General features: G+C 45.3%; 1 protein-coding gene across 1 annotated transcript; it reads left to right on the forward strand.

Moving 5' to 3' along the window:
* Nucleotides 1–16,077: 16,077 nt before the first annotated feature.
* Nucleotides 16,078–44,614, forward strand: LOC120936312. The gene is made up of 22 exons (XM_040348556.1): nt 16,078–16,244; nt 21,552–21,610; nt 21,684–21,776; nt 24,523–24,650; nt 24,807–24,950; nt 26,576–26,659; nt 26,838–27,008; nt 28,594–28,690; nt 30,550–30,773; nt 31,695–31,848; nt 31,947–32,158; nt 33,753–33,858; nt 34,643–34,833; nt 36,044–36,149; nt 38,058–38,227; nt 39,109–39,182; nt 39,844–39,971; nt 41,208–41,397; nt 42,270–42,408; nt 42,482–42,584; nt 43,188–43,281; nt 44,537–44,614. The coding sequence occupies exons 1-21, from the start codon at nt 16,216–16,218 to the stop codon at nt 43,262–43,264; spliced, it is 2,679 nt and encodes an 892-aa protein (XP_040204490.1). The 5' UTR covers nt 16,078–16,215; the 3' UTR covers nt 43,265–43,281; nt 44,537–44,614.
* Nucleotides 44,615–72,089: the final 27,475 nt, after the last annotated feature.

A 72,089-nucleotide genomic window follows, 5' to 3' on the forward strand; every position in this document is an offset into this window, starting at 1 on the left:
GGAAAGAATTACGCCGGCGTATCCATAGATACGGCGCGTAATTCAAAAGCTGCGCCGGCGTATCTATTTTCTGTATTCAGAAAGCTAGATACGCCGACTGTAGCCTAAGATACAACTGGCAAAAGTCTCTTACGCCGTCGTATCTTAGGGTGCATTCTGACGCTGGCCGCTAGGTGGCGCTCCCGTAGTTGTCAGCGTAGAGTATGCAAATTGCATACTTATGCCGATTCACAAACGTACGTGCGCCCGGCGGTCGTTTTTTACGTCGTTTGCGTACGTCGGTTCCGTCGTAAGGCTGCTCCTGCTTTTAGGAGGCGCAGCCAATGGTAAGTATGGACTTCGTTCCCGCGTCGCGATTTTCAAATTTTACGTTGTTTGCGTAAGTCGTTTGTGAATGGCGCTGGACGCCATTTACGTTCACGTCGAAGCCAATGGCGTCCTTGCGATGTCATTTACCGCAATGCACGTCGGGAAAATTTAGGGACGGCGCATGCGCAGTACCTTCGGTGCGGGAACACGCCTAATTTAAATGATCCACGCCCCCTATGGGATCATTTGAATTACGCGCCCTTACGCCGGCCCCTTTTACGCTATGCCGCCGCAAATTACGGAGCAAGTGCTTCGTGAATACATTGTTGCTCCTGTAATTTACGGCGGCGTAGCGTAAAGACGAGACGCTGCGCTGCCATATCAGTGCGTGCCCCTACCTGAATCTGGCCCAGTGTCTTTATTCACTGACACATTCTCTCCCTCAGTGTAAGACCCCTTTCATACTTAAGAGCTGCTAAAACAGCCGATAAAGCACCGGCCGTTTTTGCAGTGCTTTAGCTGCGTTTTAGCAGCGCTTTTGTGTTTTTATTTGGGCACCAGCGGGTCACTTTTTTTAATTACACTTAATTTTTTTTTTTTTTACTACCCATTTTGTGGTGCTTTGTAGGCACTTTGGAAGCGCTGCCCATCCATTTCGATGGGCAGGGGCATTTTTGGAGCGCATTTTACATGCCCGAAAAAAGATGCTTGCAGGACTTTTTCTACGTACCGCCCCAGTGTGAAAGCACCCATTTAAATGAATGGGAGGCAGTTTTCAGGCGCTATGTTCAGAGCTAAAACGCCGGAAAACTCCCTCAGTGGGAAAGAGCTCCTATGTATCTGAATTTATTTTCATGTTAAATGCTAGTTATAATAACGTAACAAGTATGTATCAAGCAGAAAATGCTAGACAGTTGTGACTTTTTCCTATGGAGCTCCTCCCTTCCCATCAGTGTAACCTTCATCCCGCATTCTTCACTGTATGTAATACAGCCTTTGCAAGTAAACATCCCGCCTGGGTTCTGTGGGGGGGTAAGGATCACATGGGCACACGCCCATGTGATCCTTACCCCCCCCCTTTTTTTTTCTTTGTCTGGTCCACAATCCCCTTCATAGCTGGGTGCAGGCTAATTTGAGGGGGGGGGGGGCATCTTGATAGGACAACTTCACTAAAAGAAATGTTGTCCCTTGCTCTGCCCCACTTTCATGTATTTTTATGTCTTGAATTGAACTGCATGCTATTATCATTTTTCTGTAGTATGCTGACATCTTGAGGTGATTTCTGGCCATTACAAGATGTTCACTATTTGATATTGGTTATTGGTTTCTCCCCCGGTCCTCCCCTCCTATTTAGTGCTAGCATTTTAAACTAGGTCTTATTTTCGGGTAGGGCTTATATTGCAACCCTCCTGGAAAATAACGCTAGGTCTTATTTTCAGGGTAGGTCTTATTTTTGGGGAAACAGGGTAGTTAGTTTAGTAGTGTAGCTAGCGCCACCCTACTTCCTCTATGTTCCCTTTTTCAATGTTTTATATATACAGAGACAGGGTTTAGGAAAGTCATTGGGGGTTATTTACAAAAGGAAAATCCACTTTGCACTACAAGTGCAAAGCGCTGCGCAAACTGTTGGCGCTATATAAATCCTGTTTATTAATAATAATAATAACAAGTGCAAACTGCAAGTGCAAAGCGCACTTGAAATTGCACTGAAAGTGCACTTGGAAGTGCAGTTGCTGTAGATCCGAGGGGTACATGCAAAAAAAAAGAAAAAACAGCATTTTAGCTTGCACATGCTTGGATGATAAAATCAGCAGAGCTTCCCCTCATTTCAGATATTCCCCTCAGATTTACAGCAACTGCATCTCCAAGTGCACTGTCAATGCAATTTCAAGTGCACTTTGAACTTTTAGTTTGCACTTGTAGTGCAAAGTGAATTTGCCTTTCGTAAATAACCCCCATTGTCTTCTTGCACTTCAAAAGATGGGGAAAAACATCCTCTGTACTGCAGTTAGCTGGAGTAAAATTGTGTTGAATTTAACTTTTGATTTTTATGGAATAGTTAAGCTGCCTGTGGATGATGACAAGTCAGCAGGTGAACATACTGTACGGACAATCAGGTCTAAGGAGGTTCGTCAATGCATAAAGTGACATTTGAAACAGAACATTCATTAAAGTGACTCAACAACAGGGCCGCCATCAGGGGGGTACAGGCAGTACACCTGTAAGGGGCCCGGAGGTCCCCAGGGGCCCGGATGGCAACCCCCTTTTTTTTCTCTTTTTTTTTTTTTAGGGGTCCGGAGGTTCCCAGGGGCCCGGAGGCCCACAGGGCCCCATATAGCAACCCCCCTTTTTTTATTTATTTTTTATAAAAAATATATATATTTTTTAATATATTTTTATTTTATTTTTTATTAAAGGGACAATTTTTTTTTTAGGGGTCCGGAGGTCCCCAGGGGCCCAGAGATCCCCAGGGACCCGGATGACAACCCCCCTTTTTTTATATTAAAAAAAACTTTTTTAGATATTTTTTTTATTTTTTATTTTTATATATATATTTTTTTATAAATGTTTATTTATTTTTTTTATAATTTTTTTTAAATTAATTTTTTATTAAAGGGCCCAGAGGTTTCTTTTTTATTATTAAAGGGCCCAGAGGTCCCCAGGGCCCCAGATTGCTACCCCCCTTTTTATATATATTTTTCTTTACTTTTTTGCAAAGGGCCCCCTCCCCCGCTTCTCAATTCGTGCCAGCAGCACCCCCCCCCCCCCGGTTCTCTGCTCCAGGAGGGCCAATGCCTGAAGCTTTGTAAGGGGCCCCATAATTCCTGATGGCGGCCCTGCTCAACAATATCCTTATTCTCTAAAAAACAATCCATACATTACCTACTTAATGACCCTCTAATCATTTCATTTTCATAGAGTTGTTCTTACTGTTTTGTTCTGCCTCCATGTATTGTAACATCCCCTGACCAAGAAAGGGTGGCTATGAATGAATGAATGAATGAAAGACTTATATAGCGCGGCACATGCAAACTAAATCGCCTCTGGGCGCTTGCTATGAAGAATGAACGTAGCCACCGTCTAACAGGAAGTCGGATCACAGCAGTCAAAAAAATAATTTAAAGATTTGGAGGATACTGAGAACAATAGAGGGTATTTCTTTAGTTAACACCTTCACGCCCAGCCTATAGCAGGATGAAGGCCGGGCTATGGCTTTCCCATCCATGTCAAGGGCATATGGCCTGGTATAGTCCTGCTGGGGGGGGGGGGGCGCTTTTTCATCTCCCCCCCCCTTCCTGACTTGTAGGGTTGCATCCTTGGATAAGCATCTGGGATGGGACCCACCGAGCCGCCCACCCACTTACTCACCCACGAGCTGCCCTACAAGCCACCCACGAACCAGTTGAGCTGCCTGCCCGCTCACTCACCCGCCAAGCTGCCCGCTCATTCACCCGACCGCTCACTCACCTGCTGGCTGGCCTGCCACTCACCCACAACTAGTTTCTCGGGGGGAGGGCAATTGCTCTATTGCCCCTCCTAGATCTGCCCCTACCGTATACCCTTATACAGCCATTTACAGTATCTCTATGGATGGCTGTAAGCACCACCTGTGACTCCTGGGCAGGGAAGTAATTAAAATTGTATAAAAATTTTATGTTGTATGGCTGCCCCTTCGTCTGAGGCCTGGCTTAAGTGTTCTGAGAGCATCATGTGCAAGACAAGTCAGCAATTGCAGCTCTAGGGTTGCCATCTGTCTGGGTTTCACCCGGACAGTGTGGGTTTTGAATCATATCCGTCGGAAATCTGGACACATTATTCAGACAGGAATGTGGCTCGGGGCAGGGCCTGACAGGAGGGTGAGGGGGCACTCTGCATTACCATTCTCTTTGGAGTGCCCAAAGATCTCCTAGGTATGTTACAATCCTATAGTGTATACAAAAGAATAAATAAAAAATGCTGTGTGCTGTTCGGGTTTGGCCTGAAGAAAACGTGGCAAACCTATGCAGCGCCCATATTTCTGTCCTGACAGGTTCCCTTTAAAAGCAAAGTCACATGATACCTCTCAATCCTGTATCTGACATCTAAACACTATTGAAAGCTTCCAGTAGTGATTAATTCTTGGTTTTCATGGCCCTGTCTCAGCATTTTACACTGCTTGTATAACAGTTTGAAGGGAAATGTGTATATAGATGTACTGCTGTTATATCAAATGCACTGTATGCAAATATAATGTCTGTTCATCCATACAAATAAAGAGAACCTGCCTTATATTACAGCAACATGCTTTAGGCCTTTGTCATGTAAGATGCCATATATTTTGCTGCATAGCAAATGGAACAAAATGCAATAACAAAACAAATAATATAATATCTGTAATGATAGGCTGAAGTGAAACTTAAACAACAGATTGTAAACCGCATAGAAGCAAAGGAGTCGCTTGCAGCAGGGGGTTGTACACTCCCAAGTCCTATACATATAACACAAAGGAAGATAACATCTCTCCAAAGTGAAGGGAAATTCACTGTAACCCTAGGTTCACATCTTTGCGGCTGTGGTTGATGTGGTTTTAATGTGCATTTTGCGTTTTTGAATATACGTTTTTTTTATGCGTTTTGCTTTGTTGTTGTTTTTTTTTTTTCCAGGTTTGGCGGCAACAGGGGACATTGTTTTTTTAATAAAGGACTTGTCAAATACTCGTGTAGTGTCCTTACTCAAATTTTAGTGAATAGGTAGGTCATACTCATTCACAATGAGGGGGTGGGATCTGGGGGGCTTCTAGATTACAAACAAGCCCCCCCAACCCACAGATGCCCACAACCACTGGCCAGGGTTGTGGGGAAGAGGCCCTTGTCCCGATCAGCATAGGGACATGGTGCTTTGGGAGTCAGAACCATTGGTCATATCAGATCGATCTTTAGCAGACATACTCTCTATGTTCAGGGATGATGTCCAAACTTGACGTTAAGAGGGATTATTATTGTGTTTTATGGAATGACAAACATAGGACAAAATGGAATGCCCATAGAGTATAATGAGAAGCAAGATGTCACCTGGAGTCAGAACTATTGGTCATCGTATCAGATCAATCTTTAGCTGTGACGTAATGCGTGGGGGAGGAGCTACGAACGGGAATGACGGATTGCACATCCGAATGAGGAGAACATCCACCCTGAGTGGCTTGTTGTTGTCTGTTGTGTCCGGGGGATTCGTTAGTGTGCCCATATCAGAAGCCTGTCATATATCTTTCAATGGTGGTTACTATATTGCGCAATGAGGATCTCTGTGTTTCTGCTTGCTTTGCATGAGCTGTGTCAGCATGGATGATCTTATTATACCTGCCAGTGAGACAGCTAACTGAGACCAGGGAGGTGCATCCCACTCAAGTCACTACAATCAGCATTTTGTTTTGTTTTTTCTACATAGGGAGTGTAGTGAATTAACACTTACCCAGCCACTATTGGGACTATTGTTTTTTATGGTTTTGTTTCACTCACATTGCATTACCAGTGTACTGTTGCATAAGTTTCACGCCACTAGAGTTAATTTTCTGCGCATTAACAATTCATATAATATACACTATTTTGGTTGGTTCACCTTTTATATGCAGCGATTATTATTTGGTCATTTTTTTGGTGTCATATATATAATTATTTAGTAGCGCTGTAGTACACTAGTTATAGAATTTACTCGGCGTAACATTATCTTTCACAATATTAAAAAAAATTGGGATAACTTTACTGTTGTCTTATTTTTTTATTTAAAAAAGTGTAATTTTTTGCAAAAAAAGTGCGCTTGCAAGACCGCTGCGCAAATACAGCTTGACAGAAAGTATTGCAACGATCGCCATTTTATTCTCTAGGGTGTTAGAATAAAAAATATATATAATGTTTGGGAGTTCTAATTAGAGGGAAGGAGATGGCAGTGAAAATAGTGAAAAATTACACACATTAGAATTGCTGTTTAACTTGTAATGCCAACGGCCACCACCAGATGGCGCCAGCTTACAGCAGGAAGAGCTTGGGACTTCACAAGGCCGCAAAGCCGTGGCCTCAATTACCGGCCGTCACGGGCCCGCCGCAATTGCGCAGCGGGGGGAGGTGGGGGCGCACGGAGACAAGCGCCCCCACCTCCCCCACCGCGCGATCGCGGCGGGCCTGCGGTGGCCGGTAATTGAGGCCGCGGCTTCGCGGCCTTGTAGGCCGCAAAGCCGCGGCCTCAATTACCGGCGGGCACCAGGTCACAATTTCTTGTCGCAATTGCGACCTGGTGCCCGGATTTTGTCGACGCCTGATATAAATTCAGTTTCCGCGGACATGTTCGGTCATGTGTTGGGCCGACCGGACAATTTTCCGGCCGACCGGACAGGTTTCCAGCGGACAAATGTTTCTTAGCATGCTAAGAAACATGTCCGCCGGACATGTCCGATGGTCAGTATGACTCATCGGACATGTCCGCTGGCCCGAGAACCCGCGCATGACGTCGAAGTGATTCGACGCATGCGCGGAAGCATTGAACTTCCGCGTCAGAGAACGTCGGTGTCGTATGCGTCACCGCGTTCTCTGTCCGCGAGGATTTTGGTTTGATGGTGTGTACAACCATCAGACCAAAATCTCCGAGCGGACATGTCCCCTCGTCTGTACGAGGCCTAAGAGGGATTATTATTGTTTTCTGTGGAATGACAAACATAGGACAAAATGGAATGCCCATAGAGTATAATGGTGAAAAAACATTTACCTTTACAACCCCTTTAAACAAAAAAACTCTAAGGCCGGGTACACACGAACAAACATGTATGGTGAAAGCGGTCCGTCGGACCGTTTTCACCATACATGTCTGCCAGAGGGCTTCTGTACGATGGTTGTACACACCATCGTACAGAAGTCCGCGCGTAAACAATACGCGGGGCGTGTCCGCGTCGTCGCCGCGGCGATGACGCGGAGACGTGGGCGGGCCTGCCATTTAAAGGCTTCCATGCATGCGTTGAAGTCATTCGACGCATGCGAGGGACGGCGGGCGCTCGGACATGTACGGTAGGTCTGTACTGACGACCGTACATGTCCGAGCGGGCAGGATTCCAGCGGACGGTTTTAAAACACGTCCAGGAATATTTGTCTGCTGGGAAAAGGCCCGGCGGGCAAATGTTTGCTGGAATTCGGCCCGCTCGCGCCCACACACGACCGAACATGTATGCTGAAACTGGCCCGCGGACCAGTTTCAGCATACATGTTTGGTCGTGTGTACGGGGCCTAACATTCCCACATCCACACGATGTGTATGCAGGGATCCCTCCCACCTTGCTATTGTATTCTGACAGGAGGGACTCCCCTCTCTCAGCCATTGGCTGCATGCACTGATCACACTGTTTTTCCAGCAGAACCGCTGCATTGGCTTTGGTTGAACAGAGAGGGGAACACATACATCGACTTTCATCTGGTTCCTGCTGAGCTCCAGTGGTCCTGATTTGCTTTAATCGGCAGACCGGGACACCTATGTAGATTTTTTTGCATGTGGCCAGATATGTACTCTGAGTTCTAACATTTTTTAAACTGCCCACTAGATAATGCTTTTCCCTTTCTATACACACACACGGGAGCAGTGGGGCAAATCGCATGCAAATCGGACCAGAATCGCACCGCATTCCTGTTCAAATCGCATGCAATTCTTTGCAATGCGATTTGCGGCAATTTTTTGTATTGACGTAAATTGCACTGCAAAGTATCAGTACTCTGTATCGTCGAATACTTGACCGAAAGTATGGATACTCATACTCGCTAATAACAAAAATGGTATTGGTGTAACCCTAATATATACCATAGGGCCATATTCTCAAAGAAGTTCCGCCGGCGTATATGGAGATGCGCGGCGTAAGTGTAAAGATGCGCCGTCCTATCTATGCGCCGCAGTCACAGAACCAGATCCGCCAGAAACAAGGCTTCTCCCGTCCGTCCTAACTCATTTAAGTTTACGCAGCGTAGGCGCATATTTCCGCTGATGGCATCCTACGCGGCCATAGAATTAGTATTCAAATATGCAAATGATGTACTTAAGCGGATTCCCGAACCTACGCGCGATCGGCGTAAGCTGTGCGCGTAAGACGAATGGCCGGCTGAAGGTTACTCCTCATAAAGCTCGGTTAACTTTGCTCCAGACCTGAGTAAGTCAGCTTGAAAGCAAATACAGCAGCACCATCCCGGACGAGCTGAGCAACCACACTTATAGGACAACACATTCGTATGCCAACATGCCAGGGGCAGGCGAGGTCTTAGCACTGCTAGAGTATGCAGAGGCAGAGGAAGAGGCAGAGGCCCGTAGAAGGAGGAGGGCACGTAGGAGGGCACGTGAGAGGGTATACCCACAGCGCATTAGCCTCTTTGGCATGGGTGATTTGGAGGTGTATCGCCGTTTCAGATTCACCCCTCATGCCATCCTGGAAATTACCAGAGCCCTGCAGGATGACATCACCAGCCCAACACAACGCTCACATGCAGTGCAGCCACTGGTGAAGGTCCTGGCAACATTGCATTTCCTTGCCACTGGGTCTTTTCAAAGAACAAGTGGGGACGTGGTTGGGATATCACAAACCAGCATGAGCAGATGTGCGCACCAGGTTGTCCCCGCAATCCTGAGACGCATGTCCCACCACATCATCAGACACACCCAGGAGGTCCAGCGGCTGAAGGCAATGCGTGAGTTCTGCCAAATTGATGGATTCCCACGCACCATCGGGGCCATTGATTGCACCCATGTGGCAATACAGCCCCCCCATGAGACAGAGCACATTTATCGGAATAGGAAGCATTGGCATTCCATCAATGTCCAGGTGATATTGGATGCCCATGGCCTCATATGGCATGTCCGTGCCAAACACCCAGGATCCAGCCATGACAGCTTTATATACCGTCAAAGCGACATCCCAAGACAATTTGAAGAGAACGTGTATGGGGACAGCTGGCTGGTTGGTGAGTGACATGGGTGTCAGGTATGACTGTCCGACCCCATGATGCAGACATCACGAGGGGCACATGCATGACTAGCATCCTCCTGTCTTTTCCCTTCCAGGTGACTCTGCATATGCACTGGGACCCCATATGATGACCCCATTCCGGAACCCCCAAACCCCAGGAGAGGAAAACTACAATGCTGCACACATACGTACCCGTGCAGTGGTGGAACGCACATTTGGCATCCTGAAGTCCCGTTACAGATGCCTGGATAAGACTGGGGGTACCCTGTTGTATTCCCCGAACTTCGTGTGCCAGATCATCGCTGCATGTTGTGTGCTGCACAACTTTGCAGTGAGAAAGGGCCTGGAGATTGACCTACGTGATGACCTGACCCCCCAACCAGACATTCCCCCCCTAACCGAGGGTACCACGTCTTCTGAGGGATCAGCAATCAGGAGATGTCTCGTGGACCGAATCTTTGAACATTAAAAATACAAATTAAACATGGCACAATGAAAATGCACGCGTGCACACCACTGTGGTCCCTAGCACACACACCCCACATGCACATCCCATTGGATTAGACCGAAGTACACCGCACGGTACTAAGGAGCAGCAACACCGCGTCAAGGCTCCAATGATGTTGCTGTCCATTCATACACCTTTCACACGGACCTGGGGAGAACTTATCCCCAGCGACCGAGGGTGACACCCCTTACTGGCAGGAGTGTCACCCCCCCACATTCACACACCATTCACACTGTACTATGCACTACTTTGTGCAGCACCCAAAAAAAAAAAACTCTTAACCAGAGCACAAATAATAATAAAACTCTTATCAGAGCACAAATAATAATAAAACTCTTAATCAGAGCACAAATAATAATAAAACTCTTAATCAGAGCAAATATAATATTAAATTAAAAAATCACTGGCCCCGGCGCGGGCTGCGCCTGGTGCCCAGGTTCCTGGCCCTCACTTGCCTGGGGGAGCCTCATTTGGGGGTAGAGGAACATCCCCATGTAGAAGAGCATCCCCAGGTGCCTCCCTGGCTGCCTGTCTGCCCTCTAGAGCCACCGCTATGCAGGTGAGCAGGGCCTCCTGGGAAGCAGTCTGGGCCTGAACAGCCATCCGCAGGCACCTGACCTCCCCCACTAGTTCTGCCGTGGTGTTCTGCAGCTCACCCAGGCTGGTGATTGTGGCTGCAGAGTTTCCAGCCACATCCTGGAGAGCATCCGGCACTGCTCCAGAGGAGGACAGGCTGTTGTTCAGGCGCCTCAATTCCTCCACAATGTCCCCCATATGGCGGCTTTGCTGGTCCTGCTGCCTGGCCAGCTTTTCGTGAAGCATTCCTGCCACACCCCTTGTTTTGTGGGTCGCCTTCCTGGGGACAGGAGTGGCTGGGGCCCTTGAATAGGGGGAGGACCTTGAGGGGCTGGTGATGAGGGGGATGGGACGGGAGGGACTGGATAAGGTGTTGGAAGACCCTTAGGGGCTGGAGATGCGGTGGCTTTGGGATGGTCCTGCCACCACATGCGAGTCATCTAAAAATCGCTGTGGACCACCTCTTCATGGACCACCACCTCCTCATGGCCGATCTCCTCCTTAACCACCTCCTGCGCGGAGGACTGCCCACTCCCCTCCACCAAAGCCTGTTGGCTTCCCAGGGGGTCAGCCACTGAAGCAGGCTGCTCGGGGGATGGTGTGTGACGGCCACTGGCAGCATTAGACGGCCCAGCTCCCTCCTGCACACCTGTGGATGACACAAAACATTAACATGTTGGTGGACCCACACACTTGTCACATGTCCCCCCCCCCCAAACATGCTACACACCAGATAGAAGATAAAACACACTTACCTGTCCTCATGGGCGGCTCACTTGAGTCATGGCCCTCCAGGCCCTCCACCTGCTCCCTCCGAAGGCAGCGGGCAATCACTTCCTCCTCCTCTGTGAGCCTGATCGGACAGGGTGGCCCACCTCCAGTGCCCCTGGCATGTTTTGAAATGATGGCCATCTTATTTCTGACCACACCCCGCAGGTCATTCATTTTCTTCACAATGTCCTGGGGGGTCCTCACCTCATGGCCTAAGGCATTGACCTGGGCAGCCACTTTTTTTAGGATCTCCTCCTTTTTTATTTTACTAGTGCTGGCACTATCTACACCATGGAGCCTGGAATCAAAACGCTCCATGGCTGAGACGATAATGGCCCTCTCAGCATGGCTGTAGTTTTTTTTCCGTTTTTCTTTCGGTCCAGGCATAGCAGCAAAGTGTAATCTCCAAACACCAAAATAAATCCAATGGAGTCACTTTGCACTAGTTGGGCGGATGTGCTGAGGCTTTTATGCACTGGGCCGGCCCAACTCAGCGGAGATGTACGCCTATTGTTGTTTTGCGCATTCGCAGAGGGCGGGGCACGTCCAGCGCATGCTCCGTTCGGTCTGGACATCATTTGCATGGGGTCACGGTTCATTAGAATGCTTCACGCCCACATCCCTCCTACCGTCACTTGCGCCTGCTTACGCCGACACATTTAAGTTAGGCGAGCGCAGCGTAGGACGCATGTGGTCCGGGAATATGGTCCGGCTCTCTCCAAGTTAAGCCGGCGGTGCGCATCTGAGATGCGCTACGCCTGACTAAATATGCGACGATCTACGAGAATATGGGCCACATCCAGCGGAGGCTCTTTACCACGTGATCAGCCGGGTTCAATCACGGCTGATCACGATGTAAACAGGAAGAGCCGTTGATGGCTCTTCCTCACTCGCATCTGACAGACGCGAGTAGAGGAGAGCCGATCGGCGGCTCTCCTGACAGGGGGGGTTCGCGCAGATTGTTTATCAGTGCAGCCCCCCGTCGGATCGCTAAACTCTGGACCACCAGGGAAGCCCACACTGGACCACCAGGGAAGGGCAAAAAATAAAAAAAGGGGCAATAAAAAAAAAAAGTCAGTAAAAATAAATAAAAAAGGGCAGTAAAAAAAAAAAGATGCCAATCAGTGCCCACAAATGGGCACTGACTGGCAACATGGATCCATCAGTGCCAGCCCACAGTGTCCATCAGTGCCACCCCACAGTGTCCAACAGTACCACCCCCCAGTACCCATCCATGCCCAGTGCCCACCTATCAGTGCCCATCTGTGCCACCCATAAGTACCCATCAGTGCCACCCATAAGTACTGCTCATGATTGCCCATCTGTGCCGCCTATGAGTGCCCATCAGTGCCACCCATGAGTGCCCATCAGTGCCGCCTATGAGTGCCCATCAGTGCCGCCTATGTGTGCCCATCAGTGCCGCCTATGAGTACCCATTAGTGCCGCCTATGAGTGCCCATCAGTGCCGCATACTAGCGCCACCAATCAGTGCCCATCAGTACTACCTCATCGATGTCCATCAGTGCCATCTCATCGGTTCCCATCAGTGCCGCCATATCAGTGCCCGTAATTGAAAGAGAAAACTTACTTATTTACAAAAAAAATTACAGAAAAAAATAAAAACGTAATTTTTTTCAAAATGTTCAGTATTTTTTTAGTTGTTGCGCAAAAAAAAATCGCAGAGGTGATCAAATACCACCAAAAGAAAGCTCTATTTGTGGGGACGCCAATTTTGTTTGGGTACAGTGTAGCATGACCGCGTAATTGCCATTCAAACTGCGACAGCGCTGAAAGCTAAAAATTGGCTTGGGCGGGAAGGTGCGTAAGTGCCTGGTATGGAAGTGGTTAATTGTCATATGGGTCTAATGGACATATCATTTTTTTTTCGCTGTATCTCAATGATGCCTTTGTATTGTACTATATCATTTGTTTTAGTGTTTATAAAAATCATAAACACCTTTAAAAAAAAAAACGTTTCAGTGTTGCATGCAGTGGCGTTGCTATGGGGGTGCGGGGGGGGTGCAGAGAGGTGACACCATTAAGTAGGAAGTGATATCTGACCACGGTGGTGTCACCCCCTGCAGGGCACTGTGGCAGGATAGACAGCAGAGAGTCCAATGGGGAGGGGGGGGGGGGTGACACCATGTTTTACTGCACCAGGTGACACCAACCCTAGTGGTTCTACTAGAGGGATCAGGTCTGTCTGACACACTGTCAGGTGGACCTGATCGGATCGCCACAGGCAGCAGACGGGGGTGCTCACATGCTGCTGTCACAAGTCTTTCCACCTGCAGCAAAAACTATTAGGTGGATTCAGAAAGACTTAGGCTGGCGTATCAGTAGTTACGCCAGCCTAAGTCTGAATCTGCGCCGACGCAAATTTAAGCATATTCTGGTAACCAGATACGCTTAAATTAGGCTCAGATACGAGCGGCGTAAGTGTCTTACACCGTCGTATCCTAAAGTGTACTTTTTAGGCTGACCGTTAGGTAGTGCTTCCATTGCGGTCGGCCTAGAATATGTAAATGAGTAGATACGCCGATTCACGAACGTACGCTTGCCCGACGCAGTAAAGATACGCCATTTACGTAACGCACTTTCAGGCCTAAAGTAATTCCATCAAATAGCTGGAATAGTAATGTTAAGTATGGCCGTCGTTCCCGCGTCGAAATTTGAAAATTTTACATCGTGTGCGTAAGTCGTCCGTGAATAGGGCTGGATGTAATTTACGTCCACGTTGAAATCAATACGACCGTCAGGCGTACTTTGCCGCAATGCACACTGGGATATGTACACGGATGGCGCATGCGCCGTTCGTAAAATACGTCAATCACGTCAGGTCACCCCCCATTAACATAAAACACACCCCCTCAGCCGAATTTGAATTAGCCGCGCTTATGCCCGCCCGATATACGCTACGCCGCCGTAACTTAGCAGGCAAGTTCTTTGTGAATCATGTACTTGCCTCGCTAACTTAAGGCGGCATAGTGTAAACACGATACACTACGCCGCCGCAAAGTTAGGGTGGTCTTTGTGAATCTAGCTACAGTATATCACTCCTGTCACATTTAGTGAGCAGTACCACCACCAATAGCAACACAAGCAGCATTTTTGTGGTTAAAACAGGAAATGAGCAGATGTCTCCTCACCACCTGTCAAATGCCTCTGAAGAGTAATTTGGATACTGATCATATTTTCAGAGGTGAGGCAAAATTGCCACACATCTAAACATAGCCTCAGCCCCCGTTCACATCTGGCCGATTTGACATGCGATTTGACATGTCAAAGCGCATGCCAAATTGGAGACTATTGCTGACAATGGCACAACCTGAAACGGTACGACGCCAGCTTTGCAGCGTCCCACCGACTCGCAAAAGTAGTTCCTGCACTACTTTTGGCGACTTCGGGGGTGATTTCAATAGACATCTGTACATGAACCCGCACAGATGTCTTTCAAATCGCCCCCGAACTCGCACTAAAATGCGGGTCTGAAATTGTGCGAGTTCTGCTGGGTGTGAACATGGGCTTACTGATGGATTTTACTCCTTTTGTAAATCAACCCCACTGGCTCAATATATTTAAGTCAGTGGATTGGCATAACAGCCAGGCAACTGACATTTACAGCAATGTTTAGAAATGACAGTTGAGTGTAACACACTGACATCACTACACGTGGACAAGACATGAATTTCTGGTGTGAACCCAGACTGACTGGTTCCAGCAGTGCCGCCATCAGGGGGGTACAGGCAGTACACCTGTAAGGGGTCCGGAGGTCCCCAGGGGCCCGGAGGCCCACAGATGGCAACCCCCCCTTTTTTTATTCATTTTTTATAAAAAAAAATATATATTTTTTTAAATATATTTTTATTTTATTTTTTATTAAAGAGCCTATTTTATTTTATTTTTTTAGAGCTCCGGAGGTCCCCAGGGGCCCGGATGACAACCCCCCTTTTTTTTCATATCTTTTTATAAAAAAAATGTTTTTATATATTTTTTTATTTATTTGATTATATATATATATATATATATATATATATATATATATAATTTATTATTAAAGGGCCCAGAGGTCCCCAGGGCCCCGGATGGCTACCCCCTTTTTTTTATAAAAAAATATTTTATCTCTTTTTTTTTATATATATATATATATATATATATATATATATATATATATATATATATATATATATAATTTATTAAAGGGCTCAGAGGTCCCCAGGGCCCCATGTGGCAAACCCCCTTTTTTTTATTTTTGTGTATATATATTTTGTTTATTAAATGTTTTTATTAAAGGGCCCAGAGGTCCCCAGGGCCCTGGATGGCAACCCCCCCTTTTTTGATAAATGTTTATTTTTATTTTTATTTTTTATTTATGTTTTATTAAAGGGCCCAGAGGTTTATTTTTAATTTTTTTATTAAAGGGCCCAGAGGTCCCGGATGGCAACCCCCCCTTTTTTTGTAATTTCTTTTCCTAAAAAAAAAAATTATTAAAGGGCCCAGAGGTCCCAGATGGCAACTCCCCCTTTTAAAAAAAATATATATATATTTTTTATTTCTTTTTATTAAAGGGCCCAGAGGACCCCAGGGCCCCGGACGGCTACCCCCCCCCCGCCCTTTTTTTAATATATATTTTTCTTTATTTCTTCTTTTTTTTGTAAAAGTTCTCTGCTCCAGGGGGCCCATGCCTGAAGCTGTGTTAGGGGCCCCATAATTCCTGATGGCGGCCCTGGGTTCCAGTAGCAAAGTCACATCTGAAGAAGCCCAACATTTGTCTGTGTCTTCAATGCCATGAAATGTCCTCCTCCTATGGAGGCTACAGCCATGACAGAGAACACACAGCAGCTGTTATTGCTAACATAAGGGCGGGCACCTTCATTAATTAGGATAATCTACAGCAGCATTGGGTAATTAGGTCAATTAGAGGGGTAGTTTTATATGTGGGATCAGTGAGGTCAGCCATACATCAGTAGGATTTGCTCTGTTCACAGAGAGGGTTTGAAGGTGAACTATGATGTGTAACTTCTTCTGACCTCTCTTGCTGTGATTGTATGTTGAAGGTCTGAACAGGGGACCAGGAAACGTAATCATGCCAGAAAAGATGGGTTTAGTTTTCAGGTAAGATGCTGGATTACATTTATGGCTATTTGTATCCTTTATGGGTAGTTTTTTATACAGTTTAAATATATCCCCTAGCCCATGGGCTTCTAAAATGGTGAGGCCTGTTCTCCCATTTTTAAAATGAAATTTCTGCATGCTACACTATTACTGATGTGGTGTTTTAGTACAGTTTGTATCTGCTTAATGGAACATTCAGGAGATTTTTTTTTTTTTTTTTTTTTTTTAATCCTTGTGATAAAACAGCTTGGTGTATTAGTTGACGTGTACCCATTAACCCTTAAAATGGTAGCCCCCCCCCCAAAAAATGCGGTAGCTTTTAAATCCTGTGGAACTAAATGCCAAAAAGTTACCTCTGCTCCAACTGTCTGGCATCTGTGGGTTGCTGTAGATTTCTCCTCAATTTCCTTTAGGCCCCTTTCACACCAGGGCAGGAGGTGTGGTGGCGGTATAGCACTGCTATTTTTAGTGGTGCTATACTGTCGTAATTGCACCGGAATTTGGCTGCTAGCAGTGCGGTTTTAATGCCTGCTAGCGGGCGAAAAAGGGTTAGAAGGGTTGGAGGCGCATTGCCGGTGGTATAGCCACAGTGTCCTATTGTTTTCAATGGGAAGGAGTGGTAAACACACCGCTCCTAAGATGCTGCTGGTAGGACTTTTGGAGTGGTCCCGCCAGCGCATCGCCTCAGTGTAGAAGCACTCAGGCTTTCACACTGAGACTGCAGGGCAGGAGTTTTTCAGGCGGTATTTAGGTGTTTGTGTGTGTCCCCGTCTGGATAAATTTCTCAGTGTGAAAGGGGTCTTTGGCTTTGTTGGTATAGTATGACCTAACTTCCACGCATGCACAGGCCCCATGTTGAGATTGTTCCCTGAGCTGCACAGCGGGTGGGTAAACTTGACTTGGGGGGGGGGCCCCCCTGTCACTGGGCAAGGGCACATCACATGATGTGTATCTTATATCTGATGGGGGCAGAGTAAATCCCATATTCATCCCAGCACAGCTGTGTGGTCACTGTCAGCTGGTTCATGCTATGGGGACAAACCTTGCTGGGGGAGGTTCTTTGGGTTCCTTCAGAAGTCTGTGTTCATTTGAGGTTTCATTGATGGCTGGTTCTCTTTGGGTTCCTTCATGGGTTCAGTGGTGACTGGTTATTTGGGTTCTTGTATGGGGGTTCAGTGGTGGTTGGTTGTCTTTGGGTTCTTGTATGGGTTTTCAGTGGTGACTGGCTCTCTTTGGGTTCTTGTATGGGTTCAGTGGTGGTTGGTTCTCTGGGTTTCTTGGGGTCAGTGGTGTCAGGTTCTTTCAGTGAGCCCCAGCTCTTTGGCCGGTGATTCTGACGCTGGTCAGTCATGTGGGTGGGGCCATGTAGGGTTCCCCCAGGCTCTGCTTGTTGGAGAGCACTGTAGGGGGACTTCTGAGCTCACAACATTGTGGGTGGGGAAGACCCCAATAGGCTTCACAGATTTTACACAATTTCTGTACTGTTACTGGTCAGAGGTGTCATAGCCGTCATCTTGTCATGGAAGTCTTCTCATACATAGGATGTGCCCTTAACTATAAAAAAAACTTGACTTGGGGGGGGGAGACACAGCCTTCTAGTTGGAGTCATGTTTGTAGCTGTCAAGTCCACAACTGCTGTTGCTCACCCTTTCTCCATTTTTCAACTAGTGATCCAGCCAGTAAGCTTTAACTACTTTTAACAGACTTGACCACGTGGCCATCAAAAGTGGCAACTAGAGTTGAACTATTTTAGCACTGGCAGGTGTGCTTAGAACTTGTCAAACCCACCTAAATCACACTGCTGCTGCTAGAGGGTGCTGTTCAGAGGCAGTTGAATTTTTTTGTCTTGGGCATAATCGACTCCCCCCGAAGGAATGTATTAAAATCAATGCACGTTGCCAATTTCCCAGCGAATAAACACACATTTTCTGTTGGAAGTACAAGAGGATTTGATTTACATAGCATACTTTTGAGACCGATAATCGCAAACTTAACCATACCATATATTGATCTTTGAGTACAAAAGATGGCATGACTTGAATGCCTGTTCAGGGCAAATGTCTGCCACTGAAGGCTTCAATCAGACTGGTTGGTCCTTTGCAAGGTAAATCCCACCATCAAAGCTGTGTCAATGACTGTAAATAGGATGGTAATATCAAAGACTGGACACTTTTCTGGATGAGGCTTTAGGTCAGGGGTAGCCAACCTCGGCCTTTCAGCTGTTTTGAAACTACAAGTCCCATGAGACATTGCAAGACTCTAACAATCATAGGCATGACTCAGAGGCATGGTGGGATTTGTAGTTTCACCACAGCTGGAGGGCTGAGGTTGCCTACTCTTGTTTTAGGTCCACATGATCACTACTTGCACCCATTCAAGTCGAACTATAGGCAGCCATTGTGGAGCTTTCAAATGACTTTGGCAATGAAGAAATCCTGGCAAATTAAGGGAATTCCTTGGGGACCCCCCCAGGTCACCAGAATTGGCATCCTCATTAGAACAATCATCCCTCCCCCCACACTTTTCTGGAGACAACCCGCAATTTGTGATTTTCGATTACTTTTCAGTGATGATGGTAAAGAGGACAAAGTGGGAGCGCAGGCTGCATTAAAAACTGGCAAGCCTTCCAATCCCTTTCCACTCTATCCAAAACTAAAAAAACAATACTTGTGTAGCCCCTGTGTACTTTATGGTACCGGTGCTGGTTAAATTTAGAGGTAGATCAGAGTATAGTTGGACTCTGATCCTAATTAAGTACAAAAATAGGGTCTCTGTCTCAGCTTGGCTGTGCTGCGGGCTATTCTGTTGTACTGGGTGTTCTTTCAGCCCCGGTGCTGCAGGTGGCAGCAGTGGAGTCACGGTTTGGGTGCTCTTTCCCAGCAGCCAATCAGGAGGGTTTGGCCTCGCTGTGCATCCTGGGGAAGGGTATTTATGGGACCAACGCTATTGGTTCTGGGTCTTCTCTGTCCAGTGTGGCACCCACCTTTAGGGTGGCCTACCAGGGCGTGCGTGCCACGCTGTGTTCTGGCTCCGGGGGCCGCGTTGGCCCGGAGCATCTGAACAGCAACGGGGACCCAGTGAGTGACTGGGTTCCCACTTTTGAGGATCCCAAGCTGTACTGCTGTTCGGTGGGGAGTCCGTCTGAGGAGCGCCATTGAGAGGCTGGCGATCCAAAAGTGCCTAGACAAAACCACCGGGGATAACAGGTAGCCGGACACTGAGGGATTGATCACCTGTCAGTTGGTATCTGGGCGACAAGTTGGAAGGAGAGCCAGGCGTAACTCATCTAAGGAGGTATATCTCGGAGAATCCAATCCAGAGGGTGCCTGTGGCAGAGGTACTTTTCTGAGGCTCACTTACGAGGGTCTGTGGCAGAGACTTTTCCCCAAGTTCACCTAGGAGGGTCTGTGGCAGAGACTTTATCCTATGATTGTTCGAGTGATACTCCAGCTGCCAGGTCAGTGAGAGGCCTGTCCGGGTACACTAAACCCACTCAGGCAGGAGTGGCGCAGAGAATTGTGCCTGAATCTGCTATTCTTCCAACTTTACTTTCCTCACCACAATTTTTGTTTTTACCCGGCTGGGTAATAAAGAGCACAGCAAAGAGCACCTGTTGTGGATATTCCTTTACTTCTACTAGTTGCAATACGTATCATTCACCCCTAGGAATTTCGGAGGAGCCATGAGGTAAAATGCCACCCAAAAATCCAGCAGCTCCACTGGGGGTAATGCTACACTTGCTTTTAGTTATAATTGGTTCCCCACTTTCTGACACCCATGCCATTCTATAGTCAGCATAGGCCATAAAGTAACATCTTAATATGTGCTGCACTTTCAACAGTCCCATTCAGAGGGCTGATCTGTGTTGGCAATTTGCATAGGCACCAGTATTTAGAAGACTTATCTTGGCAGATGCTGACCTGGGATAATACCTAAACGATGCTGTCGTAGGGGCGTGGAAGCGGACAACAACATTTTTGGAGTATGTAATCCAAAATTGTGTCACTGTATTATAAATTACTTGTGCTTTACTTGGCAGTCATGCTTTTAACAAAGTGTATCGCTACCCCCGCAGGAGCCTCTGGTTTGTTTGGATCAGCATATTAAGTTGACTCAATGTTGTCTAGGGGTGTAGCTGATGGAATAAAGTAGTGAGCGAATGTCCAGTACATGAAAAGATTTTCAAATGCTTTGTTTCAGGCCCAACATAAACATGCAGTAGGAAGGAAAGGTTGATGAAGCAATAGAGAACTTGCGGTATCAAGCCTGGATAGAGAGCAATCCCGCTCTCAGCAGCACAATGATAGCAGTCACCGTTCGTCACCACTCTAGCCAGACTGGGGGAAGTGCCCCCGGACAGACTTCTGCCACAAGCCTGGCAGCCGAAGTGTTACTTTACTGGGAGGAACAGGCCTCTGCCACAGACCTGGCTCTAGGGCCTCTGCCACAGGCCTAGTACTTGAATGAGCTAAATGGACGAATTGAGCGAATCCTCCCAGTAGATTGAACATCGGTCACCGGATGACAGTAAAGAGTACCTGTCAGCATTCCAGTCACCAGATCCCAGATGGTTCGTTTAAGCTCTGTTGGACAACCTGCCTCCGGGTTCTCCTCAAGCTGACCCCCCCCCCCCCCCCCCCAATCGAGCGGCACCCAGCCTGTGATCTTCTCAGTAAAGTGGGGGACCCAGTAAGTCACTGGGGCCCCTCTCAGCAGTTTGGAGCTCCACGTAGCATGCGACCCCGGCCTGGAAGGCCATCGCCAGGGTCCGTTGGATGCGCGCACCCTGAAGGTAGATGCTGCACCTGGAACCCGCGGGAAGAACCAATAAAGATGGCGTCTGCCACAGATAGACCCCCTCCCCAGCATGCCCCACGAGGGAAAACTCCTCTAATTGGCTGCTGGGGGGAAAAGTGGCTCTGCCAGAACCCCTCTAGCGCCATCTGTCACCCAGGGGTGGAAACAGTTCTGGAATGACAGCAGCCCACAATTTAACAAATTGTGAATGGGAGCAAATAACTCTCCCATTCCCCACTAACTTTAGCCTAGTGCCCATACTGAAAGTAAGGGGGTGCTACAAAAGTATGCTAGGTCCACTTCAAATATAAAATAAAAGCTAAATGCTGGTATGAGGGAATAATTCTGGTAGTTTTGACCCTTTATAAATGACACCCATTGTGTAAAGTCTCCTATAACTGATAAGTATCAGGGCACTCAAAACATAACTGCTTTATGGCATAAATGGCTCTATTTGGCCGCTTTATTTTGCATTCTCATATGCTCAGTGTGCTTCTTTGTGAATTTCAGGTTGACGTTCTTATTTGCTTTACTTTCTGAGGCTTCTGCACAACTGATCTCTGCCCCAGGTAACTGACTTGAGTATATGCTATATAAATGAAGGAAGGGGGGGGACTTGTAGCTAACAATCTGTGTTCTTAGATTTTATAGAGACCAGCTGCAGGGGATCTCGTATACAACATGATCTACCTGCGGAGCTTGTGCTTAAGAATTTCACCAGATTTTCAGCTATTGGTAAGTTTAAAGATGGCATAATTTAAAACCTGCAATTTATCTGGTAAAGCTGTAAATGGGGGTCGATTGCCTTGGCATCTAATTGGATTTTGGGAAAGATGGCACATCGATGGCATTGGGAGCAATTTGCTCCCAGTGCTCCAGTGAGACACAGAAGTGAGGCGAGAAGGGCTGCAAACCTGCACTGGATTGAATGAGGGTTCAGGTAAGTGAAATAAGGGGGTGAGATGAGGGTCAAAAACTGATGCTTTCAGGTAACTGCCTAAGCTTTAGAGCCACTTTAAAGTGGAAATTAACACTAAAACTGAACTTTTTAACCTTTGTTTCTCCTCTCCTGGTAATGCTGAGAAATGCCGCCTTTCCTACGGTGGCTATGCTTGCTTATTTCACTATCTATAGAGGAAGTCAGGGTTGCCACCAGGTTGGGCTGCAACCAGGTGTTTAACTCTATTATATATCTATATCCTGGGTTGTGCTTTCAAATCGGTTCACTGGAAGTGATGACATTTCTTTAGGGATCCAGAGGTATCTTCTGTAATTGCCGAAAATAATTTTTGTCTAAGAAAACCAATCCATCACATCTAAGGCATGCTAAACTGGAATTTAGTAACATTTTCTAGATTTAGATGGCCTTTAAACTGAGTGTCTGAATTGCCAACAATCGTCCATATAGCCCTAGACTTGCAAACCCTCCAAGTAACATTTTAGCTGAAAGAGTAACAATGAGCACCCCCAAGTATAGTCAAGAATACACACATCAAAGTAATATAGGGAAGTATATAAATATATATATATATATATACTGTCTGATGGTAGTGATATCAATCCAGAGAATAAGGGAGGTTCTGCATCCCACATGACCAGTTTTCTATGGCAGACACTGTTTCGTATTAAAGAAAGCAAACACCGCATTGACCCCGAAGTCGTGACAACCTTGGAGAGGTAGTAGAAAGATATCAACGGAATACAAGCGGAAAAAGTTAGAGGGGAAGAAAAAAGGGGAGACGTGACAATAAAAAAAGGGGGGTTAGGTTATCCCCTATCTTCCATGGGGGGGGGGGGGAGATGTGTCAAGCCATCGGCTCCCTATATTCATGGGAGTAGATGAATTCATGCCAATAGAACCTTTTTAAATTGCTTTTATTTAGGAGAGGCAGAATGGATCTCATGTAGACCTTGCTAGGAATATTGTGGTGATGTAGAAGGAAGAACTTCAGTAGCTGGCTTTTTTTTTTTTTTTCACTATGCGATGTGCTTCTGTCAAATGGCTGGACAATGCGACAGCTCCAAAAGATGTGAAGGAGCCATCCAGTTTCTTCCCCACATCTCCAGCAAAGATCCATACTCTGAGGGAACATCTTGTGAATTTTCTCTGGCGTGTAATGCCACCAGGACAGTATTTTTTTTAAATCCGTTTCCTGTACAGATGTATTGTGGGTGAAAGCAAATTTGAATGTTCTCATTTTACATTTGGTGTTTTTAGTCTCTAAACAGCAGTGTGACTTTGCCCTTTTCTAGGAAATTCACCCAGTTCATTAAGGCCTTGCTTACACTTGCGAGGAGGAAACAAAATGTGCAGTTGTGTTTTTACTACCTCACCATTGAGCTGCAAAGACCAAGAATGTACACACCCACATTTGTGGCATGTGTAGTTCTCCCCCCCCCCCCCCCCGTGGATTGCCCTGCAGCCAGGCACACTATCTCAGCCACTTACCCTCAAAGTGTATCCATGTACAATTTCATGACTGAACTCCTTGCTGAAAGGCTGAAGCAGGATTCCTTACTTGTAGATAACTATAAACAAGACTTTGCTTGGCGTACCACCAATGATGGGGCAGAATTCCTTCCAATGATGGGGCACAATTCCTCCCACTCACACCAGTGATGGGGGATTTTGTACTCCTGTCCGCCCCCTTAAAGTATGAAGGACTGTAAACCGGCCCTCTGTTTAGAAAGTATGGAGACCCCTGCTTTAAAGCAACGAGCAGAGTCTGTTCAGAGTAAGATGGACTACAGAATGATTATTGGTGGTAAGAGGTGAGATCCCTGGTGCTGCACATCCATAGAGTCCTATAATAGGATAGTAGTGATGGGAGAGACAACCTCAGCCTGGGCTCCTGCCAGGCCATGCCCCAATGTATTTTTCTCCAGTGACTACAGGAGCTGGGACAGGCTCCATCCCTCATGGGCACTCCTGCAGCAGATGTGCCATAATAAACATTACTCTCCATCAACTGAGCCTAGGGTTGCCACCTCATCCCTTTAAAACCGAACATATATTGATTACACAGGTTCTGTGGATAATTAAGGTGGTAATTGGACTCATTTGGTGCCTTACCTGCATTAAATTAGCCTCAGAACCTGTGTAATTCATATGTGTTCGGTTTTAAAGGGATGAGGTGGCAACCCTAACTGAGCCTGAGTGGCACACTAACAAACCATGGGTTACATGATTATCCTTTTTGGAGAATAGGTGGGTCCAAGTAATTTGGTATCAGCTCTTGCCCCCCATTCCACAACATATTCCAAAGATACTGTGGGGTTTTTTTTTTTTTTTTTATCCCTTATTGGGGGTAGTTTTGGGTTTATTTAGAAACGTAACTTGTCCAAACTTTCCTTAACAATGATGGAAATATTCTTTATGGGAAAACCTTTTACGCTTGGAACAGGACTGAAATGATCTCTATGCATGTTCAAATCTATTCTTGCACCTTTTCACTTGTTGCGTCTACTGTTTTTGTCACAGATCGGAATGGACAAGCAATCGTGATCACAGAGTCTTTGGCTTCAAAGTGTGGCTATACAATATCCCAGGACAGCTGGGGCAAAATGACTTTCAGGATTTCCCTCTCTAGCTGCTACGTTCAGATTCAGGTAAGTTGTGGAGCTGGAGAACTTGAGGGTCTTGATGGCTCTGGCTTTTTTTTTTTTTTTTTTTCTACCACCCTCTAGTTTTCTGCTTTTGGAATACCTTGAGCCGCCAAGGCATGATGCATTGTTGGCCTTTTGTTACCAATTCCTATTTTCTAGAACGACACCTACTTCACAGTACCAGTGAAGATAGAGATCTCATCCAGGCCAGATATGGTTGGTGCCATAAGCTACTTAAAGAATACTAGCTGTCCCTACTACTGGAGTCCCCGGGAGATCTACTGTGACACAAATTATATGGAGGTAAAAGCACTCATGAAATGTCCTTCCTCACCAATTTAGCATGTTGAATGATGGCTGTGCCAAGCTTCTATTCAGATTATATACCACAGATAACTTTATATCTGCAGAGGTATCTCCTCTATTTGGTGTCAGAACTGTCATGGAATGTTTGTTTACCTGGACAGCCTTTAAAATGTTACCTTCCCACTCAAAGAATGCTATTTAGGTGCAGGCTGCAAAAATTCTGTTTTACAAGCTCATTCATTGATGTATTCTATTATGATCAATACAAAGGTCATAAAGATGGGCTTTTATGGTGTGCATACTGTAGGTTGAAAATCAAACTCATCCCTCATACAAGGGAACATGTTCCTGAGGTTGATTGCAAGTAGGAAAAAAATGGGCATGCATAAGGATTTTGGTAATAATGGCTAGACTCTAAAATTCCAACTCTTGGAAAGTGGTCCAAGAAGGGAAAACTGATGATGGGGGGGCGCTTACTAATGCATGTGGGAAAGCAAAGGCTGGCCTGTGTGGTCCAATTCAAAAGGGCTACTGTAGCTTAAACTTCTTTAAAAGCTAATGCTGGTTCTGATAAGTCAGAACGCAGTGCATTGCGGTTTGTGTATAGGTCTGTGTAGCCACATATTGGTCAAGGTTTAAGCGCCCAGAGGCGATTCAGTTTGCATGTGTTGCGCTATATAAGTTTCTCACTCACTCAAGGTGAATATGCTGACCTGTGTCCACAGCCAAAAAATGGGTACATGAGAATTAGAACTTGGATAGAACCAGTGGAAGGTGGCTTGGGTCATGTTTTTTTTCCTTTACATCATGAGGATGTTCTGGTGGTACATGTGCATCTCTTACCTGGAGAAGAGATAGCACTATGGGAAGTCTGACCCATGGGGGGGCTCATATGCAACTAACTAAACTTAAAAGGCTATGCTACTGATGCCAGAACATGCCTTCATAGGTTTAGTGCTGTCATACTTTGACAGGTCAGGGCTATCTTGGTGGCAAAATTTGAGCTACTCAATATTGAGTGGTTGTTCATAATTTTATGGCTGATCATTGCATTACTATGGCAAGGGCAAAATGCCTTTACCATTCTTGGGCAGGACCGGGGATTTTTTCAATAAAAGTAGCCTAAATCTCATCTCAAGCCTGTCTGGGTGTTTTTTATTTTGCTTGTCCAAGTTCCAGATCTACAAAAGGTTGAGATGTGGTTTCTAATGGTGGAGTGATTTGAATTGTAGGTACTAGTTTCCTAGCAGTGGTTATTGGGTAGAAGGAAATGTTTGCAATTTTTAGTTTTTTAACCTCAGACACCAGAAGAACAATGGCCAACTTGCTTTTTTGGAGTATTTGGTAAATGATCTGCCTGGTAAATATTTGTCTATATTGAATGTTCATTTTTTGGGTCAGAACACCTGCTGTGGCCATTATGGAAGGGGCCACACCTGTTGGATTTTAGAGCATGTGAAAAGGGTGGCCATGTGCCAAGCTTCGGACTAGGTCCAAACTTTTCTGAACGTGTGTGTGTGTACTCTGTGCATGGCTTATATTTTGCTAGAAATTAAATGTTCAAAGGCTCCCAAGCTGTTCTCGCCTCCCCAATTTTCTTATATAAAATGTTTATTTCATAGGTGTCTGTTAGGACAAAGATCCCGGTAATTGCAGAAAGAACCTTTAGAGATGAGCCAGAAGATTGGGAAAATGCCTTTGATGCAGTAAGTTCAAGTGGGTCTTTCATTCGGGTATGATCAACATACATGCGGCAAAGGGTGCATCTGCAGTAATTACGTTTAATGTCTATACACCCTTATTGGGTTGCTTAAACCAGAACATATCTAATGCTGATCTATCTGCAAAAAAACATTTATTGCAATTTATTTTTCACCCTTAAAGGCTGTCACTGGACGCTTGTCAATTTGGCAAATCGTGTTCTACAAGTCTTCTACCCAGAAAACGACAATGCAAATCGATGCTGCACTGAATATGGGATATGGCATTAATACCACAGAATCCAGGACACTGCTGAGATCTCCTTACAATGCCACAGAATCTGTGTCTCAAAAGGTGACTTGAGCTACTTTACTGGCTTGCTAATTTGAACTGTCCTGTTTATAGAATGCAACCATATTACACAGCCTTTAAAGTAAATCTGAAGTCGCTATAAGCATTTTAAAGAAACTCACAAGCGCTCCAAAAGACCAGGTAAAACCTATAGTCTGAAGCATTTGAGATGGCATTCGAAATTCAGGGATGACCTGTTTCAAAGCTTTGACTGTTTGTAAGAATATGTAAATACTGTAGTTTAAGCACAGGTGTAATTTAACTTTTTGTACTCCAAATTGTCTGTATTGTCCTGCCACTCCAAAAGAACTGGAAAGCGCTCCTATATATTGGTGGGTTGCCCAGACTTCAGCTTCAACAAAATGTCATGACTATACAGAAGGGTGGGCTGTGGTCAAAAGCTCTTGAAAGGGTAGCGTCTTGAGAAAACGCTAGCATCTGATTTGCTAAATTGGGCTAGTTCAATATAGTGAACATGGGTGGCCAAATGTTCTGGGGAATATCTGTTGATTGCATATACAGTGCCTTGAAAAAGTATTCACAACCCTTGCAATTTTCCACATTGTCATGTTGCAACCAAGATGTATTATGTGATATACCAACACAAGGTTGCACATAATTGTGAGGTGGAAGGTTTTTTTTTTTTTTTTTTTTTTTTTTTTTACAAATATGAAGTGTGGTGTGAATTTGTATTCATCCCCCTTTCCTCTGATGCCCCTAACTAAAATCTAGTGTAACCAATTGCCTTCAGAAGTCACCAAATTGGTAAATGGAGTCCACCTGTGTAATTTAATGTCTATAAATACAGCTGTTCTTTAAAGCCCTCAGAGGTTTGAACAAACCGCATCATGATGGCTAAGTAACACACCAAACAGGTCGGGGATAAAGTTGTGGCAAGTTTTTAAAGCGGGGTTGAGTTATACAAAAATATCCCAAGCTTTGAACATCTCACAGAGCACTGTTCAATCCATCATCCGAAAATGGAAAGAGTGGCACAGCTGCAAACCTACCAAGACGTAGCCGTTCACCTAAAATGACAGGCCGGGCAAGGAGAGCATTAATCGGAGAAGCAGCCAAGGGACCTATTGTAACTCTGGAGGCGCTGCAGAGATCCACAGCTCAGGGGGGCAAATCTGTACACAGGACAACTATGTGGCGTGCTGTCCATGAATCTGGCCTTTATGGAAGAATGGCAAGACCTTAAAGTGGTAGCAAACTCTGTACTACCACTTTTACCTACAGGTAAGGCTTACCTGTTGGTATAAAGAATATCTCTTAAACCTGTACGGTTTAGGAGATATTCCCCTCGCAATGCGCCGCTGACTGCAGATGATATCTCCCTCAGCGTGGACCAGGTAAGTTCCACACCTCGTTCCAAGGTAAGTATTTCATAATAAGCTAGTATGCGGTGCATACTAGGTCATTATGGCTTTTGCTTTTCAGGTATAAAAAAACAGCAGCGGGTTTACTACCGCTTTAAGTTTAAAAAAATATATATATTTGGATGTGGTGCCACACTAAACCAATCCTATTTGGCTTCTATATAGTTCCATGTTTCATTTGTTTAGTTTGTATCTTTTTGTTTCAGGTTGGTGGAGTGGCATTTTCAACTGTGCGAGCTACCCTTTTTTACAAGCAGAGATGGCTTATTTTCTTGGTTGATCATGCTGTGGCTTGCCCGGTTGGTGAGTAACATGCAATGCACTTGGTATCATCTACAGCGGCTATTAGGGATCTGTGGAATGGGATAGATTCCGAAGATGCTTCTGTTTATACATGTGCCCACTTGTTGCTCCCTTCACTTGTAGGTTACTGGGCATATTCTCGCATGGTGGAACATGTACTAATGTAGCTGGCATAAATTCTAGGCAGAATGATGGAGCTGAATGATGACCTATTGCCTTCTAATATCAAACTGGATCAAGCCACCTAGATTTGTAAAACGTCTAGTGGTGATGGTGAATTTATTGGTACATGTTGTAATGGTAGCAAGTAAACAGTCGGTTGAAAACGGCAATGGGTTGTAAAGTAAACTGAATTCATCAGGCTCTGTATCTTGTATGTATAACTGGGAATACAAGTAGTAATGGGTCCCCTGTAATTGCAAAACAAAGTGGTGATGGAAAGTTTCAAAGCCAGTCACTTTGCTTCCTAAAAACAATTAAAATGAATACACAGATCAGGATTGTGACGGTCACAATCCTGATCTGTGTATTCATTTTAACTGTTTTTTGACAAACGGCTCCCATGTGGTCTGCAGACTGCCTGACTTTTGTAGCAGTGGAATTACAAGATGGAGGGGAGCATATACCGTAGGTAAATGCTTTCTGGACTAAAATCCAAAAAGTTCCAAAGTCATGCTGGGCATAGGAGTATAAAGAATACTTGGCTGGAGTCCCTGGAAATGCCAAACCGGAGGTTTGGACACTGATCAACTAGATGTACTCTTTCAAAGAGAAGTGCCATCTGGGGACTGCCTATCAGAAGGGAGTCCTAATAACTTGCCAACTATAATCTGCATGGTGGGTTCCCCTTTTTTTTTTTATTTTTTTTTTTTTTTTTTTTTTTTTTCCCTTGGCAGTATTTTTGGCAAATGTAAAATGGCATACGCTCTTCAAGTCTAAACTCAACCAACTGTTTTACTTAGAGTAGGTAAGGGGGGAAAATGTCCTGCTGTGTGTTTAGATATTTCCTCTTGGTTGGTAAATATCCCACCCACTTTCAGGTGCCATGATGAGATGATCAACTTTAACTTTACCGGTTATGTTATGACTGTATCCCCACACCCTTAGCATGATCACTGATTGGTAGAGTGAGTAACATTGATTATCTCGTTACAACGGCATGTGAAAGTGGGTGGGAGTATGTTAGGCAGCAAGTGAATATGCTCCTAAAGTTGTGTTAAAGCAGAACTGAGGCCAAACATTAAGTGTGTGCGCATTAAATTGACAGGGATGTAAAGTCTGCTTACAGAAATCGAGCTGAATTGAATTCCAACTGAAGTAGTCACATGAGTGGCTCATTCCTTGGCTTGAATAAGACCTACCTAAATAGACCTGTGGTTTCTTTAGCTAACCCATAGTGCTCTTGGAATCTCGTATATTGAGTAAAATGTGTTCAGTCTGTTAGTAAGCAGCAAAAAAATGAGCATTTAACTAATTGGCACAAATATGGCCCTTTTCCATGATGCAGCCTATTAGTTTGGAGACTGTGTGAAAGTTGATATGGAAAGTGTTGATCATTTAGAGCTAACAAAAAAATGTATTAAAAAAGAAATTCCCAAGAAATGAGATGTAAAACAATCACTTGAAAATGCATTTTGCAATGTGTCAAAGATGATCATGTGATGCTAATGACTTCAGGCAGAAAACCCTTTTTTTTGTTTAAGCAAAAATATTTGGTTTGAAGTCTTTTGCGTTTCTGGAAATTGCGCAGAAAGTAGCTATTGTGCACTGTAACCTGTATCTGACTTCAGGATATTGTATTAATGGTAGCATAAGATATGTCAATAGCACTTCAACTTTTTTTTTTCTTCCTCTCCCAGATGACGTGTTCTTTTCCCCTGGGTTGATAACATGGACTATTCCAAAGAACATTTCACCCCTGCTCATTGGTGCCAAGATTATCCAGAGTAGTAGCTATCATTTTGGTGTAGATATTAGGAATATGACAAATGAACAAATACTTGCTAGTGGATATGACATCACTGATGGTGTCGACACCATCACTATAAAAATTCCATTAGGAGCTGATGGAGGATATTATAAGGTAAGAGAGCAAATCAAAGTATTTGTGTTCCATTTAATCTGGGTGTTGCTAGAATCTTGAGCTGTATGTACTTTATAGAATTTCAGTTTTACTGCTTCATAATGGATGGTGACTTGGTTGGCTAGCAACACTGCATAGTAACCAATTGTCGTCCAGGTATCAAATCATTGAGCAAACTGAAGTATGGCATGTGGGTTTTTTTTTTTTTTTTTTTGGCAAGTCCTTTATATGCTATTGATCTCTCAGAATAAGGGGAAGAGATGGGTTGGATCTGGTATTTAATGGGGCTTGTATATACCCAATGGTTAATGCTTGAATAAAGTTTAATGTGTCAATGGATGCTTAAGGCCCATACACAATCTGACTTTTTGTCACCAACGGTCCGTACATGTTTGTTTGGACAATCCAACCGTGTGTATGCTCCATCGGACAATTGTGGTCGGTTTTTCATCAGACAAATGTTTGCTGTGAAAGTTCTCAAACTTTTCAACAACAAATCTGGAGGATAATCCGATCGTGTATACAAAAGTCCAGTAAACACGCATGCTCAGAACCAATGCTAAACCTAGCCAACAATGGCAGAGGCTGCCCAAAGGGTGGCGGTAAAGAGTTGGAAATTGTATGGATGCAAAGCTGAGACAAACCCAACAGTCTTGAGGGGTAAACTGCATATGATCATGTTAAGGTCTGGCTGATCGGGGTACTCCACCAAATCTCTAACAATGGATTGATTAAAGGGGGTTAGACCCTTTAGGTGATCTCTTTTTGAAATCTTTAACTTTCTTTGCAGGTAGAAACCATTACATAAGGTTTCATCACCTTCCGCTGATCAAAATGTTTTGCATAGACCTGTTTTTAGGGCACACTAGTTATTGCCACTAGCCAAAATTCTCACTTGGTGTCTGTCCTTCTCCCATTCAGAGCCACGTAGTGAATCTGGAGCATGGGATAACCTATAACATCAAGCCATTTCTGGAAAACGTTTGGATGGATAGCGCCTGGGGTGTCACAAAGTACACTATTATAAAAGACATCACAACTCCATTTCAAAGGGTGCCTCCTCTTATAAAGAATGGTAAGAAAATTGGTGCCTCCTGTCTTTACCAATGGTAAGGCATGTAATAAAAATATATCCTATTTCACAAATGTAATTTTACGCTTTTTTCTCTTCAGATACCATACCATCGACTATGATCTTTAATGTCACAATTGGTACATTCCTTCCAGATGTTCAATTGATCAATGTAACCATTGGTGGTGGAGTTACAGAGACTGTGCCAGAAGTTACAAGTCACGGTTTAACATTATACCCAATAATTCATATAAATGGAAGTGTTGATTTTGTCCTTAAAGTCCCTTTCTTGGATCAGCAAGTGTTTAAAAAGGTAATGTATGCATCCTGTATTCTAATCCCATTGTGACAAACCATGGAGGCAGACACTGCCCAAGTTGCTGGCTTGTTCTGATCTCTGGCTTCAACTTGCAGGGCCTATTCGCACCAGAATGTGGGGCAGGAAACCTGTGTTCCACATGAGTTTCCTGCACTGCGCTCAAAACATTGTACTTGTCGTCTACGGCAGTTGTCGGTTCAATGCTAATGACACGCCAAGTACAGGTCACAAATCGTGAGCCTGCACTGGATCACATGTTGGACGTGCCATGTGAATTGGTTTCTCTGTATTCGTGCATGCACTAGACATATGCATTAGTTTTCATTTTTTTTTTTTTTTTTTACTAACGGGCAGAATCTGAAAGATCCGACATAAAAAATGCTTTATTTTCGTTGCTACAACAGTTTGCTTATAGATAGAAGCTTCAAAATGACGCTGACAATAGCAATCTGTATTGAACCTGTGGTTTAATGTGCCTAACCTTAAAGGGGTTGTAAAGGTTTGTTTTCTAAATGGGTTCCTTTAAACTAGTGCATTGTTTCACTTTTTCCTTCGACCTCCCGTGTGTGTGTCACTTCCTGTTCCTCAGTAAGCTTGCCCCCATCCGAGCTGTTCTGGCTGGGGGTTAGTCAGCGTGCTTGCCCCCTCCCTTGGGACTACATCCCTGCAGGGAGATGCTGTGAACATGGCGTCTCCCCACAGGGGTGTAGTCAAGGGAGGGGGCAAGCACGCTGACTAACCCCATGTCAGAATGGCTTGGATGGTGGGGGCAAGTTTACTGAGGATAAACGGGAAGTGAGAAATTCGGACAAAAAATTTAGAAGGGAAATCTAAGGTAAGTTAAACAAGCACTAGCTTAAAGAAACATATTTAGAAAAAAAAAACCTTTACAACCCCTTTAACTCTATTAGTCCAAGATTATTCTACATAGAGAAAAGATTTGACATGGAGACAGTGTTGGGTTGGACCATTCGACATGAACGACAAAGATTCGACGAAGCAGCGAAAAACATACAAATGTTGAATCTGTCATTGAAGGCTTGTGGTGACTGTCAAATTCTAAGAAGATTCGACAAGCTGCTAAACTGTACGACGCAATCGTCCATTTCCGGTCAAATGCTTCGGCCCATAGGCTATAGAATTTGAATGTTGGTTGACTAGTAGTAGTTTATAAACATAATCACTAGTGTCATACAACATGGCTTGTAGGCAGAACATTCGTTGATTGTGGCGTCGTACAGTTTAGCTGCTTCGTCAAATTTTCTTGAAACATTCGACACACCATGAGCCTTCAATGACCGATTCAACCTTAAAAAAAATTTTTTGTCAAAATCCAAATAAACATTTTGGGAGTAACTAAATTTTTCTAGAAAAAATATGCAGTCACTGTACTGACAAGGGGTTAAACTAGCAAAATCACAGGGTTAACTGTGCCTAGCCAGTGTTTTGTGTACACAACTTTTAGTAAGGGAAGAGATCTTGCTTTTTTCCTTGCAGTTGTGGGATTCGGGATCTGATGGGGGGGGGGGGGGGGTGTATTGTCCAAAAATTACATGCATACATTTTATTTATTTTTTTTTATTTTTAGGATCTTGGAAATGGAATGCTTTTCACACTGAATGTTACCTATGGATTCAATATCATCCCTTATGATGAGACCTTTACTATCTCCACCGGTATTGAATGCTTTATATGTAAGTAATACAGAACTTGTATCTGTTGTGAATTGTTAAGGTCTGGAAGCGTTTCGATACCTTTGGGTGATTCTACGCTATACAAGCAATAAACTTGTAACCCCCATCCTGGCATTGTCTAGCTCAGTGTTTCTCAACTCCAGTCCTCAAGGTGCCCCAACAGGTCATGTTTTCAGGCTTTCCATTTTTTTGCACAGGTGATTGATCAGTTTTACTGCCTTGGTGATTACCACAGCTGTTTTATCTAAGGGGAAATACTGATAAAATGACCTGTTGGGGTGCCTTGAGGACTGGAGTTGAGAGAAACGCTGAAATGGCCAACCTTGGCATCTGCAGGCAATGCCTTTAATGTTTAGGTATTTATACTTGGGTGTCTCAAAAGCCCTGGAACTCTGCAGTTTTAGCAAACTTTACCAGACTACCTGATTCCAGCTTGGTACTGCCAACACCTTGGTTACTAAAGCACTCAGGTTTGATATTTAAATACCTCTGTAGCATTTGCAGAACACTGCATTTCCTATTTACCTGACTGGCTTTAGACCAATTGACATGCTTGCTTGGACCTGTGAAGTTTAACAAATTTTCTGTCCATGGTGACGCTCTGTTATTGGCTTGCATATTGGCCACAGAATTGGGATGCAGCGTGGCTTTCATGGTTCCTATAAGGCAGGGTTTTTTCTATTTTAATTTAAGTCCACCTCTTTTAATGAGGTACTCCAAGAGTGTATCAAACAAAAGAACACCTGATGAATGGCTTAACAATATAACCTTTTTTATGGTTTAGCCTATCCTATTGTGAGACCATGTGTCCGACAAGGCTCCCTGCTTACTACTACCATTGATAACCTGGATCCAAACTGGAATCTATACATTAAAGATACGCTGGCAACAACCAACAATGGATTACTTTCAAGCACCAATCAGACGTCTTCTACAGTTAATGTTGATGCACAATCTGGTCTGGTCATGCAGGAGGTAAGGGAGTGTTTAGCAAGTTGTCTGAATTTTAAATGGCTCTTTAACCTCCTGACCGACATTTAATTAATCTTCAAATGTGTGGGGGTTTTTTTTTATGTATCTACCACCTTTTTTTTTTTTTTTTTTTTTTTTTTTTATTGGCTATTAAAAGGTGCGAATGCAAGAATATAGAGATTGAATGAAAGGTTTAGCGCTGGAAAACACTTACCGTATTTGCCGGTGTATAAGGCGACTGGGCGTATAAGACGACCCCCTAATTTGACATTTTTCTTAAGATTTTTTGCCTGTACTCACCGTATCAGACGACCCCCCCTTCCGAGGCTTCCGACACTTCATATTTCTTCCTTCTGGAGCCATATTCCTCTTCCTTCTTGCTGGAGCCAATCACGGCGAGCAATGTATTCTATTAATGAATACAAAGCCTGCTTGGATTGGCAGAGGCTGTAACATCATCAGCCCACTCCTCTCTGACTCTCAAAGCCAATCCGAGCAGGCTACTGTATGTAGCCTGCTCGGATTGGCAGAGGTTGTTACTCCAATCCGAGCAGGCTCTGTATTAATTTGAATACATCACTCACCGGGATTGGCTAAGTGGTATATAATGTATATAGCCGAAGCTACATACAGTATTACCACGCATCCGAGCAGTTGACCCGGCGTATAAGACGACCCCTGCCTTTTGGCCATTTTTTTTAAGTGTAAAAGGTAGTCTTATACGCCAGCAAATACAGTAGTTATAAAACTATATAGCTCAGGCCAAAATATGGGACAAACGAACGGAGGGACTGTCTTTTGCCTTATCAGTCGCCTCCCTGTAAACTGACCACAGAGCCCTGTAAGGTCACTGGGAAACGGACCTGTACACAATTAACCCCACAACTGCTGGTTGGAGTGGGCAGCAGCTTGTGGCGCGTGCATTCCAACCCCCCCCCCCCCCCATGAGAGGGATCTTTCCTGAAGCAGCAATCACAGCTGCAACAAAGGAAGAATACAATTGGTTTCCCATGTTCAATGTGGGGTACAGTGGGCCCTGGAGCCTACAACTGGCAAAACAAGCAGTTGTGTAGAAAGGGGTTGGAGGAGTAGATGGGCACTCTATTGCGAAACTAACAAGTGGGTAAGTTTTTGTGTATGCCTTCCACTCAAATTTTGAAAGAAAAGATATCGTACAATGCAAGATTTTTATACATTTTATTGTTTTCCCCAGGCAGCTGGAACGGGTGTAGTGACTACAATCCCAATAAATATAAAGGATCGCACAGGCACCACAGTCTATTCATTAGTCATCAGCTGTGATTCAGTGATACCTGTTGGTAAGCTTCTGGGTTAATGGGATGGCTTGTCTTGCAACAGACTTCTCATGGCTCATTTTGAATTCCTCATATGTGGTAAAATGTTTGAAGTCCCTAAACAAGTGTGTTTTCAGGACAATGCAAGGTTCACTTTGAACAGTCGAATGTAGGCATAGCCTATCGGAGGCTCTAAATCTCAGTTTTGATTCACAGGTGCTTTGGGAGCATCTCAACTACAAGTGTTCACTCACAATTTTTGGTCTTGTCTGCTGAATAGCAGATAGTTATGTTACATTTAAAAACTGTTTAAAGAACTATGCAAATATCAGATTCACTGGTGGCCTACTGTAATTCCCTGCATGGCAGCACTAAGAGGGAAGGAAGGAAGGACTAAACTTGATATAATATACCTGTCGGTGTCGTGGTGACCAGATCCCTGATGGTTCGTTCAGGCCTCCTGGATAGCCTCTCTGGGTTCTCCTTGAGCCGATTCCCCACCGCACAGCTCTCAGCTTAGGATCCTCTTTGCAAAGGTTGGGACCCAGCAAGACGCTGGGGCCCTTATCAGGCTGAAGCTCCGCATGGTGCGCAACTCAGGTAGGCCATGGTGGCGGGGTCCGTGGATGCCGCACCTGGAACTCGGACCCTGCGAAAAAGGACTTGGAATCAATGGCGTCTGCCCCAGATATACCCTTCCCTAGCATGCCCAGCGAAGAATTAACTCCAATTGGCTGCTGGGCTCTGACTCTGCCAGAACCCCTCTAGCGCCAACTGCCGCCCAGAGGTGGAAACGCACCCCTGAAACGCAGACTGACCTACAAGAATGTTCTGAAAGGACAGAAGCCCTGCAATTTAACAAATTGTGAATGGGAGCAAATAACTCTCCCATTCCCCACTAACTTTAGTGCCCATACTGAAAGTAAGGGGGCACTGCATTTTTCTTTCAAAATGTCTTCTCAAATGTATTTTCTAGAGTGGTCAACTGGTTTAAGATCAGCATTGGAGATTATACCCTGACAATCCCTACAATTTCTAGGGGTGATCACAAAAGGAACTAATGCCTATAATTTGGATCCAGGGACTTATTTCTATGGGCTTATTCTGTTAACGGCTTCTATATCTCCTACCTAAATGGCAAAACGACCTAGACATGTTGGAAACCATAACTTATATATTTTTGCAAGCTCTGTGGCTATTGTCCACTCATTTCAATTCTTTGTCCTTCCAATAGAAATATTATATATATATATATATATATATATATATATATATATATATATATATATATATAATTTTTTTATGACCTTGTGCACTGCTTGCTCAGACATAATTTGAGGCAGGTGGTGGCTTGTGTTCACTAGTGTCCCAACATCCTGGCACAAATCTTCTTTGGAAAGGGTTCACTATGCTTCGTAAATGGGTTGATGTGGTGTATGTGCAGAGAAATGCATAGTCTTTCAGTTTGCATGACTGAAGTGAACACTGCTTTGCCTTTAAGGAGTAAAAATTCTCTTCAGTCCATCTACATTTCTCCAGTATATAGAATCGGCTGTATCCAGGCAGGCTAAGCGAAAAGTCTACTTTTTTTTTTTTTTTTCCCCTCAAATCATGGCATGTAGTAAAGAGTTTAGCCACCTCTCTGCACAGGTATGAATGCGTAAACCATGTCATTCCTATTTTATCCAAACTGCAGTAGTAAATCGGACTGATGGACCAATTTACAAATCCTTTCCGGTCAGCAGTTTGCCTGGTGTTCAGCTTTAAATCCTCTGAATAAATCATCCATCCCACAATGGGTTTACAAATTGGCTACAGGGAGAGCTTTCAAACGGAAGCAGGGAATCTGGATAATGTCCAAGTCCTAAACAATTTTTCTGTAAACTTTTTTTTTTTTTTTTTTTTAATTCTCCCATGTCTTTTTGCTTCTAGTTTGCCTCCCAGAAGGGATTATTCAGGTAACTGTGAGTAAAGTCCAAAATGTAAAAGATATGGATATGTCTCTGCTAAGACTGAGGGATCCCACCTGTCGACCAGATAGCTCTGATGCAAACAACGCCTACTTCTCATTCGGTGCCAGTGACTGTAAAACTACAAGAACGGTATGAAATGCTCCTGAACAAACTGTTTTATGTGACTTATTTGGCAGGAGTGGTAGTGGTAAGAGGTTTTAACTGATAGCTGTACTTTTTTTTTTTTTTTTTCTTTTTTTTTTTTTGGGAGATTCCCTTTTAGCCTGAACACTGTCACTATGATGGGAAAATGAGGGGACCAAACTTTGGTCATCAGAAATATGCCCCAAAATTTTGCAGAAAAGTCCTTCAGAATGTCCTTCAGAATGGCCCTTGCACAAAACATTCAATTCTAATGTCCCTAATATGTTTATAGTAAGGCCAATTTACATGCCTGCATAGTTTCATACAGGAATACACTTTGCTCTGGCACTAAACTTGAAGTATAAAGGCAAACTTTTTTTTTTCTGTGCTCTATGGCAATTCTCCATTTGTCTTGTTTACCATTTATTGAAGGTAAAGGAAAACCCCCCACGCTAGGGGTTGAACCCAGAAAAGTAAGGGCATAAGGCTGTCCTGGGCACTGTATCATGTTGGGGGGGGGCAAGAATTGTTAGAAAGGGAAATGTGTTAGTGGGGCTTTGTGCTGGGGGGGGGGGGGTGTGGAGGAAGGGGGAGATGTGGGGGGGATGTGAATGCAGAGATTACATTTGAAGCTAGAAAAGGTGAATTTTTTTATTCCCCCCCCCCCCCCCCAAGAACACAAGTCCTGTAACGTATATGTATGTATGTATGTGTGTATGTGTGTGTGTGTGTATATATATATATATATATATATATATATATATATATATATATATATATATATATATATATATATATATATATATATATATATATATATATATATATATAATTTTGAGTGCTTTATGGTTTACAGACATGTAATTCAGTCGTTTCTCTCCCTCTAGTTTGAAAACAACTGGATGATTTATGACAATGAGATAAGCTACTACAGTTCGGCATCTAGAATACCAATATTAATGTAAGGTTTTACAGAAATAATATCTTAACAGTTAACTCGTTATGGCTGCTTATGTTTGGGTTGCTTGCTGAGATGAACACTTGCCGCAGCAGACTTCTCTGGTGCATAATATACCCAAGGTTACTTGTGACCAAGCTGGTTACTTGTGGTGTTATAAAGTGTAAGCAATACTAGATCTTTACAACTGCACATTAAAAGGTTTAAAAAAAATGCAATTGTTTAGCTAGGGGGTAATTGGTATGGCATGCCTTTTTTATAAAGGGGTAGATTGAGTTATACTGTGCTGTAGAGCAAAGATTTCAAGCTTGTATAGTTACAAACATACTCCCTTGCGGTGTGGTAGATTTCTATGATGGTAGGATATGACCTGTTTAGAACTGTTAAAGTGGAAGACTCAAACACTTCACTTAAATGCCAATATTTCCAGCACTTGGCAGCAGCCCTTTTAAAAAATTGGCTGTTTGGTGTCTGCATGTACTACCTTGTAGAGCAATTTTACCTGAGGCATGGACTGTCTGTGTCCAGGGGCCAGCCAGTGTCTGAAAACCACGCTGGGTCTCCTGTATGTAATCGGTAATGGACCCATTTGCAAGTCTAAATGGGGTCTAATGTTCTTTAATTAAAAATGCAGATGTCTAATTGGCTAATTCATTTTTTGCAGAATGAATGTCACATGCAACTACACAACTAATGGTACCGTGGCGGTTGAGTACAGTTATCATGACAACCCAACTCCTAGTGCACAGTCGGCAATGGCATCGCTTGATTTGATTTTAAGGTTAAGTAAAGGTAAGGAATTGGAACTGCTAAAGTTTTTTTATTGCACAGAATTTCTGAAAGTTTGAAAAATCGATGTGCAGGCTTGACAATTTTTTGGGGAAATTCCACTAAGATCTAACTTTCTACAGAGATGTGGGGGGCTGCCATTGCTAGAATCAAAGTACTGAAGCCGGTATGTTGGCATAAAAGCCAAGCGACTAGCACTTGCTGAAGCCGGCAAAGTTGATGCCTAGTTTCTCAAAGGCTTTGTTACCAAACTGGTCCTCCTTAAGGCTCTATCTTTTCTAGAGTATTATGGAATCCATGCCATAAGCTTGGTTTTACTAAATCGGTCAAGCTAATGTTGCAGCAAACATGTTGTGGTATTCTGCCCATAGCAAAGTATCAAGGGCACTAAAGTAACCTGACCCTTATTATTACTGTTGAGCGTAAGCTCCTCAACATTCCAATATGCAGGTTCAAGTATAGAGATGTAGGGGAGTAGTGCATTAAAACACCCCCCCATAACTGATGGGCAAGTATTTTTGGGGCAGTGGCCAATATGGGACCTAGAAAGCTTGCTTGTTTGTGCCTTATGCATACTTTAGGGAGAATTTACTGTTTGAGTTTGGTTCCGCTTTAGGGTGTACCCATATTTTAAAGTTGTGTTCCTGGCATGCTGGGAATGCTAATGGTCACATTTGCTTGTGCTTTCAACCAAACTGTCAAATCCTTAAATGGCTGGTGTCATAGATTAAATATACAGCATCATAGCAGTTGCAGATCAGAGGCTAGGATTTCTTTGGCTGAGAAGGATCAGAGTTTAGTTCCACTTAAATTCATGTAAACACTACCAACTTTTTTTTTTGTTAAACGAACATACCACTGAGATTTGTTCAGTAAGGGCAAAAATGATCATGCTTCTTGCTTTGCACTCGACCAGTTGACATCATTTCCAGTTCTCTGTACTAACAACCCCTTCTCGTAGAGAAGGGTAAACATTCCTAGTTCTAATTGAGGGAAAGTCTGAAAGAAAAAGCACTCGCATTTTAAGAACTGGTGAGTTGAAATTTTATATAAGGTTGCCGTGTGACAAACTTTTAGTTTTAATAAAAAAATAGCCTGGCTATTGGGAGTACATGTCCACTAGCACTTGGTACATGTTGCGTGCCCTAAGCACCACAGAACCCAGCTTGTTTTTTATGTGACTTGACATTACATGCCTTAGTGAAAGGGGGAAGAAATAAAACTAGTCTTTCTCCTTAGATATTGCATATACAAACTTCTATGGCGATGTGGACTATCCAGTTGTGAAGTACCTGACGGAGCCCCTGTATTTTGAAGTTGAGCTCCTGCACAGTTCAGATTCTCGACTAGAAATCTTCCTGGATACCTGCTGGGCTACAACATCACCCGACATGAACAGCTCGCCCTCATGGCTCATTGTCACAAACAGGTAATACTTGGCTGTTGCAGTGTTATGCAACCATGGTGATTGAGAACTGTAAAGTATAGTCGGTTTGGTTAGTACAGAGGGTTTAAAGTCTTCAGTGTGTTTGTGGGGGGGGGGGTGCCCCCCCGACACATAGATTTCTCAACTGTTGCCTGAAGGGGGTACACTAATGTAGGATAGTTGTACAACAGTTCATATATCATGTGCTGGCCTCTCTGCATTGGCCAAGATGTGAGTCTGGGGGGTGTGGTGGGTTTTCTTTTTTTTTTTTTTTTTTTTTTTGAGCACACCAGCTGTACATGGTGACACTTTACCTGCAATTTAATCAGATTTTTGTGTGCAACATAATTATGCATTCCACAGCTTGTGGTTCAAATCAAGTTGCCAGGGGATATTCTTAATTATTCTTGCCCTGGATTGCCAAGCATAAGAATCCTAAAAATACCCTGAACTAACCTGGTTTGCACAAGATGCATACATCTTATGGTCCCAGTGTAGGTCCTATTGTAGATGGTTTACAGCAGGGGTTTCCTAAACCTTTAAACAAAGGGGCACTTATTAAACAATAGATAACATGCCCCAACCAGTGGTCATTAAGAGAAAAGATGTCCTGTATGTACAATGGCAGTAACACATGTGCCAACGTCACTGGTCCGTGGGAGTAAATGTGCCCTGGTCAATGGGAGGAACATGGCTCCATCATTGGTGGGTTATTTTCACCTGGCAGACTTTATTGGCCACCAGTGGGCCTTAGTTTAGGAGTGCCGCTTTACAGCGTAGTAATGGCACCAGTACGTCAATGTCCACCCATACAATGTCCTGTAGTCCCAAACTTGAACATCTAAAACTGTATGAAGTGGCATCTTTCTTTTCAGTTGTGAATATGGGGAGTCGTACCCAACAAACTTCCTTGAAGTGACTGCAGATTCCAGAGTTCAATTTCCATCCCACTTCAAGAGGTTTGAAGTAAAAACCTTTACCTTCATGGATGGTGACCATTCTTATACTGGAGCAGTGAGTACATTCAATGGATCATAAGGAAAGCATATGCCAATGACAGAACTGAGTTGTTTATCTTTTGCTCTAGATCCATTTCCACTGTGATGTGATTATCTGTGATGCTTCAAACCTGTCTTCTGATCCAGTATGCACCGGAGTTGGATCATGCATACCTGCCAAACAGAGAATAGGTAAGCTTGGCTGCAGGAGTCTCTAGACCCTAGAACTTTGTAATGTGGGGGTACCAAGCACTGCATTACAATTTGCCTTCAGGAATTTGCTGTACACAAACAAGTCTCGTTCTATCCATGTCAAGTTTGGCTAACAATGGTGCAACTGAGTGATTTCTTGTCATAATTACCATTGGTTCAGTCCAGTAACTGGTTTTGGCATGGGCTATTGTAGGAGTATGCAGGCACCTTGGCTTGGAAATGAAGGTGAAGAAACTCTTGCATGTCTACCTTTGCTGCAACTTTTGGGCCCTGGTCCAAAATAAAGGCTTGTTGCTGACCTGTTTGTTCCAGGTCATCCAATTTGTTCGATTTCATTTGTATGTTGCTTCTACATGCTTTATTGTAGGCCATTAAATCAAAAGCATGGAAGTAATGGTCTGTGTAAAATGCTCAAATATGTGAGAACCTTCACAACTCTGCATTCAGATTTAAACCTATACCCATTCATGTTCAATTTGGAGGCCACTGGTGGGTTGACTGTCATAGAACAGTTTTACAGTTGTGAATAAAAAGTTGAGTCCTATTCGCTGTGGCTATTAATGTAATTTTGTACCATTTCAGGCAGAAGTGTCAATTCCGATGGAGAGAACCCTCGCTCAGTTTCATCCAGAGCAGTTGTACTGCTGGCACAGAGTTGAGTCCTATGCTGTATAGTGTAAGTTAACCACCAACAGCAATGAGTTGCATAAGAATGGATGATGCATAAATTCACTGTCTAACATAAGGCCCTCAACAGGGTGTTCAGATGATCCTTGTAATTTGAATGAATTTCAGTTCTTTTGGCAGGTGCCACTGTTGCAACCATTTCCAGTAAAAGATTTGCCCTCAACTAAATTTTGGCCTTTCCCTCACTGCAGTCCTAATTGCCAATGGCTGGCAGGACAAATTAAAATGAGTGCCCTCGTTTATAACCCGCCCCAAGATTTAAATCGCACAATGCAGCTGGATATTCAGTGCTGAGATTCACATTAACCACATCTGAAATCTGTTTTGTGCTGACTATGATGGATCATGCATTCAAAATTGGGTGGGGGCAGGGGTGATTTAGTAAATTTGTAACTGTTCCATATATACTGTTAAAGCCCTCAAAGTAACTTTAACCAATGGAGTTTACCTTGATGCACGTGACTACACTACCAGGCTAGTGACACATCTTATTTAATTGCATAAGGTTTCAAATTCCTGTGCTGCACTTCACACTGGTGCAATTTTAGAAGCATCTGAATGGAGACTTGTTTTATGCAAACTGAATTTTTGGGAGATCCTCATTACTAAGAGGAGCAATAAACAAAGGCAAGGGTTGGGGAAATGTGTATATGAAGTTCTAAACATGTGTTTTTGAAAGTCTTCAAAAACTCTTCAGAAAGTTCCCCACAGCACCACCTGCTGGTGTAAATTGGTTTTGTGGTATGTTTTCTGTAAAGCCCCCATAACTATAGAACTCCAGTGCTCAACTTGCACCCTGACAGTCAGAAGTGGAAGCACTGATTTGTAAAGGTACTACAAAGGTGGTAATCGCTGGCAGTCTCCAACCATGCCTGCCTATGTCTAATGGTCTTCTGTAGCATATGCTGAACATTATGGGTTGGCTTACTAAAAGCTAGTGGATGGTACACTTTTGAAGATGTTGCACTGTGGAAGGCAATTAACCACATTTACCAAGTTCTGGGGTAAAGTTTCACTTGCAAAGAATACTCAATCGCATGCAAGGAAAATGTCAATGGATGGGTGGCAGAGCTTCACCTTATTCAAATGGCTTTGGTGCAACTTCCCTTGCAAAGTAAACAGCCTATGTGTAGCCCTTGGGTGTCAGGGGCCACAGCTGAGGGACCCTTGTAAGGTGACTGCTATGGAACATGATGCATACAACCATGACTTGTGTCTAATTTGTTTTTTGTTTTCTTTTTCAGCTTCAAGTGATCGTCCTCAATGCTGTGTATATTTTATTTTAAGAGCTTTTTGGTAATAAAATTTGAGGATGAAACTTTTTGGTGTCTTTAGTCAAATCTATTGGCTGGGTGATGCAATGTGGATGGATGTGTGGCTCCTTGGAGTGTTTTTGCTTTGGTGCGCATATTAAGGGTTTACAACATGGTTTTTAATGTGTCGGGTAATGCTATCACTTCTAGCAACACTACAGCATGAGATTAACCTCAGAAAGGAAGCACTTGGCAATTACATTTTTTGTATAAAACTTTTTGGTGTACACAGCAGAGGTGTATTTTCCAGACCTTTTCTTTACAACAAGGGGCGCAACTTGTAGGCAAATGAGGTGCCCACCTAGATTTCCCATGTAAGTTTTAAATTTTTTGAATTCATCCCACTGGCTGGGTCTTATCTGACGCATGCCATCTGGAAGTGAGCGCATTGACAAATTTTGCTGATTTGATTCCCACAGAGGATTGTCTTTTTGGGTGGGGTGAGGGCAATATTTTCTGGCTAATCCAATTAAAGTTGGAAGCAATCACAGAAGTATATGCTTGAGGAGTGGCTGAAGGTGATGAGCACATGTTATAACCACTAATGTTTTGTATACAAAATTCTAGTACATAGTTGCCAACATTTGAACATTTTTTCCAGGGACACTTTGCAGCACAGCTATTAATTAATTACCACACTCACTTCCCCGAAGCTCCACCCACTCCGCATAATCTTCGCCTACTTATCAGATTATAGGGTCTACTCAATAAAGAGAGAATTACAGGAAATTGAAACGGGAATTTCAAACTTAAGACCAATGTAGCAGAGTTGGAATAATTCTCCCATTCAGCTGCACTACTTCTGCTTAAAGTTTAAAATTCTCATCACAATTGCCTGCAATTCTCTCTTTATTGAGTAGGCCTTTATAACACCAAATTCCCACCAACAACTATGCTGATGAATAACATTAATATGCAAAAATACTGTACATGTAAAATTAAATAAATGACCCTCAGAGAAATCCATGTATCGATTGTATTCCGCCATAAAAACCTTCTCTCCCTCCCCGGCCCCCAAACCTCCTGCCTAGGCAGCACTCTAGGAAAGCTCGGGGCTTCGGCCTATACAGAGGAAGCCGCATATCTGCTCCTCCCAGGCCGGGTCACCACTGGGGCCAGTACGATTAACAGGGGACAGAGGAGGCAAAGCGCCACCATTTTGTTGGTCAGCCCACTCACCTGCTGTAGAAGCGAGTGCCCTGTGAGGGGAGGAGACTTCATTCACCCCGAGCGACCCTACTGACCGTCCTTTACTGCTGTCACCCCGAGCCTGCACTCTTATCGTTGCCCGCTAGATGGCGCGCGAGCACACACACATAACATGTCTGCCTCCAGCTTCCTCATCTCTCATAGAGGCCAGGGGCGTACCTAGAGCATTTGGCACCCGGGGCGACTCCTATATCTGGCACCCCCCCCCAACTTTAAAATGTAAAAACACCCCACTGTGCCCCCTGCATATCTCTGCACCCTTCAATCTCTGTCACTATTGTGTACCCCCTCTCCACAACTGGACCCCTTTACATTACTAAACCCTCTGCATCTCCTGGACCCCTTTACATTACTAAACCCTCTGCATCTCCTGGACCCCTTTACATTACTAAACCCCCTGCACCTCTGCTGGATCCCTTTACACTACACAGCACCCTGCAACTCAGGACCCCTTTACATTACACAGCACCCTGCACCTCTGGGCCCCTTTACATTACACAGCACCCTGCACCTCTGGGCCCCTTTACATTATACAGCACCCTCTGGACCCCTTTACATTATACAGCACCCTCTGGACCCCTTTACATTACACAGCACCCTCTGGACCCCTTTACATTACACAGCACCCTCTGGATGCCTTTACATTACACAGCACCCTCTGGATCCCTTTACATTACACAGCACCCTCTGGATCCCTTTACATTACACAGCACCCTCTGGATCCCTTTACATTACACAGCACCCTCTGGACCCCTTTACATTACACAGCACCCTCTGGACCCCTTTACATTACACAGCACCCTCTGGACCCCTTTACATTACACAGCACCCTCTGGACCCCTTTACATTACACAGCACCCTCTGGACCCCTTTACATTACACAGCACCCTCTGGACCCCTTTACATTACACAGCACCCTCTGGACCCCTTTACATTACACAGCACCCTGAAGCCTTTGGGTTCACACTGGTGTCCTGGAGTTCGTCGCAGTGCTGGGGTATACACAGTTTTTCTGCATTTAATCCCCATTTTTAGCTGCAGCCCCACAGACTTCTATTAGCTTGTGTAATTTTACGGTGTTTTCTGAAAGCTCACCAAATACGCAGTAAGGACAGTTGGTGCGCTTTCAGAAAATGTTGCCAAAATGTGTAACCTAATAGAAGTCTGTGGGACTGTAGTGAAAATTGAGGTAAAAGCAGGAAAACTGCGTATACACCAGCACTGCAACTGAACCGTAACGCATCAGTGTAAATCCACTTGAGTGCTGGTTTACATATATGCGATGCAGGAATCGGTGTGATTCCTGAATTGCATGTTGCTTGTTGACCGTTCATGATGTCCTTTGCAAACTGCTACGGGTGTCAATATAAATGAATGACACCCCCAGATCGGTTGGCAGATCGCAGTGAGAACTGTGAAATGGTGCAGGAATCGGATGGCATAGGTATAAACACCCATCCAATCCGATTCCAGCGCAGACCAAAAAGGGTTTTGGTGCAAATGCAATTTCAGCCATACAGTTTGTATGGCTGAATTCGCATCGCACAGCCACAGACGTCGCATGTGATCTGCACAGCAATGCGAATCACATGCAATGTCTATGATCACACAGTAGTGAAAAGCCTGGCTAAAGGAATGGGCCAACTGTCAGCATAGGGTTAATGACAGGCACTGCTGGAGGAAAGAGGGGGGGGGGGGTGAAGGATTTGGGGGAGAGAAGAGTCTGGACACAGTGCTGAGAACTCACTTTATGTTCCAGGATGGCCCCAGTCTCACACTAGTTCTGTCTCCAGGCTCTTTTGCTATCAGCTACTTGCTCGAATGTTCACGCCCACGCGTTCCTTTCAGACACACTGCTGAGCACGGGCTGCACGGAGCATGGAGGACACAGAGGGGAGGGAGGAGGCTGAGCCTATGCAGACTCTTCCATTCCTGTAGGGGGGGGGGGAGTTCTCACAGAGCTCTGTAAGAATTTAACAGAGAGTGAGGTGCACAGTAGTGTGTCAGTCTGCCTGAGATCTCCTTGCGCTGTCAGCATATAACATCGCCGCTGCACTACCAAGCCTGCTCTCAGGGCTGCTGATAGAACTCATGGGGCCCCGTACAGCCTACCTGACGGGGCCCCCCTTGAGCTCCACCCCTGGTCCCGCCCCCTGGCCCAGTGACTTGACAGCGGGACATGCCAATGCCATAATGTACTGCAGAGACAGTGCCACCCATGCCGCCAATGCCATAACGTACTGCAGACAGTGCCACCCATGCCATCAATGCCATATTGTGCTGCAGACAGTGCCACCCATGCCGCCAATGACATAATGCCATTGGCAGCATGGGTGGCACTGTCTGCAGCACCATACGGCATGGGTGGCACTGTCTGCAGCACATTACAGGCAGCACATGTGTTATGGGCCATAATGCATGTGCTACCTACAGACAGTGCCACCCATGCCACCAATGCCATACTGTGCTGCAGACAGTGCCATCTATGACGCTAATGCCATAACGCATGTGCTACCTGCTGACAGTGCCACCCATGCTGCCAATGCCATATTGTGCTGCAGACACTGCCATTGGCCGTATGGGTAGGCACTGTCTTTGCAGGCAGCACATGCGTTATGGCATTAGCATCATGGGTGGCACTGTCTGCAGCACATTACGGCATTGCATGGGTGGCACTGTCTCTGCAGGCAGCAAATGCGTTATGGGCAGACAGAGCCACCCATGCCGATGCCATAATGTATACACGCTGCTGCAGTAGTAGTAGGCGATCTTGAATCCCTCCCAGCACACACCTGTGTCATTTTTAGATGCCTGGGACCGAGTCACTTCTTCCCCGATGGCTGCCGTTGTCTGGACTTTGGGGGTCAGTTAGATGGGAACCTCTGCCGCCGCTGCTTGCTACTGCTACTTCTCGTGGAGAGACTCAGACAGGAAGGAATCACTCGCGGTGCCAGGAGGACGGCACTACACAGACGACGTGCTGGCCGGGACTTAAGCCAGCACCAGGAGCGGGTGCGGAAGAGGTATTCTTCCGCGCCCGAAATACAGAAAAAAGTCCTTTCCCTGCTGCTACCTAATAGTTCATCTAGCGATCATAAACGAAAAACAAAAAGCGTAAAATCTTAACGTGGCGGGGGGGTGATGTTGTCGTTAAGGGGCATGGCTGGAGGATTATTTTTTTTAGATTTAATTTTTTATCTGATCAGGTTGCCGGGCCCCCTTGCTGGCCGTGCCCGGTACAACAGGGCCAGTTCCACTGGCCTATCAGCGGCCCTGCGGGCGCTACTCACGTATGCGTTTGTTTCTGCGCACGAGCTTGGTGGGACGGGGTGCGTTTCTGGCTCCTAACTTTTTTAGCTGGCTCCTAGATTCCACAGTGTGGTCTGTGTAGTGTGCTTTTGAAATTAACTCTTCACAGACTATGTTATGTTCTTTTTGGACTCTGCATTAGTTTTCCTTTTAATACATTTTTCACATATCATTTGTTTACATTTCAAGGTATAACATTTATTTCACACATGATTTTAACCACATAGTGCTGCACTCTTTCCATGTTTTGAACACATGTGATCTATCTGACCCCCTGACACACACTGATACACCTGACTCCTACTTTCTGCACTACTCACATTACGCTCGACCCCCACCTGACACAGACGCTGGACCCCCACCTGACACAGACGCTGGACCCCCACCTGACACAGACGCTGGACCCCCACCTGACACAGACGCTGGACCCCCACCTGACACAGACGCTGGACCCCCACCTGACACAGACGCTGGACCCCCACCTGACACAGACGCTGGACCCCCACCTGACACAGACGCTGGACCCCCACCTGACACAGACGCTGGACCCCCACCTGACACAGACGCTGGACCCCCACCTGACACAGACGCTGGACCCCCACCTGACACAGACGCTGGACCCCCACCTGACACAGACGCTGGACCCCCACCTGACACAGACGCTGACCCCCCTGACTCCTACAGTAAGCGTCCTACTTCCTGCACTATTCACACCCCCCCCCTCCCCACAGCTCAGTTCAAATCCATCCTCCTTACCTCTGTCCCGACTCCCCGCCTGCGCCATCCACCTGCAGCCCGCTCCATGATGTAAGACTGCACCTCCATCATCCATGCTCCCATCTCTTAGAACCGAGTTGCCCTGCCCCTCTGCCGCCGAGGGACACAGAGCAGAGAGACAGGCGGAGGGGAAGACCGCAGCTCTGTGATTGTCTCCCGCCACCATGGTCTGTATTTCCCGTCGCACTGTGATTGGGCGTATAGCGGTCATGTGCAGAGGCGGAATTCTAGACGATCCCAGACAGGCCAGCCCCACACCGCACATGACCCCCATACGCCCAATCACAGGGCACCGGACACCAAACATGGCGGGTGAGATCGGGGACACAGAAAATGAAAATTAGGAGGAGGCACGGAATGTCACCCCCCCTAAAGTTTGCGCCTGGGGCCCTGTTTTCTGGGACTCTAGTCTAGTCCGTGGGACCCCGGGACACACTTGGAATTGCCGAACGTCGGTGCGGCTCTATACGGCGCCTGCGCACCGACGTTCGGCTTCTTTTGGCAACTCGTGACGCGCTGTATGCGACGGTCGGAAGCCTGTCAATCAGATAGGAACGCCCAGTCCCGCAGAAGACATACCCGGAAGCGGCGGTAAAATACGGTATGTACGAAAAAAAAACAGCCGATTGTCATTAGGACAACTCGACTGAATGTAATGTTAAAAATGTATTTTTTTGGGTGAACCTCCACTTTAAATGCTACCACTACTCAGTACTTTCAGCTACAGTGGGGTAGCCAGGCCTGAAATAATAATTGGAGTGAGCCTGCAGACAGTAGATCTTGACCCCCTCCCCCCCAAACAAGTACATTCATACCTGTTATCCTGATTCCTGGCCCCAGGACAGAGTCACTTCCACCTTGACTGTAGTAGTAGCGCTGGCTGCTGTGCGGTCTGCCTGCCTGGATTCCTGGATTCGCTGCCCGGAGTGTCACAAAGTGTTTTTTTTTCCTTTCTGCAACTGCCTGTGCTTTTCCTTCTCTCACTCTCTCCCCTGGCGCCGCGGAGGGAGAAGAATCACTCCGCGGCGCCAGGGAAGGACAAGCTGGCCGGGACTTGATTCTGCAAACTGAGCAGAGCAGAGGAGCGGGCGCGGGAGAGGGATACTCTTCCGCGCCCGAAACAGAGCAAATAGTCCCTACCTGCTGCCGCATACTTACAAGCAGGCAGGTACTGAGCGGCGATCTAAAAAAAAAAAAACGTAGAAAGCGGGGGGGGGGGGGTGGGTTTGTGGTGGACGGTTGACTAGCGGTCAGGGCTGTGGAGGTTTTTTTTTTTTTTTAATAACATTAATTGGTTCTGTCGAGGCTGCCCGGGCCCCCCTGCCAGCCGGGCCCGGTACAACTGGGCCAGCTGTACTGGCCTATCAGCGGCCCTGCCTGCTCTCACTGTTTCATACAGGGGAGGATGAGGGAGCCGCCTGACACCCCCCTAATGTTTGACACCTGGTGCGGTCCGCCCCATAGTTAGTACGCCTCTGATAGAGGCAGCTTACATACATGGCCAAAATTAGTTGCGGTTTCATGTTAGCCGGGACAAGTCCCGGCAGGCTAAATTAGCCGGGACTAGGTCCTATTTAACGGGACTGTCCCTTTAAAAACGGGACAGTTGGCAAGTATGCTAGTACAGTCTTTGATTATGAAAAGGTGGTCAGAATGGACATATGGAAGCTGACTTGTATAGAAATGCAGGGTCATGGGGCTGTAATCCTTGCACTTAAAGTGTTACTTAACCCACAACTGTAATGTCTGTATATGCAGTAAAAGGGGTTGGAATTGCGCAGATGAAAGTAATGAGTGATCAAAAAAGCAGCTGGCAATTGCACAACACTATACATTTTGAAAAATAGTCTGTCCAATTATACCATGCTACATTGATCTTCAGATTTTTATGAAGGAACTTTGTATTCATGTGATGCACTGTATTAAACCTATAGTCACTTTTAATGGCTTTTTATTGAGAGAAAAAAACAATCATGGTTTTACACTGACTCTCGAGAGGGCATGAAAAACTAGCACTGTTGGCTGTTATGTTATCCGCTATACCCACTGCATGGATCCTTCATGTGTGAATCCATGTCAGACTAGGCTCCTATAACATGGAGTACTTATCCAGTAAGGGCACATCTTGTACTATCATGGTTTTGCAGGCAATTCAAGCTGAGGGCAAATTTTTTGTATATTTGGAACTAAGGACCCAGAGTATGGAGGAAGAATGGAGGCACACACTGCAAGATGCTTGAAGTCCAGTGTAAAGATTTCACAGTCTGTGTTGATTTGGGAGCCATGGCATCTGCTGGGCCACTGTGCTTCATTAAGTCCAGGGTCAACGCAGCCATCTACCAGGAGATTTTGGAGCACTTCATGCTTCCTTCCACAGACGAGCTCTATGGAGATGCTGACATTTTCCAGCAGGACTTGGCACCTGCCAAAAAGCACCAAAACCTGGTTCAATGACCATGGGATTACTGTATGTGATTCAGGTCAGGCGGGACCCCAAAGAACCTTCCCCATGTTAAGGGCATGTGGCCTGGTATGGTTCAGGAGGTGGCCCTGCTTTCTCACCCCCCCTTCATGCAGCCCGCCAGGGTATGGTATGAATTTTGGGGGGACCTCCACACCATTTTTAACTTGTTGGTGCGTGCTTCTCCTTGATATTCATATCAGACTGAAAGTGCCTGTTTTTCAATGATATCTATAGTGCTGTGATCTGACGATACATTATAGCCGCCCGTGAGCAGTTTTTTTTTTTTTTCTCCAATTCACGTGCTACTTTACAGGCCGACTAAGGCTCGATTCACACCTATGCATGTTGCTTTTGAGCATTTTTACAATGCTTTTTGCGGTGCTTGCTGCGTTTTTACCGCAATTTTCTTTTTTTTTTTTTGTGCCAGTAATTGATTTTTTTAACATTTCCTTTAACAACCAGCTATAAACAGGTAAAAAAACACGGCACTTGCGTTTTTGATGCAGGTCCCTTGAATTCTATTGCATGCAAAACGCTGCTTTTTGCAGGAAACAAAGTCCCTGACCCTTTCCAAAAAAGCATTGATGTGAACATGTTCCATGAACCCATGTTAAAAAATTTCCCTGCAAAATGCATCAAAAAAGCATTAGTGTGAATGGAGCCTTAGGATCCCCCCCCCCCCTCCCTCAGGCATTTTATTGTTTCACTTAAGCATTATTATCATTATTAGCAATCGCTGCTCCTAAAATGGCAATTCAACTTTTTTTTTTTTTGCATTGATGCATATCCTCTGGGGCAGGACCCAGGTCCTTCATGCACGTCTCTTCTGTCACTAGATGGCTGGGGTATTTGTGACATTAGATAAGACAAGGACAGATTAGAAATAGATGGGGTATCTCAGCCAATGGGCAGGGATCTTCTTGGGTTCCTTGGCCTGCTGGGAGAACCTACTTACTTGGGTGAAGTCAGGTGCTCTGGGTACTTTGCCACCTGGACAGCTGTCTGGGTGGATGTGTGTTGCGGTGCATACTCCAACATTTATACCTTGATGACTTGATGAACAAAAAACATTTCCCTGAAGTTCCACAGCTAAAATCAGTTGGGTAGAGTGGTCATGTACTGTGCATAGACTTCTTGATCCTGTTTAGAAGTAGCGCTGGAAATCGGAAGATAATGTTTGAGAACACACAAGTTCCAACTGGTAGTGATCACATGCCAGGGGGTTCTGTAGATGCTTCTTAGTTTGGCAGCCCTTGGCCCTAATAGTGACTTGATCATGTGGGGAAACTTTGGCCAGACTAGAAACTTAATTTGATAGGAAAACCTATTGCGACTGTTCAACCCCAAGATAATCATGGTTGGTAGTGCTCAGATGGTTTCCCATTTGAAATGTGAGTCTGAGAATGGCAGCAGCACCTAAAGAGGTGGTGTCATGCAACTAATCTGCATGAGCAATGGAACTCTCCTTTCATAGGGGGGGAAAAAACGAGCAAATTTATGATTGCTACACAAGCCATATTAAATGTTATGAAAACCTTTTTCTTTATGTAGCGCCCCCTTACTTCCAGTATGGGCACTTCCCATAAAGTTAGTGGGAAATGGGAGAGTTAGTCTTGCTCCCATTCACAATTTGGGCTGCTGTCATTCCAGAAATGTCCTGTAGGTCAGCCTGTGCTCCAGGGGTGTTTCCACCCCCTGGGTGACAGGTGGCGCTAGAGGGGTTCTGGCAGAGCAATTTTCCCCAGCAGCCAATTAGAGGAGTTTTCCCTCGCGGGGCATGCTGGGGGAGAGTATATCTGTGGCAGACTCCATCTTTATTGGGTCTTCCCGTGGGTTCCAGGTGCGGCATCCACCTTTAGGGTGAGCGCATCCAACGGACCCTGCTGATGGCCTTCCAAGCCGGGGTCAAATGCTACGCGGAGCTCTATGTTGCTGAGAGGGGCCCCGGTAACTTACTGGGTCCCCAGTTCTATTAAGGATCCCAGGCTGGGTGCCGTTCGATTGGGGGTCGGCTTGAACGAACCAATCGGATCTGGTGACCGCAATGCTGACGGGTACGCTTTGCTGTCATACGGTGACCTATGCTAAAACCAACTGGAGGATTCGCTCAATTCGTCCATTTAGCTCATTCAAGTAGTTGGCCTGTAGCAGAGGCCCTAGAGCCAGGTCTGTGAGATCTGTTCCTCCCAGCAATCTAAAGTGACACTTCAGCTGCCAGGCTTGTGACAAGAGTCTGTCCGGGGGCACTTCACCCACTCTGGCTAGAGTGGCGACGAACTAATTTGGTACTACTGAGAGCAGGATTGCTTGGTTCTTATCCAGGCCTGATACTGCAAAGTTCTCCCTCTTCAGCAACCTTTTCTTCCTTCATCAACCTTTTCTTCCTATTTGATGTTGATCTTGGCCTGGAAATAAAGCATTGGAAAACCTCTATTCCTTGTCTGGACATTTGCTCAATACTCTGCTCTCCAACTGCACCTCTAGACAGCACTAAGGTAACTTAATAAGCCGATCCCAACAACAAATCAGCGGCTCCTTTGGGGGTAGTGCTACATTTTAAATCGGTTTTTATTTTCTTTAATGTAATACAATATGGCAACCTGGAAGTCTTCTGTACACTGTTGCTGTACAGAGTTCTCAAATTTAATTTTCCTTGAATGGCTCACTGAATTTTCCAGAACTCTGATACAAATCACATTTTAATACCTCCTGCAAATAAATGGGCAGATGCTTTTAAAGGGTTAATTGCATCTATAGGGTAACTTGCAGCAAGTTTCCTCATAACTTGACAAGTGCATCGGCTTGTAGACAGGTGCAGTTTTTTCCCCCCACTGCGGCGGAAGTCCAAATAGGGGAGAAAGTTGAGGAATATGGTTCCTCTGATTTCCTTGGTCACATGGGAAGCTATTTGATTGGGTTCTGGTGTCCCATGTGACTTTGGCCATCTTGCAAAGTCCATTTAAAACTCCCAGGTTTGGTGAGCTTTATGCAAATGGCTAGCGTAGGGACAGGTTCCCTGTCTATCATGCTTAAAGTGGATCTCCCATGGCCATAATTTTTTTTTTTTTTTTTGGTCATTCATTTCTTTGTAGCATACTATAAAACTACTCACGAGTTAGCTGTGCTAAGTCCCCCCCGCTTTCCGATTCCGTCTCTGATAAACCGTTATATTATGATAGGAGAGCGGATTCCATTTTGCTTGTGGGCAGGAGATGCCGACAGGCAGCTACTTCCTTGTTGCTGTGAATGCAATCCGGCGCCCTCCACAGTTTTTATGTGATCGCGTCACTTCAGGGTTTCCGAAATACCGCGATACTTCATAGCAAGGCTCTGCAATGAATACTAGAAGCTCCCAGGGCACACTGTGGGTACGGGAAGTGACACACTGCACGCAAAAAACCCGAAGCTTGGCCAGATGGGAAGCAATGTCTAAACAAAGGTACGGTACCGATTTAAAAAAAAAAAAAAAAAAAAACTTCCATTTTAACTTGTGTGACAGGCAGCAGTAATAATGAGCTCATGTCTTAAATAGGGTGGAGCTCCTCTTTAAAGCAGGGTTCATTTTTGTGTGTTAAAAGGCAGCTGCTCACCTTGTCCCACAATCCTGCGGTGCACTCGCCACAGCAGTTTTCACCCTCTCCTCCCTCGGCATCTCTACTAAGGGCACCTAGCTGTGACAGCTTGCGCACCCAGCTGTGAAGCCGTATTTGTGAGCAGCACTATGCTCTGTGACTGGTTCCAAGTCTTCTAGGACCTGTCATGTGTCCCAGAAGTCTCCGGGAGGGGGGAAGGAGAACATCTGAGTGCCTAAGGGGAATGGAAGTGGCAGCAGGTACCTGTCAAAATTGGGGACATGGGCTCTGTGCTCACTGCCTGTTCCACCTAGCCCACAAGCTGATTAAATATTGAAAGTCACTTCAATTCAGAGCTGGTATCCATAGGTTCACTTTGGGGGGTATATCGGCCATCCCTTTGGAGAAAAAACAGGTAGGAATCTGCAACAAAGTTTGTTAAAACCCTTGCAATCTTTATTGGTTACCTAAAGCAGAGGTGTGTGTGCTCTGGCCTGATGCTGGTTGGATTCAAATTGCACAACATCTGACATGAAGGATGCTATTGAGCTCTTTGTAAAAATAAAAGCTTACCTGGTTCTCATGTTACGGCTTCAAATCTTTTTTTCCTACTGACTTTCCCCATGTGTATAATAGATGTAGGCCAGAGGGTCAGCACAACAGCCAGGCATTTGTAGAAAGAGGTAAGAAATGGCAGCCTTAAAATTATTTTAACCACTTAAGACCCGGACCATTATGCAGGTAAAGGACCTGGCCAGTTTTTGCGATTTGGCACTGCGTCGCTTTAACTGACAATTGCACAGTCGTGCGATGTGGCTCCCAAACAAAATTGGCGTCTTTTTTTTTTTTTTTTCCCCACAAATAGAGCTTTCTTTTGGTGGTATTTGATCACCTCCCTTTTTTTTTTTTTTTTTTTTTTTTTAGCTATAAACAGAAATAGAGCGACAATTTTGAAAAAAAAATCTTTTTTGCTATAATACCCCCAAAAAAATATATAAAAAAAAAAAAAAAGTTTTTTCTCAGTTTAGGCCGATACGTATTCTTCTACATATTTTTGGTAAAAAAAAAATTGCAATAAGTGTTTAATGATTGGTTTGACAACAATTTAAAGCATTTAAAAAATAGCGGATAGTTTTATGGCATTTTTATTTATTTTTATTTTTACTACTAATGGCGGCGATCAGCTTTTTTTTTTTTTGTGTGACTGTGGCATTACGGCGGACGACACAGCCAATTTTGACACATTGTTGGGACCATTGTCATTTGCACAGCAAAAAGTGCTATAAAAATGCATTGTTTACTGTGAAAATTGCAATTTGGGAGTTAACCTCTACAGCGCCTCCTAGTGGTTATGTGTGACCTCATATGTGTCTAACTGTAGGGGGGCAGGGCTGGGCGTGTGATGTCACTGATCGCCTTTCCCTATATCGGGGAACAGACGATCTGCCACTGTGAAGAACGGGGAAGGTGTTTTTACAGATACCCCTCCCTGTTCTTCAGCTCCTTTGACCGATCGTGGGACACTGGCGGCGATCGGGGTCACGGAGCTTTGGACCGGGGCGCAGGTCCGCGACCCACGGCTGGACACTTAAAGGGGACGTACAGGTACGTGCCTGTGCCCAGCCGTGCCATTCTCCTGACGTAAATGTGCAGGAGGCGGTCCTTAAGTGGTTAAAGGATTGTCTTGTCGTCATACTTCCACTGTGCAGCTCGTTTTGCACAGAGTGGCCCCCGATCATCCTCTCCTGGGGTCCCTCGCAACTCTCACGGCTCCTACCTGCTTCAGATAACCCCCTATGGGAAGCGCTCTCCCGAGTCCTGCATTAGGCGTCCATAGTTGTCGAATGCCAGACTCTGCCCTGTCCCCTGGCACCCGCGTCTTTGGATTTGATTGACAGCAGCAGTAGCCAATGGCTGCGCTGCTATCAATACTTCCAATGGAGAGCCAAGAATCCCAGGGAAATACCAAGCGCATTCTCGCTGCAGGGCTCAGGTAAGTAAAACGGGGGGCTGGGGCCGGTAACTGTCAAATGTTTTATCACCTTAATGCATATGTAGCACTACCTCTGAAGGAGCTGCTGGTTTGATTTGGGTGGCACGTTACCTCTATCTTCCTGCCATCTAGGGTACTGCATGAGAGCTGTGATAAAGTCAATGTCCACACGAACGGGTGTCTTTTCTGTGCTTTTATTACCCAACGGGGTAAAAATGGTAAATAGTAGAAAGGTGGAAGGGATAGAAGAAATGAAAGGTGACAGTTTCAGGTGTAACTGGTTCTTGGAAACAGTCCTGCTTCCAACGACAACTTTCTTTGCCACTCTAGCCAGAGTGGGTATAGCACATCTGGAAAGGCCTCTCTCACCAGCCTAGCAGCCAGAATGTCACTCGGAGCTTTTAGGGTGAATTCTCTGCCACAGACCCTTCTAAAGGTGGGGATAGTTTCAGGCCAAAATCCTTCTCAACTGGATTCAGCCCACGTATCTCCTTTTAAACAGCTTTAGTTACATCAGGAACTGATAGGCGACCATTGTCAACCCTCTCAGGTACAAAGTGTCCTTCGATGAGTAAGTAAGCCTCTCCTGAGACACCAGCCTCATGCTCAGTACCCCCCAGACAGGTTCTCCATCGATCAGCTTCCTCCCATGGGACGGACAACCCAGAACCACTTGCAAATTGCAGACTTGGTCTTCCTACTGAGTCTATGAGATAGGTTAATGCTCCAGACCAACATGGTCCCGGAGCCAGGAACACTGCAACACACACACACGCACGCCAGGAGGGCCACACACGGGGGTGGTGGGACGACTGCCCAGGTGGATGGCGGCAAGGCGACGACCCTTAACCAATTGTGTCTGCCCCCTAAATACCCCTCCCCAGCATGCACAGCCGAGGAGAAGTATCCACACGACCCTGATTCTACTGCTGCCACCTACCGTCTGGGGTTGCCTAAAGTCCCCAGACAGCAAGCATGGGCACACAGTACAGCCAGAGATGGAACAGAGGCCATAAATTTAGTCAAATAAACCTGGTTAGAGGCAACTAACTCTCTGACCCCCCTTAAATTTACAACAGCACCTGCTAAGAAAGTAGCAAGGGGCTACACATAGGATGCAAAAACATGAGGGTTTACAACCCCTTTAATCGTCTTTTTCCAAAATGGAACTCTGGGCTATTCCTAACTGAGTTTAAACCTACTCCAAGCCTATTCTAACTACCCTGAAGATGAATATACTTAACTATTCTGAGATTGCCCTGGTTTGGTCACATAATTTACCCAGCAGCCAACTTCAGTGGAGAGGAGAGATCGCTGAAATTTCTGCCTGTACGGCGATGTCACCCATAGGCTTACTATGATGCATGTATTGTCAGCTGCTGATCACGTGCCTGGACTGTGCCTTCCTCAGAATAGGTGATTAGACACATCCTTTCTCTGGTAATATTGCCCCAAATAAGTCTTGTACAAGCTGGGTCAGCACTGTGAGCTCCGCCTCCAACAGACAAATGACCACCTGTCCCCAAGTGACAGTTTTCAGGCACGGTTCACACTGGTGTGACATGCGCTCTGACTTTGCGAGCGCATGACATGTAAAAGAAAATCAATGTTCCCCTATAACAGTGGTCATCAACCCTGTCCTGCAGGGCCCACTAACAGGCCAGGTTTGCAAGATAACTGAAATACATCACAGCTGTGATAATTTGCTCCTCAGTGATTGCAGTATTCTAGTCTGCATCTCCCCAAGGTAATACATAAAACCTGGCCTGTTAGTGGGCCCTGCAGGACAGGGTTGATGACCACTGCCCTATAAGAGCTGTCTTAACTGGTCTGACTTTGAAACAGGTTCCTTCACTACTTTGGTCTGACTTCTGTCCGTTTTCAGCCCATAGACTTGAATGGCAGTCACATCCAAGTCTGATCCTCATTTGATGTGATTTGGATCCGACATTATAGGTAGGTTACACAGGCGTTCCCTGAAGTTGCTTCAAAGTCACGTGACTTTCAGGTCGCGGCAGTGTAAACCGAGCCTCAGGCACTGCAAAGTGGGTAGGGGGGGGGGGTAACCTAACCTAATGTGTAAGATTTACCAGTGCAATGTTGCCTGAAATTCAGCTATGCTAATACTGCCTCTCAGGTAGTTGTGTCAAGGTAGTCGGGTTCCTGATGAGCAGTGGCGGCTGGTGCTCAAAATGTTTGGGGGGGCGCAAACGAAAAAAAACCAAAAACAATTGCAGCCTCACTGTACCTATCAATTGTCACCACTGTGCCATGCCATCAAATGCAGTCACTGTGCCATCAAAACGCAGCCACTGTGCCATCAAAACGCAGCCACCGTGCCATGCCATCAAAACACAGCCACCGTGCCATGCCATCAAAACACAGCCACTGTGCCATACCATCAAACGCAGCTACTGTGCCATCAATTGTCACCACTATACCATCAAACACAGCCACTGTGCCCCCAATTGTTGCCACTGTGCCCCCAATTGTTGCCACTGTGCCCCCAATTGTCACCACTGTGCCCCCAATTGTCACCACTGTGCCCCCAATTGTAGCCACTATGCCCCCACTTGTAGCCACTGTGCCCCCACTTGTAGCCACCGTGCCCAGTACCCCCCCTTGGCACTTACCTTTATGGCTTCTACGTCCCTCGATGTCCCTCGTCCCACCCTCGATGACGCTTCAGCCAATCAGGTTACCTGATTGGCTGAGACGCCTGTCAGTCTTATCCTCGGACGTCCGGCCGGTACGTCCCGAGGATGAGCTTCAGGAAGCCAAATACAGCCTCAGGGCTGTACTCGTAAAGCCTATCAGGGCCGCTGGCCCTGATAGGCACTTCCACACAGCCAGTCAGCTGCCGCTATTCAGCTGACCGGCGCTCAACATCCGGCCAGCTGAATAGTGGGCGGCAGCGGCGAAAATATACAGATTCATACAGTGTATGAATCTGTATATTTTACTGGCTGTGAGCGAGCCAGAGGGGGCGGCGCTCCTGCGTCCCTATGGATGCACTGCCACTGCTGATGAGTGACAGTTGTGAGCAAAGATATGGGCTACCAGTTTGTCATGCACATTGGACCTTTTAATAATGCCATGTTTGCTTTAATCCACCTATAGAACCTAGAAGGTGGTTAGATCTGCAGTCAGTTGAACATTCTCAAACAGTGGTCTCCTCATGCCACAGTCCATACTTTGCTATTAATGTGATAAGCGTAGAGGTGCTGTGCACAACTCTCCGGCACCAAATTATTAGGGGTACATAATCATACCTCCCAACTTTTTGAGATGGGAATGAGGGACACCTATCAGCAAGAGTATGCAGGCATATGACACACCCCTTACCACGCCCCCTTAAAGGAGAATTGTACAAAAAAACAAGATTGGTTAAACCCACAAGTGCTTTTTTTTACCACTACTATTCCTTTAAATTGGCTTTTAGAATTTACAAACGCAGCAATTTAGCAATCAGATGAAAGGTTCAGCACTGGGAAACACTTTTTGATAGATAAACAGTGCATTTTATATACAACTCTATAGATCAGACCAAAATGAGGGACAAATGAGGAGAATGAGGGACTGAGGGACATTGCTCCAAATCAGGGACAGTCCCTCGAAATCAGGGACAGTTGGGAGGTATGCATAATTGTGACTTTTGTGTTCAGGTGATTATTTCCCTTTAAAAGGCCCTGGCCAGTGTTATCTGCAGATACCTATGAGACATGAGGCAGACAACCACTTGACCATACTACATCTATAAATATGGTTTGTTGTGACATTTACGAGATATCACTTGAGAATTCTGATGCCTACCTCAGACCACAGCTGGCTCAATTTCCTGTTGCTTGGACTATAACTATGCATTCGACCAGAGATATGCAAAATGCCACAACTGTCTCCGCACCAATCAATTAAAAAAAAAAGTTTACAGTGTTTTCTCAACGCCTCCATGCCCTTGAAGTTGGCTTCTTTTATGGCCTTGCCGTTTATCAGGGATCTAGGATGTTATTTTTAGACCCTGTCTGTAAAACTTGAAAGGATATTAGTTGGTGTCCATTTATTACTGCCTATTAAGTACAATCTGAAGTCACTATGCTGGATATCTGGTCACTGAGATTAAAGGGGGGGGGGGTCATCTTTATCTGTTGTGACTGTAAAATGTGCTTGATTAGAATTAAGACTAGAGTGATGGCTTCAGATGGCACTTACTCTAAAGAAATCCATGTGTGGAAACCCATCGTACACTATAAAATATTCATAAATTAAAAATGGAAAATATTTTTACGTTGCGACTGTTCGCTGGTGAAAAGGCAGAACTAGGCAGTGTCCTGGTGTGTAGGTGCTCATCCAGCCTATTTTGTCCTATGTGTGGTTGTAGGTTTGATCAGTGATGATGAAATCCTGAGCACCCCTCATCTATTGGTAAATTTTATTTTATTTATTTATTTATTTTTCATGATATAAAAGTCATCTTGTTCCCAACCGGCTCCTGTACATTTACGTCGGCAGAATGGCAGGGCTGGGCAGAGAAACTTATATATGTCACTTTAAAAGTCCCGCCATGCAGGCGCACGCCGCAATTGTAGAAAGAAATGTTTGGACAGCCGCACTCTGGAAAAACCTTCTCGGTTGCCTTTTATTGGTAAAAGTATTCAAACACCACACATCGCAGCAAAGACAGGGGCATACAGCTGACGTTTCGCACTACAATCAGTGCTTACTCATACCGTGTTTCCCCGAAAATAAGACCTGCCCTGAAAATAAGACCTAGCGTTATTTTCCAGGAGGGCTGCAATATAAGTCCTACCCCGAAAATCAGCCCTAGTTTAAAATGCTTGTAAAATCTTATAATCCACTCTATTACAGTATTATATAATGTACAATGTGTGTGTTTATGTAATAAAATTATAGGAAAGAGAGCCCTGGCAGATCACAAAAGTGCAGAGCGGCGCTATAACGAAGGTATTTGGCACAATTATATTACAGAAACACACATTTTACATTATATAATACTGTAATAGAGTGGATTATAGGATTTTACAAGCATTTTAACTCAGTTCACACTGGAGATTCCTGTCAAGCAGGGAGAGAGAAGACAGCACATTTGATGGTAAGACCTACCCCCAAATAAGCCCTACTGTGTCTTTTGTTGCCAAAATTAATATAAGAACCTGGCTTATTTTCGGGGAAACACGGTAGCTCCGGGCCGCGGGACCCGCAGACTCGATGTCCGCCGGTGTCCCGCGATCGGGTCACAGAGCTGCAGAACGGGGAGCGTAAGCGTAAGTGTAAACATGCATCTCCCCGTTCTGCCTAGTGACACTGTCATCAGGAGCAGCGATCTGTGATGTGTCCCTCGTAGCCACGCCCCCTAACAGTTAGAATCACTCCCTAGGACACACTTAACCCCTTCAGCGCTCACTACAGGTTAACTCCTTCATTGCCAGTGTCATTTTTACAGTAATCGGTGCATTTTTATAGCACTGATTACTGTAAAAATGACAATGGTCCCAAAATTGTGTCAAATGTGTCCGCCATAATGTCAGTCACGATAAAAATCCCTGATCGCCGCCATTACTAGTAAAAACAAATATTAATAAAAATGCCATAAAACAATCCCCCATTTTGTAGACGCTATAACTTTTGCGCAAACCAATCGATAAACGCTTATTGCATTTTTTACCAAAAATTTGTAGAAGAATACGAATCAGCCTAAACTGAGGAAAATATTTTTTTATATATGTTTGGGGGATATTTATTATAGCAAAAAGTAAAAAATATTGAATTTCTTTTCAAAATTGTCGCTCGATTACATAACCACTGATTTCTCGGTCCGTTCTAAGCAGAGAGTGGTTGTAAGTAAATAAGCAATATTGTCAGGATCCTTCCAGAGCAACTCTGTGATGTCAATGAATAGCAGACTTTTTCCCGCTGTCGGATGATTCTGGGTCACATGGGAGCACAAGTAAGTGCACTCCTGTAAGTGCACTCCTGTGTTCCCCAAGAGAAGTATTGGCAAAAAAGCTTTGGCGATACATTTCTTTTAAATCAGTTTATATACAGGTGATGTTTAATATATGTAATTTTACAGGTTCTCTTACCCTTCCTGATGACCCTGATGACCCACTTTGTAGCTGTTCCCAGGAACACTGATATCCCAATGGCAACAATTATACTTTAATCACTTTTATTTATCAAATAAAAATAAAATACAGGAAAACTAAACTTGTGCAGAGGAGTCATGCCGCGTACACACGATCGGTCAAACCGATGAGAACGGTCTGATGGACCATTTTTATCGGACCAAACCGATTGTGTGTGGGCCCCATCGGTTATTTATTCATAGGTTAAAAAAAAAAGCAATCTTGTTTTAAATTTAACCGATGGATACCTAACCGGTAGAAAAAAAAACGATCGCTTGTAGGCACGTCAATCGGTTAAAAGTCGACGCATGCTTGGAAGCATTGAACTTCGTTTTTTTTCAGCACGTCATTGTGTTTTACTCTCACCGCGTTCTGACACAATTGTTTCTTTAACTGATGAGGCCAAATCCTCAAATTTCCTGCCTAACTTAACTTTTCCCATTTAAGTTACACTGACTTAAAATTTCTATCTAAGTGCCCGATCCACAAAGCACTTACCTAGAAATTTCAGGCCGTGTAACTTAAATGTCTCCGGCGCAAGGCGGTCCTCTTCTGCAGGGGGCGATGACAATTTAAATGAGGTGCGCTCCCGCGCCGGCCGTACTGCGCATGCTCGTGACGTCATTTTCCCGACGGGCAGCGTGCGAAATTACGTTACGTCGGGCTTTGTGGATTGCGACGGGACAATAAAGTTGCGTCGGGTAAAAAAAAAGTTACGCGCCGGGAAAAAAAATTAAAAATTAAAAAAAAAACGCGGCGATCGAAAAAAAGATCTGTTTTTACAAGGTGTTACTAGTTTACACTTTGTAAAAGCAGAACTAATTTTACGTATGCAAACGTAAACTTACGCAGAAAACACAAAGCTGAAAAGCTTTGTGGATCTCCGTAAGTCCTCATTTGCATACGCAAAGCGGCATTTCGACTCGAAATGCCCCCAGCGGCGGATGCGGTACTGAATGAATGAATGAAAAATTTATATAGCGCGGCACATGCGAACTGAATCGCCTCTGGGCGCTTGTTGTTTGTGTCTCATGCCTTTCAGAAAAGCAGGGTTTTGATCTGCCTTCTGAAGGACAGGTGGTTTTGCTCCAACCGAATGCTGGTTGGTAAAGCATTCCAAAGCCTGGGGCCCTGGAAAGCAAACCTTCTTTCTCCTTTGGACTTGTATTTGGTTTTAGGAACCTTGACCAGATTTTGGTCGGTGGATCGCAGAATGCGGTTGCAGTTGTGCGGTTTGATCTTGTCGCATAGATATCTAGGAGCCTTCCCATGGATGCACTTATGTGTCAGGCAGAGTGCTTTAAATGCAATTCTGTCTTTCACTGGCAACCAGTGAAGGGATCTCAGTGAAGGTGAGATTGATTCCCAAGATTTTTTCCCAGTCACCAGTCTAGCGGCCGTATTCTGTACGACTTGAAGACGAGCGATTTGGTACTTGGGTAGCCCGAGGTAAAGGGCATTTGCATAGTCCAGTCTGGAATTCACGATTGTTTCCACCACGACTGCTACGTCTTCTTTGGGGATAAATGGAATCAGTCTGCGTAGTAGGCGCATCAAATGGTGCGCCCCGCTGACTACTGACCCTATTTGTGCGTCCATTGTCATGAAGGTGTCAAACGTGACTCCCAGACTTTTGACTTTGGAGCTAGGGGAGATGATTTGTCCCAGGATGGGAGATGGTGTCCAGTTTGTTGTCGGTTGTTTCTTCCGACTGGCATCGAAGATAAAGAGTTCTGTTTTAGCGCTATTGAGTTTGAGATAACTCTTAGTCATCCAGTTTTCTATTGAAGAGAGACATTTCTCTAATCTGAGATGATGATCCTTTTTATGGCAGATGCGAAAATACAACTGCGTGTCGTCTGCATAGGAGTGATAGAGTAGTTCTTGGCTACTGATAATATCAAAGAGAGGACGAAGATAGATATTAAACAGCACCGGTGATAGGGGGGATCCTTGGGGGACCCCACATGGCACCGTGCGTTTTTCTGACGTGAAGGATCCCAGTTTCACTGTTTGTGATCGGTTTCCGAGAAAAGAGGAGAACCATGGTAAGGCATCTTCTGAGACTCCGGCGACTTCTGTTAGTCGTCTCAGTAGCAATTTATGGTCTACTGTGTCAAAAGCTGCGCTTAGGTCCAGCAGAACCAGGAGACACGATTCTCCTTCGTCTGCGGCCTCGAGCGCATCGTCCCATATTTTCAGTAAGGCCGTTTCTGTCCCGTGTCCGGGACGGAACCCGGATTGAAATGGATCCAGTATGTTTTGGTTGTCAAGATGCTGTTGCAGCTGATTTACCACCACTTTCTCCATTATCTTGGACAGAGCATTTAGACCTGTTATGGGACGGCGGTGAGTTGGGTCCATAGGATCCAAATTAGGTTTTTTCAAGATCGGCAGGATTGTGCCCTCTTTCAGCAGGGAAGGCACTATGCCTTCCTTAAATGACTGATTTATAAGCTGCGTGATCGGAGGCGCCAGGATGTCGGCACATTCCTTCAGTAGCTTGGTGGGAATGAAGTCATTGGGTGCTGTGCTGTTGCGCAGCGCACCAATGAATTTTTTTGTGGTATCGATGGAGATGGGTTCCAAAGTGAACTTAGTTGATTGTAGAGGCGTTCCGTCGGTGTTTTGATTGAAGAGGGGGCTGAGTGGAGTATTGTTTTGCCGAATACTTACCCGAATTTTTTCAATTTTGTTGATGAAGAAATCCGATAGTTCATTGCAGAACTCTTGGGTGTCTGAAGTGGGGACTTCAAGACATCCCGGATTCATGGTCTGGGTGACCATCCTGAAGAGTTCGCGTGGGCGATTCATTGCGCTGTTAATCACCATGGAAAAGTGAAGTTTTTTTGCTTTGAAAATTTCCTTGTGATATCGTGTTGTTACTGCTTTGTAGAAGTTGAGGCGGTCTTCTGAAGGACTTCTTTTCCAGGCGGCTTCCGCCCTTCTGCGCTCTTGCTTCAATAGCGACAGCTGGTTATTGAACCAGCTGGACTTTTTTGCCCGGCTGCGGAGTTTGCGCTTTGGTGCTGCTAAGTCGGCTGACTGTAGCAGAGCTGCATTTATGGCATCCAAAGTATCTGAGGCTGCTAGCTGAGGAGGAATAGCCCCAATTCGGTTTCCCAGGGTAGATCTGAAGAGTTCCGCGTGGAGCTTCTTCTGAGATCTAGCCCAGTGTATTGTCACCGGCTTGGGTACTTTCATGACTAGTGGAGTTCTGGGAATTATGAAGCTAATTGCATGGTGGTCTGTCCATGGCAAAGGTTCATTTCCCAAAATGTTTATTTTCAGATTTTGTCTGAAAATTAGGTCGAGTGTGTGACCTGAGGCATGCGTGGGTCCACATATAAGTTGCTGAAGTCCTAATCCTTCCAGGTGGTCGATGCAGGCCTCCGCGATGGGATCCTGTGAGGAGTTGGCCCACAAATTGAAATCCCCGAGCAGCAAAAGATGATTGCTGTTAAGGGAGTAAGTGGAAATGAACTCCGTTAATGCTGAAATCAACTGCGATTTGGGCCCAGGGGGCCTGTAGCAGAGGAGAATGTGAACGGTCTCCTGAGAGTGAGCTTGAAGTTGAAGCGTAAGGGTTTCCATAAAAGGTAGAGGATTTTGAAGGACCGGTTTAGTGATTGCAATATGCGACTTATGAATCACCGCCAGGCCTCCTCCTCTTTGCCCTATTCTATTTTCCGTTAGGATGCGATAATTTTCTGGCACCAATTCTCCGAGAATGGTGTTGCAGTCGTCTGACAGCCAACTTTCTGTAATAAAGAGGCAGTCTAGATCGTTTTGTAGTAAGAAATCATGGATTTCTGAACGGTGTTTAACTGCCGATCTAGTGTTAAGCAACGCACATGATATGTGCTTGAGCTGTGTTGAATGGTTGAAATTTTTGATGATCGATCGTCGATCGATTCTCAAAAGTTGATCTGATTTTAAGGCTTTTGTGGTGACGGCAGAGTATCGCAATTTAACCAATTTAACCATTGTTGCCAGTCACCGTGAGGGGGGGGTGCGGGTGTTTGGTGAGAGAGGATTCGGAGAATCCTCGCTCTCAGCAATCCTTGGTCCAGAGGAAGGCAAAAAAACCCTGGGCAAGCTGGCCAATGTGCTGCGGCAGGGAAAGAAAATTCCTTCCTGATCCCTAAAGGCGATCGGCTCAAGCCCTGGATCAAAGATTGATGACTTAATGAGGGGAAAAGGGGGGGGGGATGCTGGGTGTCACTGTTGCTGGGGTGCACCAAGATGGCCGCCAGGCAAAGACACAGGACCCAGGCTGGGGGGGCAATCAGGTAGGTAAGAAAATGATTCCACCGATCTGGTTGCTAATAGGGGGGTGGAGGGGACCTCTAGGGGTGCAGGGGCGATAAACAAAGAGAACTGCACTGTTGGTGGTAGGTGAAGGGAGAAACGGTCGGAGCGCCGGTAGGCCGCGGCTGAAGCCGCGGACTTTCCTGAGGCGCGGCGGCCGCGAAAAGTAGCAGGCTGGCGCGGGCGTGTAAAAACGCCAAAAAGCGCCGAAAATACACCCAGGGGGGGGTGTCTGGGGGCCACCACAATCGTGGGTGGCCGTGCGAGTGAGGATGCCGAGCAAAAGACGAAAATAGAGAGCCGCAGTGTGGGGTCTGTGTGACGGCTGCCCTGAGAAGGACGGCCGTCAGTGGTTCCCCAGGATGGTAGGCCCTGAGAGACAGGGTCTTACCTGCGGAGAAAGAAGGAGTCCACGAGGAGTGGAGAGAGCTGGATTCCTGGTTCCTAGGAGCTGTTTCTTGTGCAGCACAGGTAATGGAAGTCTGCCTAGTTTCTGACTGCCAGGTCTGGGTGGGAGCAGGCTCGTAAGCGGAAGGTCCGAAGCACCCTACTCCACCTCTGACACTGACACTGACTGACTGACCTATAGTTTAAGTGGACATATAAGTAACATGTGACCAAGTGTTATCGAAATATGTACAGCTGTTTGGAAGTTATGAAGTAACATGTATTTCCCATAGAGTTGAATGGGACTTTAACCACTTGCTTACTGGGCACATAAACCCCCTTCGTTCCCAGGCGAAATCTCAGCGTCCGGCACTGCGTCGCTTTAACTGACAATTGCGCGGTCGTGCGACGTGGCTCCCAAACAAAATTGGCGTCCTTTTTTCCCCACAAATAGAGCTTTCTTTTGGTGGTATTTGATCACCTCTGCGGTTTTTATTTTTTGCGCTGTATCCCTGTTCAGAAGAAACTGCTCTTAGTATCACCAGGCCCATTCTGAACTGATTGCTGAATGGGTGGGTCAACCTTCGTTAAAACCCTAAGATCCGACAGTGTAATTCTCTTACAGATGTCGGATCTTCTGCCTATCTTTGGAAAACTGCTTCTGAGGATCAGTTCCAAAGATAGGCACAGGGATACGCAGGCGGAACAGCAGATCCGCCTGCGTATCCCTTTTGAGGATTTGGCCCTCGGTGTGTAGGCACGACTGACCACCAGTCAGCTTCATCGGTTAACCGATAAAAACGGTCCATCAGACCGTTTTCATCGGATGGACCGATCGTGTGTACAGGGCTTTAGGGGTAGAGAATACCCAAAAACAAAGAATCATGGGCCTTCTTGTGCTATCAATAGAAAATGGCTGGTGGTCCTAATTACTAGAGTATTGGCCTCCCAGTTATATTCAAAGCTGATAATGGCTGTAATGTTGGCAGCCTCAAAGTTGCAAAATATTAAGTTAATACTCCAAACAGTAGCAGTAGATTTTTCAGTAGAAGTACCCCAGTTAACATGGATCCTTAAAGTACCTATATTGTTGGATCATAGATACTGCGGTGGTAGAATTCGTTTTCGGTGCCATGCAATCCAGTCACAGATACAGTAACGATCTGAGTAATGAGGTCTCCATGCCATGTCCATTCAGCAGCAGTTGCCCATAAGCTCAGCTTCACAAAATGCCACATAGAAGATTTGAATTTGCTCCAACAGCAGCCATCTCCCTGCTTCTCTGGGCTCTTACACAGGCCAGCTTAGATTCTTCAGGGAAAAGATCCCGTCAATGCCAAAGACTTTTCTCAACAGAGGCAAACCTGGACCTTTCACACTGGAATCCTCTCCAGGCAACGGCCTAAGAAGGAAGGACCCTTCTAGAAGTTTGCTCCTAATATTTTTCCTTTCCCCTCAGCTTATTTCACTGGAATAGAACTGATTGGCCGATAGATAATCATATTGCAATACATTGTTACTTCTCACACTAACTACTGGAGACAGCTCAACAGTAGGAATTGGCACAGGCATGTTCTGACGTGAGTCTGAACCTACCTCAGCAATTCCACCAGGAAGCTGTCACTGCGGACAGCCAGACTGCGGAGATGGAAATGCCTCCATCCAGGGCTCTAGTCCTGCGGGAATGCGTGGGAATGGAGTTCCTGCACTTTTTTCACAGCAGGAACGCAGTTCCCTTTGCAGGACTAGAGCAACCGAGCCGCCTGAGCCAATCCTTCACTAAGCGGCAATGCCCAGCTCGAGTCACTGTCAGGGGCAGGCGAACCTTAGCAATCCTTTGTTACTGGCCGCTTCCTGTATATGGATTCATCGGGTAGTGTGCGGGTATTCCGTCACTTCCTCGATGCCGAAATATCTCCTGGGAGCTTTTGTCATTGTTCCCAGGAGACATTCCAGAGGTCTGCCGTGAGTTATCGTGGGATTTAGAAAGAACTTGCTTAAAAAAACATGCGGTTTAGTAATTATGCATACGAGCGTATCATTTTTTTTTTTTTGGTGGGGGAGTGGATCTTGGGTGGGAGTTCCCACACTTTTTTCCCCAGGACTTGGCCCCTGCCTCCATCACTTATGACTGGCTGTCCTCAGTGACAGCTTCCTGGCGCTATATCGCAGGCAGGTTCAGACTTGTGTCCCAACAAGCGTGAGACAGGTCCTGAACTTAGGAGATAGCGAACAAATAGAAAATATAGAAAAAGCTCAGACCGTCTTATAAATGAGCAGGTTAATTGTACTCAAATGGATCCATCGATTGACTTGGGTACAACCAGCGTGTTGGATTGTACTACATGCAAGCTATAGCCGCTAGCAGTAATTATTGCATTCTGCCAGCCAGAAAGGTTTCCTGCGCCATTCCTGTGGGAGGGATATTTTTCTTTCCTTCCACCAACTATGGCTTGCCTTGGTGAAGGTAATAGTTCATCTGGACCAGCTTGGCACAATCAACCTACAGTATTTAAAAATGATAGGAAAGTGGAGATAGGCTTTTAGACAGATATACACAATGTTACCCAGTAAAGGGCTCAGATTCAGTAACCTGCAAGTAAACATACAAGAGGGAATTTGATTGGTTATTATTGATTACTGCACCTAAGAAACAGCGCTTAAAGCGGATCTCCACCCTCAATTCGACTACAGCTCCATATTCCTACTTCTCCAAAATAATGATGAATCGGCTATTTTCATTTAATTTATTAATCGTGTACCTTATAAATCAGCCTGCCTTCCGGTCTGCCCCCCCTCGGGTTTTCGACGGGTTTTCTTCAGTTTCCTGTGCCGCGCTGTGTCTGCTGGGAGCCAGTGTCGGAGCTCCGTAATTATAACATTCCGCTCTGTTACCAAACATCGCGCGACTTCGTGACGTGGATGTAAACAGAGGAAGGGGCGGGCGTTTTAAACTTCTCACTATCATCACAACGGGGCGGGAACTTTTCATTACATACGAGATTGAGCGGTGGATGCTGGGACAGCATCCACCGCAAATAGGAAGTGCCTGCTTGTGGGAATCGAACGCCCTAAGCAAAGATGGCGACGGGAGGAAACAAGGAATATAAGTATTTATTCTGGACGGATTTACAGCGGTGCGGCGGTCGGACACCAGAAACGTGAGTTTAGCACAGCAGTGCTATTACACATTGAAATAGCCAATTAAAAAAAAAACGATTTGGCGTGGGAGATCCGCTTTAAGAATAAGGGCTCCTAATTAAATGAGAATGATGATTGAGGCTTGGTTCACACTGGATGCCAATGCGGCCCCCAGCAG

This window comes from Rana temporaria, chromosome 4 (genome assembly GCF_905171775.1).
Source record: "Rana temporaria chromosome 4, aRanTem1.1, whole genome shotgun sequence".
NCBI classification, from domain to species: domain Eukaryota; kingdom Metazoa; phylum Chordata; class Amphibia; order Anura; family Ranidae; genus Rana; species Rana temporaria.

Bases quoted from the DNA above. Each gene is read 5' to 3' on its own strand.
- LOC120936312 (XM_040348556.1), top strand. From the start codon at position 16,216: ATGCCAGAAAAGATGGGTTTAGTTTTCAG. The intron at 28,691-30,549 runs GTGAGTAACATG...TTCCTCTCCCAG, and splicing joins TGCTGTGGCTTGCCCGGTTG to ATGACGTGTTCTTTTCCCCT. The intron at 34,834-36,043 runs GTAAGGGAGTGT...TGTTTTCCCCAG, and splicing joins CTGGTCTGGTCATGCAGGAG to GCAGCTGGAACGGGTGTAGT.